Source organism: Mustela putorius, unplaced genomic scaffold, assembly GCF_011764305.1.
Source record: "Mustela putorius furo isolate JIRA1106 unplaced genomic scaffold, ASM1176430v1.1 tig00000832_pilon_pilon_pilon, whole genome shotgun sequence".
Lineage (NCBI taxonomy): Eukaryota > Metazoa > Chordata > Mammalia > Carnivora > Mustelidae > Mustela > Mustela putorius.
The window spans coordinates 3,939,915-4,012,003 of NW_025421491.1; the positions used below are offsets into that span (position 1 = coordinate 3,939,915).

Sequence of the window (72,089 nt, forward strand, 5' to 3'; positions counted from 1 at the left end):
CAATGTGGACTTCACCTACCATCTTTTTATTTCTCAAATGGTCCAGACCATGCTCTAGACTGCCAATACCTCTGAGCAGCTGCTCCAAGCTCAATTACAAGGCCTGATTAGAAGTTGAATGGAACCTAGCAAATAAATCTTTAAATCTTTAAAAAATTAAGAGGATGGGGCTCCTGGGTGCTTTGGTTGATTAAGCAAATGACTTTCGCTCTCAGCTCAGGTCTTGAGCTCAGGGTCATGAGTTCAAGCCCCACACTGGGATCCATGCTGGGCGTGAAGCCTACTTAATAGGTGATAGATAGATAGATAGATAGATAGGCAGACGGATGGATGATAGATAAAATTAAGGACTAATAGGGTACCCCCTTAAAAGCCCTAACAACCCTTAAAAAAAACCCTACAACTCTATCTGAAGATGGAGATTAAGTAAATCAGTAATCAGGCTAAAATCTGTGTTTCCTTAACTATCTGAGTGCTGGGAATATTTTTTTCCAAGCATAATAAACAATGAAAGATTATCTCATACAAATTCTGTAAGTCATACTGATTTGGACCAAAAGCATAAAATTAGTAAATTCACATGAAAGGTGAGAAAATGGAAATGGAATGTACAACTGTATTCAATTAGAGGCAATTTTAGATAATTTTATTATCTGTCAATTTATCAACCAATATCTAACATTTATGGTTTTGCTACATTTGGATAAGCACGTTGAAGAAGAATGCAAATTAAATACTATAAAAGTTGACTTTTAATGAATCATGACCTTAACAGGAAATGGATATATAAATCTAATGGTTTTATTGCATTATTAGAAAATTATATTGTGAAAGATACAAAAAAAATCAATAGATGTTATTATTTCCGTTTATTTACCATCAGAATGCCAACTTTTCCATTATGGCTTTAAATTTTCAAACTGCCCAATAGATCTCAAAGAATAGTTTATTACATGCCTAATAAAACACTTAAAATATTTACAGATTCAAAATAGATGTTTCAAAACTGAAAAAAGTTCACCTGAGAATTCATTATAGCATTGCCATTTGTTTGATTTTTTTTTCCCAAGTTGTTAATGTGGCTAAGTGTCCACATGCAACCTGTATCGTCTACTGCATCAAATATATTTAACTCCTTATTTAAAACTGGTTAAGCATTAAGCTACAGTAAATTATGTGATTAAATTTACAGATGGAGAACCAAGATTTAATTTACAACCGTAGTTGATCTGGATGTAACAATTTAACAGATTATTTGCTATAGCTGTAGAATTCAAACAATGAAAGCAATTTTAAGGTAATGTTACTTTACTGAGTCAGACATAAATGTCTTGAAAATAATCAAGCACTGAGAAGGCCAATTAATAAAATAAGGAACAATGATCACGTAAATATGCCATATACAAACTGAAAACAACCTTTCCAAAATTCTGCATGAAGGAAAAGATATACACTGTATATACATAATCCTGTCATTTGTCCTCTTCGGCAGCCTTAAAAAAAAAAAAAATCAAAACAAACTTTCTTAGAAAAAACTTCTTTAGAAGTTAATGTTAAAATAGGCATAAATGTGTAATGCTATGCAATATATAGAAAACTTCCCCACCTTATGGCCGAAAAACAAAGATAAAATCTTTTTCTCTCTGTCCCTCTGTATTACAATGTGAAAATCATGTAGGTATGAGGTAGTGTAGTTACTTGTATTACATGCTGGCTATTAAAAGTAATGCTATGTTTTACAAAATATTACAGTTGGCCAATAATCAGAATATCATTAAAATAAACCCCTAATGCTGAACTGTTTATATGCAGAGAGAAATTTAAACCAAGTGTCTTAAAAATCATATTTAAATTCTGGAGACAACTGGGTTGTATCATAAAATATTAAGTAACCTTTCAAAGCAGTTATTTACAGTAGCCGTTAAAGCAAAAGGTTATGTGACATTTGCACATACACAAACTGATATGACAAACAGCTGAGTGTACACTGAGGTAGGAAATCAAGGATTCCACTGGTTTGTAAAAGATTTTACAGTTTGTAAACCAGAAAAGTTTTTATATTATTTTATATTTTGAAGTTAAAATTTAAAATTACAAGTATCAAAGAAATAGCTACATGGGGATATTACATAGATAGGGCATACACACACAAGTCTGTGCAGCATGGGATGCATTATCATAGAATTCCTCTCCCTGACGAGTTCTTAGGGGTACTTATAAAAGCCTCTAGAAAATAAGCAAGCCCAACTAGTTTTCTCTTACAACTAAGTCAGTAACAGAGATAACATACAACCACTGAAAATACACTAGCAGTATCTCCCCCAACCACCCACCACCCCATTGAAAAGGATAAACATTTGACAAAATTATTCGGAAGTAGTAAGTCTGGTCCCCATAAGCTGTCAGGACAGAGGTCTGCTTGCTTCAGACTCCCTCCTGCAGGATGGATGCTCATCTCCAGGGTCAGCTACCCAGGTGACTTCACTAGACTCAGAATGCAAGAGGTTAAAGCCTCTCGGGTGCCTGATCTCGGTGAAATTCAGTACTTTCCAGTCCAACACAGTCAATTATTCCTGTGTACCCTTTAAAACTCCGCTCTGCAAATGCTTCTGCCTACGTGAATATATGCAATTTTTAGAAAAAATTGTTGAGAAGGTTCATAATCTATAGGTCTATTTGACTCCCAAACAAGCCTGTAACATCAGAATGGCCAAGAACCACTGCAAAATGTTATGGGGTACGTGCTGAGATTATAAAAACTTTATTTTCAAACAGGACTGAATGAGTGCAAGGACCGATTACAAAATGCCCAAGTCAAAATGACTGGTGTGCCCTTATATACCAGATTTGGGGAAAAAAGATTAATTCTGGTTCCCAAATTCAAACCCACAATGGAACAAGATTGAGTTTCATCCTATTTCACAAACCTTTATGTTTGCAGATACATTTTTATCTACAATAATGCTTTGTACAAGCAAACCACGGGACTTCAAAAATAGGAGGAAAAACAAACTGCTGCTCCGGATCAGTGTCAGCAGTCGTCTTTCCCCGTGGTGGAAAGATGCACAGGTGACCTCTGCTGGAAAGACCGACAGCCTTGGATTCTGGAAAGTTCTCCGGGAGTCTAGGGAGGCTACAACAATGCTGCCAACGCATCCCTCACGCCACTGTATCCCAAGTCCTCTTTCTTCGAAAAGGAGAACGTCAGGATGTTCGTCATGGACCTAGATGTGGTAGAGACTGCAGGGAAGAAAGGAGGGAGCACACTTCTCCTGTTGACACAGCCAGAATCTCTGCAGCTGACACCGAGGGAGAGCAGGAGCCTCTGCCTCAGGCCACCCGCATGCTGCTGTCTCCTACCTATTTCCAGCGGAAGTTAGCAGTCGCGGCGTAGGCTGACCAATCCCTGGCTTCAGTGGGAGAAGAGCGGAGCTCCAGGATTCAGGAAAGACAGTGTTGTTCACACACTGCGATTCTACACGAGTTTTTCTCAGTTAGTTGACTTCGAGGCAGAACTGAGCTCCACCAGCATGACTCGGGGAGGCATCTTCTGTTAAACCCAGTGCAGTGCAGAAAGGTCAGATTACAACACTTTTGCGGGCTCCTTCTTCAGGAGGAACCTTGTAGACGTTTCAGGCTGTAAGACTGTGGACTGATACGCTGCTTTCATTCTCAAACTTATTTTGCGTGCTGGGAAGTTACTACTCACTGTTATTATTCTTAATAACATGAGCTTTTAAAGCCTTACTGCTTTTTCACAGGTGGTTTTTTGGGATCCAGGAGGCATGTAATTTCTGCATCTCATGGAAATCAGAGAAAAATCAGGATTAACTGCAGAGGAACTCCCTTAACAGCAAACTACCAGGGGCAAAAAAACAGTATCATTAAGAGACAGAAGTTATATTATGCATTTAAGACATTGAAACTGCAGTAGATGAGTGGTATGGAGGGCGTGAATGCAAGCTTACTCATCAGTAGTACATTTATCCGTCATCTGCTGGCAGAAATCAGAGATGCCTCCCCCCGGCTGGCACGGTTCTCCGAGCCCGGCCTGCTCAGGTGCAGTGCTGGCAGCGGCCCGGGGCTCCTGGCCGGGCGCAGAGCCCGCCGACCCGCCGCTCTGTGCACTGGGGTGGCAAACGCTTGGTTCGCAGGTGGGTGGCCCTGCTGGGGGCCCCTCGGGTAAACTCAAAAGGGACGGTAACACACGTTCACCATCAGGAGTACTTTTTTCTTTTTCAGAAATTAAAAGTGAGAGCGGGCAATCTGAAGCGGAGTACTTCGCAAGTATCTGGATCTGTTCTTGACTTAGCGCTGCTTCTTTACAGACCTGCTGGCACAGTCCAGTGAGGTTCTGCTTTGTCTCGCCCAGCGTGGACAAAATGTGATCTCTCTCTTTCAACAAGCTCTCCTTTTCGTTTTGCTGGGAGGGGGAAGGAGACAATGACTCGTGTTTAGTAGCTCAATCCACATTTCTAAGGTAACCAAACATGTCGTATCTACTGTCGTCTTCTCATTAAATAAGATCACATAGAATTTTTACTTTCAACTCAATCCAAAAATCTACTAAGTACCTCAGAGGCCCATGATCCCTCATCCAAAACTCTGAGGCCCAGATGTATCACGGGATTCAGAATATTTCCGATTTTAGGAAGACAACGTGGATGCACACATAATCCCTTTAGCAGGGTCTGGGGCAGTAGCCCCACTGTCAAACATCTTCACATTTCTAGATAAAACACATTAAAATATAAAATCATGCACAACGTGGGAGATAGGAGGACACAGCCCAATGTCAGCCTACATCGGTTTTCTGATCAAATACTTCATGACAAACCTGCTGGGTGTTCAGAGCTTTCTGGATTTGCAGATTGTAAACAAATGTGGGTGGGCCTGACATTTGAGACGGAATATAACCAAAAATACGAGTACAGTCCTCATAACTATTGCAACTCAAATCACTGAGCATTGAGTTCATGCCAGATATTGTGCTAAATGCTTTCAGATATGCAATCTCATCTGTCATTCATGCAATGACTCTGCTGATTTAAGTACTAATGAACCCATTTCACGGATGGGACACCGAGTTTAATGTGCTCAGAGTCACAAAGCTAGTGAGTGAATTACTCAAATATGAGGAGTTCGGGGAGGAATTTTATGCTTCTTAATTATTATTTTTTGTGCTGTTATTATTACTACTTAATTTTTTTTTTTTTAATCCCTACAGGAAAGATCCAACCACAGAATGTTTCAAAAGTTTTCCTGGTTCCTGCCTTCCTGTCCACCATCACTTGCTGATGCTGTCTCTTTCCATCAAGGTCCTACTTTGTCCTTCTTATTCTACCAACCACTGCATTGCTTCTTACCTAGTATGAGCTAGGAAACCAAATAATCAAGTTATTTATAAATTAAGAGTAAATAAATGTTGATAGGTCCAAGGTTTCTCCTATGCAACTTAATGACACTCTCTTGACTTTCTGCTCACTGGCAGGCCCTGGAGAGCAGAGGCTGGATGCTAACATCAGACCGTTTATTTCAGAGTGATAATCAACAATGACCATCCTTTAAATGGATTCTATTCTGGAGCAAAAACAGCTAAAATGGTAAAAAGAAATTTACTTTATATGAAAGAGCTGCTACGGTTTTACGTAAAAGTTTTTCTGAAACAATTATACATGAATCTAATTATTGATAGTTTTTAAATATTTCAAGGCCATCTAATGTTTTGAATATAAAGTACTAAATTGTATTTTTTTAATTTATTTTATTTACTTATTAGAGAGAGAGCACAAGTGGAGGCAGAGGGAGAGAGACAAGCTGACTCCCCACTAAGCAGAGAGCCTGACGTGGGGCTGGATCCCAAGACCCTGTTATCACGACCTCAGCCAAAGTCAGGTGCTTAACCAACTAAGCCACCCACCACCCCAAAGTACTCAATTTTATATCATCAAGTATTCTCTAGTTTGTTCATATTTTTACAGAATTGTTCTGTTTTGAAAATACAGGTACAGGTCAAGAATATCAAATTTTTTTAAATATAAATGAGTAAATAAATAAAACCAAAATCAGTGTTTGACAGTATATTTTTGGTTACAGAAAGTTTGCCAGTTGTAGGCTTCTGATAAAATGAATCTACAGGTACCGAGAGGGCAAGAACAGGGCCTACCACTACCTGCCCAAGAAGGAATATATTTAATGCGATCAGTGCCCACTTCTTTTTATGGCCTCCTAAAAGCCAAACCAAATGAGGATGGCAACCAAGCTTCTAGAAGAAAATAAGAAGTACTTTTCCTGAGTCACAATACTCAGCCACGGACTCCTCTATCGAAGTTGAATGAGTCTCCATTCTAAACAGAAACAGATGAAGTGTTTCTTTGTTGTTTTTTTAAAGATTTTATTTATTGGACACAGAGAGATTACAAGCAGGGAGAGAGGCAGGCAGAGAGAGGGAGAACCAGACGCCCCACCCAGCCCCTGATGTGGGGCTCAATCCCGGGACCCTGGAATCACAACCTGAGCCAAAGGTAGAGGCTTAACCCACTGAGCCACCCAGGCGCCCCCGAAAGATGAAGTGTTAACTGCTGATTGGTCTTTTAAATTAAACATGGCTAAGCAAAACCATGAGTTCTAAGCTTTCTTCCAGAAATGAGAATGGCTACTTTAAACCTACAGATACTAGAAAGATGACAAATACTTAATAACTTCATTATCTTTAGATAAACACTGATATGACCTTAAACATTCTCCCTATTCCTACCCCACTAAATAACGGGTGACATGACACTCTGTGTGTGTCCCATACGGAATGGCTTGCTTACAACTAAAATCAACAGGTACAAGCCTGGAACTCTACCATGATTAAATGCTCCCAGATTTTCCCCTGCACTTAAACTCCCACACAGGTAAGTTTCCAGGCAGTTACGGATTTTTCCATTTCACTCTAATTCTAAAACACAAATTTACTTTGGTAATATTCATTAAATGAAAATAATTCAACTTAATTGCATCATAGTATCTTATTAAAGATACCTCCCAAACATACTCTACCAGCAACTATATTTTTTACCTATTCTACCTATTTCTACAATATATTTTAATTCTCCTATATACACCTATTCTATATTTCCATTTGTACAATACACCTATTTCTACAATATATTTTGCCTATGTATACCATATATTTTAATTTCTCTATCTACTTCTACTATATGCTTATTTTTCTACCTATTTATATAATATATTTTAATTTTCCTGTAATACAATCATATAAAGCACAAGTCTGAGGTACTGTGGCTTTAAACACAGATCTATAAGAAAAATAAAACTGGCATCCTGGTGCCATTCCACATTTTATCACAACAAATTTACATTCAAATCCACATTTTCAACAGCTAGTATGCAATATTCAAACACATGAAGTTTAAAAAATACATTTTAAATATAACTCATCCAATAAAGATAAGGGATAAAAGACTTTGGCACCAAAAGGACTAGCTGACAGTGACAATTTTTTAGGTTAAAGAGTACTCACTACTAGGAAATGGTGATTAATGGTTCCTTATGATGTAAAGCCTCTACATAAACAGGAGAAATATACAAGTGGCCCTTAAAAGTATAAATACAAATGCTCGGGATGCCTGGGTGGCTGGGTTGGTTAAGCGACTGCCTTTGGCTCAGGTCATGATCCTGGAGTCCCAGGATCAAGTCCCATATCGGGCTCCCTGCTCAGCAGGGAGTCTGCTTCTCCCTCTGACCCTCCCACATCTCATGCTCTTTCTCTCTCACACTCTCTCTCTCAAATAAATAAATAAAATCTTTTAAAAAAAAAGTATAAATACAAATGCTCAATTTCACTCATAAGAGAACAAAAATAAAAGCCACCATGAGGGGGCGCCTGGGTGGCTCAGTGGGTTAAAGCTTTTGCTTTCAGCTCAGGTCATGATCCCAGGGTCCTGGGTTCCAGCCCCACATAGGGCTCTCTGCTCAGCAGGGAGCCTGCTTTCCTTTCTCTCTCTCTGCCTGCCTCTCTGCCTACTTGTGATCTCTGTCAAATAAATTTAAAAAAAAAAAAAAAAGCCACCATGAGATACCAATTGTTGTCACGATCAGATAAAAAAACCCAAAGCTGAGGACAAACTCCTTGCTGAGGCTGTGGGCAGACAGATACACAGATGCAGCTAGCTGGTGGGAAGGCAAAATGCTACAACCTCTACTAAGCAGAATTTATTCATATCTAACAAAATTACTATGTATTTACCCTTGATCCAACAATCCTACTTCTAGGAATCTATCCCTAAGGTCACATCTCCTTAAACGCACACACACACACAAAAATGTACAAAGTTATTCATTGCAGTGTCCCAAATGTCCACCAATAAGAAACTGGTATGGACACTGTGCTATAGTCACAGCTGAATATATGGAGCTGTAAAAGGAATGACAACCTCAGGGCACCTGGGGGCTCAGTCAGTTGGGTGTGTGACCCTTGACTTCAGCTCAGGTCATGATCTCAGGGTCATGGGATCGAGCCCCACAGTTGGTTTTAAGCGCAGTACACAGTCTGCTTGAGATTCTCTCTCTCTCTCTCCCTCTGCCTCCACCCCATCCCACTCTAAATAAACAGATAAACAAGTAAATAAATAAAATCTTAAAAAAAAAAATGACAACCTTTTTGAACTAAAAAAAGTATTTCCTGTAAACCACTTCTTAAGTGAAAACAGTGAAATACAGAAAAGTACATATAGAATGTTTAGTAGGAGAAAGAATAAGAGAAAAGTAGGAGAAAGAATAAGTACTAAGAATAAACATAAAATACTAGCCTGTTTTTGGAAAAAAAAAACACAAGGAAAAAATTCAGAGACTAATAAAAAGTTACCCAAAGGAAATAGCTATGACTAGGGTATAGGGAAATCATGGGATCAAGACTTTGGAGTACAGCTTTTTTAAAACATAGTTTTAACTTCTGAAACGTATCAATGCTTTATATATTTGAAAATTACACAAAAACTTTGAAAAGCAAATCACAGTAATAAATACAAACAGAAACAAATTAATTTTATCATATATCAAATTGCTAGCACAGACAAAAAATTACTTCAAATAACTTTTAAACTTTTAAATTTCAATAGTATGGAATATATTTAAGGACAAAAAAAGGCAAACAAATCTTAAATTTTGCTCCATTTGCTTATTGTTAATAGTAATACTGATGCTGTAATTTTGTGACTATTACATATAATATATAATTATATATTTTTAACATATAATTCTAATATAGTTATGATACATTTATTATTTACTTTATACTAACATATAATTATATTTACTATTACTTTAACAAAATATTTCCTGTTTGCTTTATACTTATATATATGTAGTCATTATATTATAAATATATTTGCATAAAGCAAAGAGAAAATATATTAATATAACCGGGAGCCAAGATTTTCCCTGTAATGGAAAGAGGTAAAAGACAAACACAGAAGCAAAGAGAAAAGCTCTATACTATGAAATTTTTACTGAAAATATCTACATGAACTTGTGATTTCTATTATGTTTTTACTTTTATTTATCAAAGCATGATAAACATACTGAATGTACACATGATTTTATACATAAACATACACACACACACATTTCCCAGATCAACACACTCCAGCAAAAAGCATGCTTTCTTAAGTTGAATACCTGCTAAAAGGAATCAGGGAATTTTGAAGAAATGATTCCAAATCTTGGGACACAGGAGATCCAAGGTAAGCCTGTGACATATTACTCCAGGGGGCACAGAACCACTAATGGGGTCATGTCAAAAGGACACAGCAGCTGGCTTGAGGGGGGCGGGGGAAGGCTCTCTTTGGCCAAGTTTGAGAAAATATCAACATCAAAAAGGCTAATGACCACTATGGACTGTAAGAAATTAAATTAGGAAAAAATCAATCCCTAAGTCCATAGTGTTACTAAAAGAATGTGGTAGGAGGGAAGGAAAACAGGAGGAAAGAAAAGCTATTTTTAAAAGAGGAATACCAGAACGCCTGGGTGGCTCAGTCAGTTAAGCATCTACCTTTGGCTCAGATCATGATCCCAGGGTCCTGGGATCGAGCCTCACATCAGACTCTCTGCTCAGTGGGGAGCCTGCTTCTCCCTCTCCTTCCATGCTCTATCTCTCTAAAATAAATGAGTAAAAATCTTTTCAAAAAATTAAAAATAAAAATAAATAAAAGGAATACCAATAAATAAATAAATGAAATGAAAAGAAAAGAAAAGAGGAGTATCAATTAAGCCTGAGTGTGAGTGGAACAAAGGAGAGAACTGAAAAAGTCACTATTTTGCAACATCCATGGTAAAGGTCACCAACATATACTAGAAAGCAAAAAATGTAGGAGTAGCGGGGAACAGGCCTAAGTAATACTTCACAGATTACTGAGCAATTACAGAGGAAAAAAAATAACCTGGAAAATCCGCACCTATGCAAGTGGGCCGCCCTACCAGCGCATGCCCCCCCTCCACAACACAACAGAGAGGACACAACACCAGTTCACATTTCACTTCACTTCAACATCGTAAACTTTCGCAGTTTATGTAAAAATGGAAGAACGAGCTAAAACTAATTGTTAAAAACAATCAATTATTAAAAGTGGGACATTTAGAGAAATCTGGCCAGGACTCCTCAAAAAAATTACTGTGATTTTAAAAGGGGGATGGGGAGCGCTCTAGACTGAGAGACTAAAAGGCATAACCAGATGTGTTCTGTGATGACTGGAGCCTAGTTTGGGGAAAAAAGTGTATATATGAAATATATCTGGGGAACAATGAGCATAATCTGAATAGGGAGTAAATATAATATTGAGGATTTATTTTTTTCTCAGGTGGGATAAAAATACTGGTAAAGATATGTAAGAATGTCTATTTTTTAGGTGATACATGTGTCCGCATTTAGGGGTGAAATGTCATAATGTGGTGGCTTTTAAATGATTCAGAAAATAAAAGAAGAGCAACAGAGACCAAGAGAGAAAAGACAGTGAGACCAAGATCAACCAACTGTGCTTAGAAAGAGACCAAAACGGACTGTCAGGGAGAGACACAGACAGACCAGCCTAACCAGAGCAGGGACATACATCTGCCCAGAAAGACCAACAGAGAAGCAAATGTGACAAACTGGCAATAACTGTTGAATTGACATGAGGTTGTTTATTACACTGTTCATTTCACTTTCCTGAAAGCTTGAAATTTTCAGAAGGCAGGGGAGGAAGACGAAATCTAAAGAGAACATGAGAACACATTCTCAGGCTCCCTCTGAGAATACACGCATTTTATTGGCAAGGACTACCTCTCGTTTATCTTTGATTTCCTGGTACCCAGCACAACATTTAATATGCTTGGCAGATGCTCAGAGAAAGAAGAGAGAACGACTTTTACTTAAAAATACTGCAAGATGGGGCGCTTGGGTGGCTCAGTTGGTTGGACGACTGCCTTCAGCTCAGGTCATGATCCCGGGATCAAGTCCCGCATCGCGCTCCCAGCTCCATGGGGAGTCTGCTTCTCCCTCTGACCTCCTCGCTCATGCTTTCTGTCACTGTCTCTCTCTCAAATAAATAAACTCTTAAAAAAAAAAATACTACAAGATTTGTTGAGCCCTGGACATGTGCTGAGTAATACAAAAAGCTTCCCATCCCTAATGGCATGTGATCTTTGCACCGATCCTGAGGGTGATGCTATCCTTATCCCCATATCGCCAATGAGGGAACGTTGGTATTAGAGGTAAAATAATTTCCCCAGGCCACAGAGCTACCAAAGCTACCAAAGTAGTCAGACAAAATTTCCGGCCATTTGACTCCATAGCCTCCATCTGAACTCTGTGTCCCAGTGCAACAGGCTCTGAGATTTAAATGGGCATAAAGATTTTCCCTGGAAACACATAAAATGTATACTTCTGGGCCCTCTCTCAGCTCTGGGGTGGGATTAAGGAACATGCATTTTATCTTCCTATTGATCTTTTTTTTAGGAAAGTGCATTTTTGAAAGGACATCCCCAGATAACTCCGATGCCAATGGTCCACAAACCCCATTTCAACGTGTGCTGCTCAAAGGTATCACAGAACGGCAATGGGCAAATCCAGAAGGGCCCCGTGGGTGTGTCTGGAGATGGCAGTGTGCATGTGGGCAGAGCAGCCAGTAGCATGTGGTTTATTATTAACCTGTGCTAAAACAGGTTTATTTTTAATAAAATAATGTAATCTTCCCCATAAGATGCAAACATTAAGGACAGATGAGGTCTCTGTACTCCTATACCCTCAATGGACAACGGCAATGAAACAAAATGATGTCTTAATTCAAGTGCTTTTCTGAAGATTCTGATTCTGATATCAATCAGTATTTGATGCCATCTAAGAGAAACACACTTTGGTAATTTTTTTCTTTAAAAGCTAAGTTCCTTGGGGTGCCTTGGTGGCTCAGTGGGTTAAGCCTCTGCCTTCGGCTCAGGTCAAGATCTCAGGATCCTGGGATGGAGTCCCACATCGGCTCTTTGCTCAGCAGGGAGCCTGCTTCCCCCTCTCTCTCTGCCTGCCTCTCTGCCTACTTGTGATTTCTCTTTCTCTTTCTGTCAAATAAGTAAATAAAATCTTTAAAAGCCGAGTTCCTTTGATTTCAGGGTTACCTTTCCTTGAGGCCAAAATGGTATAGAAACATATTATTTGCTAACTTTGGAATTAATGTTCCAGAAAAAAAAGAAACACGGGCCTTACAAAGAATCCTATAAAGATAAGAGCTTTGTAAGCCAAATATATAAACAGAAGTTGAATGATTCTTGAACTTTGTATATTGGTTTAAAAAAAAAAAAAAGCCGTGTTATTGGTTGGTTTGTAGATTATACATATTCAAAATCCTTATTGTGAATGCAATGCCAAATAAACACCTAACCTCTAATACACTATCAAATTTTAAATAAATGTTAGAATTACCATCAATTTAAATAAATACACATCTTTCTTTTTCTTCAAGGGTTCCAGTTAGATTCTGACAGGAATTCTTGTTGAGAAATACAGCTCATTAATTTACTGAATTCGAACTAACATCACCCTTTCGCTTTCCCAGCACACTCAGACTATTAAAGTGTTTTTTCTATATGATCATTATTCCATGGACCCATCTTGAGGACTTTTTAGAATCACTGTTCTTACTGTAACCAAAACACTTCTTTCATGTGTTGTTCCATCCAGTCTACTATGCTATTACTCTTAGGACAAAGCACAAAAAGTTTATAGCCAACAGCCGAAGACTGAAGCTTACTGAAATATGGGACCCTTCACATGAATATTACCAGACCAGTTACTGAGCATTTATTTATACGTTAACCTAATCAGTTAGTGGCTATACTGGCTATAGTAACATGGCTGTTTAGTTATGAAACAAGTATTTTCCCTTAAATAGGTTTGCTAAAATACCACCCAGACTATAAATACTGGGAAATACTGCTGGTCTACTGGCCATGTTTCCAAAGAGTATCATCTAAAAACAAACAAACAGATCTGTCCCCCACATTCTCAGCTCTCCATACTACTAAACACAAACTTGTGGTAGAAGTGTGGCTGTTAACTACTATAGGTCCTGCTCTCTTTACCAAAAAAACAAGACCCATAACATCACCCAATAACCAGGGTCTAAATTCTAAGCAAACTTCTTAATGTAATAAAATACCTTAAGGCTCAAATTATTTTACTTCTAGGAAAAGGGCCAGCTTTCTTAGTCCTATAAGCTAATAAGTAGCACACTCTCCGCTTATTTTCACCAGAGAGAGAGAGATCTGTGGCAAGACTGAACTTTACAAGTGCCCCTTACCCTTTGCAACTGGAGTGTGCCTGGATAAATTACTAGAACGGTGAGCAGTATGAAGGATGGGGCAGAGTTCAAGGAAGCTAAAGCACAAGGCAAGTCACTCTGCTAAAAAAAAAAAAAAAAAAAAAAAAAGCTAGCATGTCTTCTCTGGTGATACTGGGGAGAAGAACGTAACTGGGCTGAGCTCGGACCGGTGCACACCTGGGTGAGCAGATCCCCGGCAGACTATCTACTCTGCCTGCCCAAGGGGGGCTCTCAGCTTGGGAATTTAGAACTAAAACTGTCATCTCCATCTGCACTAGACCCTGGAGAAGAGTGAACTATACGGAAGTCACACTGCAGCCATTCCTCCCTTGGTGGCACAGAGAGCCACCCACGGAGTGCCACGTGGGCAGGTGCAGAGAGATGAGCTGAGAGATTAGACTGTCTGGGTTCTTGGCACTTTTCCACTTGCTCGTTCTATGCTACTTACAAGGTCTGCTCCATTCTTTGGTCTCTATATGGGACACACCTCTATCCTTACAACAAATGCATTCATTAAGTCATTCATTCATGCTTCAGATGGTTTGTTTCTTACAGCCAGTACCAAATTACTGTAACAGGTAAATAGGGTACTGACCACAATGTAGGAGTAAGTTTTTATTTTTCCTCTCTTCTGAAGGTATATAAAGGCACAGATTGGTTTTTTATTTTGTTTTTATTTTGTTTTGTTTTCTGTGATGAGGGCAAAGATAGATTTAATGGAGGAAATCACAGCATTATCATAAAAATCAGATACAGCATAACATAAGGATGCATCTCCTGGACAGATTGTTTCTATTTACTAAAATGTTGCTACACTATTATTATTCATAGCTAGAATGTTTGTGCTTGAAGACTTGCTACAATCACAATTTTAAACGTTCACCAATAATTAACAAAGACTCAAAACCAAATATTCAAAGAATGTTTTTACTACTTCTAGGGGCTGGTTTCCCCGCTTTCTCCATCACAGTTATTTTCTTTCATACAGTGCTTCCTTCCACCAACTATTAGGAGAACAGTGAAACTTGGGTGCAAATGAATCCATTTTTCAATTAATTTATTTTGATGGTGGAGTAAATAACAAGATTCAATAAAGTAAGCATTCTTCTACTTAAGAGTCTCATTAGATCTTAAAATTTCTATCCATATCAGCATATGAGTTTTTTCCCTTAGATGAAAGATCCAAGTTGTTTTTTTTTTGTTGTTGTTCTGGTAGCAACCAAAACAAGTTATTCAAGTTTACAGTTCATTTAAATGAACAACAACTAGAACATTAGCTTTTATAGACACCAAACACTGCACAAAGAGATTAAAGTGTTTCATCATTTCTTTAATCTTTACCCAAATACTAAAAATTAGGTAGACAGTGGGGCACCTCGGTGGCTCAGCTGGTTAATCATCTGCCTTCGGCTCAGGTCATGATCCTGGGGTTCTGGGATCAAGCCCCACATCACTGAGCTTCCTGCTCTGTGGGGAGCCTTCTTTTCCCTCTGCCTCTGTGGGCAGCCCCCCTCACGTTATCTTGTACTCATGCATGCACTCTCTCTCTCTCAAATAAATAAATAAAATCTTTTTTTAAAAGAATTAAGCAGTCAGTAAAATTACCCGTAATTTGTTTATCATTAAAAAACCACCCAGAAATAGTTCTCAATTTACATATTATAGCAGAACACCCTAAAAATGTAGAATTCTCACATAAGTAAAACAGTCTATGAAAACTCTTCATTTTCTCATTTCTTAAGCTTTCTAAAAATGTCATATAATTTATTTTCTTAAAATGGTAATTGGTAAATTTTGAAATGAACGTATCACTGAGCATTATAGCTGACTTGGGAACTGAAACAGCGATTTCCTCTATAAAAAAGAAAAAATGAATGAATTTAGTAGATTTTAAGCAGCAAGAAACTTGTATCCTTACCAGCTTCTCAATTTCTGATTCAAGATTCTGTATGCAGTCAAGTTTCCTCTTGCGACAGCGCTGTGCAGCAATTCTGTTTTTACTTCTTCTTCTAATATCATGGATACATTCCAGTTGTTCTGGAGTCAGCTTGTGCATTTTCAACAAGGATTGAAAATCATTTCGAGAGAGTGAAATTATTCGTTGTGCATTAAATGGCAGTTTTACCTAGAATGTAAAATAAACATGAGTAATTGTTGCCATAATATGGAGTTACACTTAAATCTAGGAAGAGGAAGATACACATCTATATTTTCCAGGGAATTTTATTTAAACTTAAAAAAGAAAGACCTCTATTTCCAATTTCTATATAACCCCTTATAAAAAATAACTGATAATTTGATATTTCTAGATTATTTAAGAGCATTCAGAAAACAAGAAAATTGAGAAGCATATTTCTTTAGCAAATAAAAATATTAACACAAATATTCGTGTATTTAAAATAAAGAGAATTTAAGTTCTTTTACTAGGGTATTTTAATAACACAAAAATATCTTTAAACTTCTTTTTTAAAGTGTTTTTAATGTGCTTAACCAAACAAAAAAAAAAATCTATTTTATACTTTCACTTATACTACTGGGTAGCACTGATTGAACACTGGTATAATTACACTAGTAATTTCTAAGGCATTTCAGAAAATTAAGTTTTCTGTCAAGAGAATAGTAGTTTCATATAACTCAACTGAAAAATCTACACATTTCACTTTCCAGTATAGGAATGGTTAGAAAAGCCTTATGAATATTTTAAAGTCATTTTCAACATACTTAAATTTGGAAAAAGGAGGATTTTTTTTTTTTTTTAATAAACTGTGTGTCAATTTAATGATATCAAAAATGCTTACAAAACGCTGATCAAGTTTCTCTGGAAACCTACTTAATTTGTCTTTCAAACTTAGAGAAACTAGTTATACAAAATGTTTTAGATTTCTTAAATGTTATTTTTCTTAATATTATTTTCATAGTTTCAAACACTGGGTTTATAAATGCCATAAATAAATCTATAGAAATATCTCATGCGTACATATTACTTCTTAAATTCAGTCACCTATAACCTCCCTTCCAAGCCACGCCAGCGATGGGTTGACGGAGAGAACATCAGTCCCTCTTTTAAACCCATGTCATCCAACAGCTAGAAACTCAAGAAAATGATAAAGCACCAACAAGCATTTATTATCACTGGAACTATGGTAATGTTTTACAAAAAAGCAGCTATCAAATACAAACATTTGTACACAAACTACACAGATCATGCTTGGTAAGGTTAATACCATACCAGCTACATGTAACTCATGCTGAATTATTAAGACATTAAATTAGTGGCTGAAATGGCTAAGGAAAATAAGAAAAAAATTAATGGCTCTGAAAAACTAAGGCAGAGAAAACTCAGCATTAGAAGCCACATTCCTACACCTAGTCACTACTAAGTCACTGCTAAGTGACTAGTCCAGGGATCCTGTGGCAATGAATGAGATAGGAACATATGTTGCATTTTTCCAGCAGTTACCATGTCACAGTCACACTCTTTTCTTTTCCCCCTCTTGGGACACAGTATTCGATTTAAACCATTATACAGCCAATGTGTGAATCCACTCCAAGGCAAACATAAATATACCTGCTTGAAATATATGAACAGAGAAGTCCTTCAAACTTGGTCACACTCTTTTGGTACTGATCATATGGCCTATGGGTTTCCAACCCCCTGCCTGAGCCTGCTCATATGTCCCTAGTGGCACAACAGGAGCTGACAGAGAGTGAACCCTGATTAACACTGGTAAAACAAGGACTTAACAACACACACATTTTCCCCTCACCTCACATTCTTGTTCTCTGGCTGAACAGGGTTCGCTGTCCCCTTCAGTATCGGTCTCAGAGTCATCTCCCAAGCTAATCACACAAGCATATGGGTAAGGTTCCTGCTGGGGTTCTGAAACATACTCAACATTTCCAATTTCCAAATTGCTTGAACAGCCTTCGGTACTCAGAGTACTTATGAAAGGGCAGTTGACAGAACTCAACGTTGTAAAAGTCCTCTGACCCGGCTCCGGGCTCTCACTAATCCTGATACCTAACCAGGGACACTCAGACCGCTTCTGCGAGTAGATCTGTTCTGAGCCATCTTTGGCCACAGCAGGGGATAACTGCATTTGGCAAGAGGAGTCTGTGCTGCAAATGTCACTCCAGAAGCCTTTTGCCAGGTGTTCTGCCACTTCTCGCTCCACACTACTCCGATCGCTAGAGGCAAGGCTACTGTCTTCCCTGGGGCCAGAGTCAGATTTCAAATGTAAATCCTGACTTTCACCAAATGTTTTCTCCTCTTTAACCTCTGTACCTGACAAAGGCTTTTCTGTTAACACTGCTGTGTTTTGCATTCCGGCAAAATTCAAGTCACCATATTGGTCGTATGTGTGTAAAAGAGACAGAGAATAGAGTCCATGAGGGTCTGCAGAAGAATTGTGGGGGAAAGGAGTCACTTCCGATTTTTCTGACGGGCAATGAGAAGCAGGATCTTCCTTCTTGGTTTCTTCATGTTCTGTTGCTAATCTACTTTCTTCACATTTTAAAGTCACCTGCAGATCTGCACAGTCCTGGATTCTTCCCAGACACTCATTTTCAGGTGTCTCATTCGGCTGAACAGAAGAAGCCTGAACGTCCTTGACACTGGATTCCACAGTACGGACTCGGTCAGTGCCGAAAGCTTTTTGGAATTTTCTGTATTTGGGGCATAAAGATGGCAAAGCCAGAGCAGCATCTTTTTCTAAGCACATGGATTCACAGGTTTGACTGGCACTGTCTTGTAGAGGAGATGATACTTTTGCATTTGCTTGATACCTATGCAGTTTCCACTGAGAAGTCTGGACATTTTTATTTTCCAAAAATTCCTCCACTTCATCAATTTCTAAATCCCTCTGGTCCAAAAGTGAACATTTAAGGTCTGCTTTTTGACAGTGTGATGGGATGCATTTTTTTCTTAGGCATTCTTGCTGGTCAGCAGTGGAGTCCAAAAATTTAAATTTGAGAAACTGAAAGCAAGACTCCTCAATGTCACGTACACCTAAAAATTCCACACACTTGCACACTTCATCCACATTGTCCTTATTTAAAATCAGTTTGGCAGTGTAGGCAAACTGAATCAAAGGTTCAAATCCTTTCACTGTCACCTGTTAACATACAAAATAAAAACAAATGCATCACTGGAAAGCAGTCGAGTAGATAAAGAAAAGCTGAAGGGAAATAGATGAATAACTTACTTGGATCATGATAAAACAGTCTTTTAATTTGAAAGTAAAAATATTCTTCTAGAAAATATAAAGTTAATTAGGAGTCTGGAAAAGCATGCTTAACATACCCCATTCACTGGAACCATACCCTCCACTTTATGGAAGTGACACATGATTTAAGATACCTATGCAGTTTCCACATGAATATAAAGACACATGAATTACAGTTTTACTCATATGAGGTAAAGACACTAAACACAGCCATTATGATATGTGTTGCTCCTTCTAAAAACAATGGCTAACCTACAGTTGGCCTTTATCATTTTCTTGGTATTGCCTTATTCACTGATCTCTGCCACAGAAGTGACAATCTGTTGATTCCCCAAACTGTAACGACAATTTCATGGAAGCACGGGTGGCCAGCATAAGCCAAACTGTATGTAGGCTTAGTATCCATGAGAGAGTTGCCCACACAGACCCGTCATAAACAAAAAAGTTCTATATACTTTCTCCAAACTCCTCTTAACAGCTGCTATTTTGTGTCCCAATGTCCCAAGGCTCAACATTCTTCTAGCTGCGTTCACTCACTAAGTAAAAGCAAGCTATTCTATTCGAGTAAGAGTGAGTGTAACCAGCACTTCGCAGACCTGTGAGAGGTCTCCTGGAGGCAGGACATAACAAGGACAGAAACATTTACATGCTTGAGCTCCAAACAGGCTGCTGTGAAAGACATGTGTAAAACCAAGCTCCACAATTATGACACAAAATCACCTTTGGTTTACCAATGCACAGAAACAATCTCAAGAAAGAAGAAGGGGGGCAGTAGAACACTTATGGAGTACCTGCTTTCCATGAGGCCATGTCAAAAATGATTTCTAGAACCCTAAACCCACTCAGTTTCCCATTACAGGAAAAGGTCAAAGGGAGAGAATGTGAGACAGTGTGTCCATGACTCTAAGCATGATCTCTCCCAATGTCTACAATCCACTGGCTGTGCCCTGCTTTGGTCACTGTATCAGAAAATAACATAGGGCCACCTGGGTGGCTCAGTCAGTTAAGCGGCCAACTCTTGATTTTGGCTCAGCTCAGGATTTTAGGATTGTGAGATCAATCCCTGCCTCAGGCTCCACACACTGTGTGTGGAGCCTGCCTTAGATTCTCTTTCTCCCTCTCCTTTGCTCCACACTCACACATACGCTCCCTTTCAAAAAAAAAAAAAAAAAAAAAAGAATATAATAGTAGGTAAAGTTATTCAACTGCTTGCTCAATATTGTTAACTAACATCCCAAACTAACAATTCTACATGTAAAAATGTTGTAATTTCCATGAAAAAAGTTAAAGAAATGAGTTGCTACAGAACCTGGGAACTGCTCCTCAGCCTCATGACAAGAAGGACTGTTTTATTTTTTAAATTTATAAACCATAAAGAGATTTAATTAGGTTCAGTTAAACTAAAATAAGGAAGCTTCCAGAACCAAGGACCTCTTTCCCACCTCTTCTGGTAGAGTAATGTTAAGCTCTGCATCAGCCTGTCCTACGATTCTCGAGTGGAGGTAACTGCTGCACGCCGCCAACACAGATCGGTGGGCACGGAACCGCTGGCCCTCCACAAGGACAGTGACATCACACAGCACGTCCTTCTTCCGCTGGTCATTGAGGCTGAGCAAGACATTGGTGCTGTGCACCGAAGATTCATAGGCAAAAACCGCAATTTCACTCAGAGACATTCTGCATAACAAATGGTGTCGGGAAGTTCAGTGAAAGCATGCTTCTCGTCGTCATCAAACCTGTAAAAACACATGCAAGATTTCACTTGAATAAAGTCTTGTTAGAAGTATTTTTAAAAATGACAGTGTCAAATATAAATGAAATTACTCATCACAAAAACAAAAATGAAAACAAAATCCCCTAGAGAACCTAGACATATTTATTACTTTATTTCATTTAAAATAGGTCCTTCACCACCATTTTTAGTTAGTTTTTCTAATTTTAGGAAAAAGCATCTCAGGATGAGGGAGGGAAGAACTTTATGTTCTCTGAAAGTAAGTCATTCACCCTGACAAAACACCTCCAATGAGCAAACAGACTCATTGGTCCGGGAAGTTTCTGGGTGGGATCCCAAACCTGTTGCTTTATGACATGAATGGGCGTGTGTGCCTCGTTCCCCAGAGGTCACCCTTGGGATGGGCCTGGCAGGAGAACAGGCGTATGGACCCACGGTTCTCCAGGCGCCCTTCTCCAACACTTGACAGCTGGCAGGAGGCTTTGGTGCTTTATAACAAGAGACACACTCTACATAAGGTAAAGTTCCTCCAACATAAGGAAGAAATGACTTGAGAAAAAGACTCAAATCTGTCAAGCCAGATCTTAACGAGTCTTTTTACAGAACAAGTCATACTTTACACTACAAATAGAGGAAACGGAGTACAACTATTTCATCATTAAGAGCATGATTTACCATACACAGAAACTCTCAGTTTGCTGAAAATGTTCAAAGATAAGTCATCAAAAAATGTGTATGTATTTTAAAATACACCATATTTTAAATATTATGACATATCATAACCACCATTTTTATCATATACAAACTACCAGCAAATAAGATAGCCACAATATATGTTGTATCTACATAGTTCAATCGTGTACTATTCTTATACAGGATCTATTATATAACAGAGACTGAAAGTAAGAAATTAAAAGAGAGGTTCTAGTATCTTCCTCCGGAGCCCAAAGGCCAGTGGCGAGCACGCCCAAGGAGTGTATGCATACCTCTCTATGGCATGATCAGACTGAGAAACTCCTCACACGTATTACCTGTCATTCACTTTTGTTTTTCTGAACTACTGCACTGCCTAAAACAAGAAGGTCCTCAAAAGTTCAGTGACTGAATAAACTTTCTTATTCCCAGATTCATTATACGCCAAGCGAAAATGAGAGGAGACAAGAGGACTACTGGTGTTCAGGCACTCCAGGTCCAGATCACGGGTACGGGTGACTTCTGCCTCACGGACAGGCTGTTTTAGTCACAAACATGTGAAATTCATCTATAAATTCTACCTTCCTTACGTGTTTATCTTTGAAGTACTCAATACAGCTAAAACGTTGAGTTCTTCTGAAGCAGTCAATGAAAACAAAATGTCTAGTTATGTGGCTGAACTCTGCCCTAGGTTAAGGCTTACAACGGATCACTCACTGGTTCAGCACACCACATAAAATCACGGCGACTGCAAAACAGGCAGTAGGACTAACTTAACTTCTGGATTGCGCCCATTCAAAAGAGTAGTGAATTCCCTTTGGCAACTGGTCTTAGTATTTCACTTACCAAAACAAGGAATTAGAGTTAGGAATCGTGAGGAAGAACTATCAAAGAGATCACGTGCCCCAGGTGTGTGGTGCCACACAGACCACCACCCTCCACTTTCTCTAAGACGATGTACACCTCCCCCCGCAGAGCCAGACTCAACAGCTTGCCTTCCTCTGTCTCTGCACCCAAGTCCCCAGCCTCTTTATCCGTTTCAGGCATCTGCCCTGCAAACCCCTGTAACTAGACTAATCTTACTTTTACATCTTGTCATTCTGCTGACCTCTGCACAGCCAGGCAAAATCATAAAAACACACAGGCTGGGGTCACTATAAATTTATGGCCTCAGCACTGTTCATCAATTCTTTCGTGTGCCCTGATATCCCGTTCTCCACAAGAGCCTTCCAAGTGGACACTTTTGTCTTCAGTAAGTGTCCTTCCCAGTAGACAACCACAACGAGGATCCAACCTCAGAAATTATTATCCCCCACCACCACCTCCACAGGCCACCTCTCCTACTGAAAACAGTCCCCGGTGTCTGCTCTCGACCTCAAAGCACCCTCGCTTCTTCAATCCAGGACCTTCCCCTAACACTCTCTTCTCACGTATGCCCAAACTCTCTCTCTATGCCAGCTTTTTCCCATCAGACGTCGCTCATATGCTTAAGTCTCTCAAGAAACTATCCTAAAACACTAAAGCAAATATTCATCGAGCTATCATTCTGTACCAGGCACAGGCCTGCGGTGCTGACACAGCTTCCCTTACCTACTCTTCAACATAGCCCTATGACACTGAGGCTCTTACATCATCCCAACCTTACAGATAAGGAAACTGAGGCTCAGTAAGAAGAATCTTGGCTGTGGTCAAAAAACCAGTAAGACGAAGAATGAGGAGTCATACCAAGTACCGACTACTCCGTATTTGTCTCCCGTTAGTAGCTGCTGAACACATAGTAGAGAAAGTCACTGCAGTACTCCCTCCCCACAGTATTACTAAAAGGTTGTGTATGAAAATAGGGAAATGAGCCTCCCAGAGCGCCAAGATCAAATGAACTGGACCTGAACTTCAACAAAGAGGACTCTGGACTCTTCAACACTGCAACCTAAAGGGACGCTGGTTCTCAAGAAAACCACAACAAAAGCAGTTCCCATACCTTCACTTTGAAGCTGCTGTCAGCACACATATGAGCCCTCACTACTCACCTCAAATCCCAGAAAGAATTTATTCTTGGCTCAGCCCTCCTGTTTAGGCAGTTTGGGGTGACAGATCACTTCAAAAGTTCTCAGCCAATTTAGAGATTTGCTGTGAGATACAGATTTGGGAGATAAGCCAAGGAGAGAGGAGCCAGTGACCCCAGTAGTACAACAAAGAGCCTCTCAAAAGAACCCAAAGTGTCTCGCTTAAGTGGACTAAGCATATGCATGTCATGACTGATCCTGCTCCCCGCAGAACCTGGGACTCAACTGACACCTCCCTCGGCCCTTGTAGGCAATCTCTCACTGACACCTGCTACCTCTGCTTCTCAACACGGAAACCCACTTCTCTCCATCTGCATTGCCACAATTCTAGTCCAAGCCATCACTGGCTCTAGTCTAGACAGGTGCTGCCTACCTTTGGTAATGGCGTCTAAGCTCACACATGTACAAATACACTAAATAAAAAGTGAAACTAAGTTTCACCTATTAATATTTTATCCTTACTAGTGCAAAGTACTCTAATATCTACTCTGTTCTATTAAAAATAAATAAATAAATTCCAGTTGTGATCCACTCGATTTCAAGAACCACCAAGGGACCACCATCTCAGGCATGGAAAACACAGTCCAGTGGCTAACTCCACACACGAGGTTCAAATTCCAGCTCTGCCATTACCTAGCTGTATGACCTTCGGGCAAGCTGCTTTAACCTTGCCAGGTCTTGGTCTCCTCACCTGTAAAATAAGGATAACAAGAGCACCTCACTGGACTGTCATGAGGTGTCTATGGACAATAAGGATAAACGGTTTAGCACAGTACCGGGCCTAGAGCAAACAACTACGAAGTATCAGCTGTTCTTAATGACAGTAATAATAACAAAAGCTTCATCCCCCTCAATCCCCTCTAGATCCCCTCCAATGTGCTCTCCCACATCAAAGTGATTTCTCCCTTGCCAAAACCTAACATTGTCTTCCAAATTTCTTATGATCAGTTCTAAATCCTTAGCCCATCCTCCAGACCTGCAAAAATCCAGCCTTATCTCGAGTTTTGTCTCTCTTGCTATTCTCTTGCCTCACCACCCCTTCTTCTTGCCCCAGGGCACCAAGCTCCTCTCCACCTCAGGGCCTTTGAACACACTGTGCCTGCAACCTGCACTTCTCCTACTCCTCAGCTGGCTAACTCCCCACCTTTTAGGTCTCTGCTTAAACGTCAAAATCTTGTCTGACTTGTTTTCTGCCATAACTCAAGCACATAACATAACTGTACCTGATTCCATGCAGGAACTTGCTTCTGAATGAATGATTTCACATATTTACTACAAATCCAGAACGCAGAGCATCTACATTTTCTTCCAAACACACTGCAATCAGCTATTCTGGTATATATAGGAACAATGCCACTAAGCCCAGCACTCCGAGAAAAGTCCTTGGATACCAGCTTTCTCACAGTCAGGAGCAGCGAAAGAGAGCCCGCCTCTGGGAGCCAGAACCGTATCTGCAAAACAACTGGTCAAAGAAGAACAAAACTTGGCAACTATAAATAAAGCCAGTACAGCTGACTTGCATGAACAAAGACATCATGACCCTGGCCTCATCAATATGGGGTACTACAGAAAGTTAATCTGAAAATCAATTTTCCTAATTCTGAAAACCACCTAAGTGGTCAGTAATCTATTTTTTCACCCAATAACATGATGACTAAAGACTGGCACACATCCTTCTAGCATCTGTCAGTGTGACCTTGTAACATTTCTCAAACCTAAAAGGTAAAATACACCACCACCCAAGGAACCTTCCAGATTCATAACTGTTAATTTATTAACACCAAACTTAGATTCTTACATTACACATGAATTTTTCTCTATTCCTGGAAATATAACTACTGTTATATATAACTATATATATGTAGTTATATAGTTATATATAGTTATATATATATATGTAGTTATATATAACTACATATATATATATAACTACATATATATAGTTATATATAACTATATAACTACAGTTATAATTCAAAATAAAGGTTTGTTGACCTTTGTAGCTTGCTGATTCATTCAGTAATGCTGATAAAGGATGAACAAGCATTTTAAAGCTTCCTGTACTTCGATTTAGAAATAACTTCTGCTCTCTGCTCAACATACACAATTCAAGTTTTAAAAGTCACCAGTTGATGTTTTTGCTTTCAAAATGATAAATAAACAAAATGCTATGGTTTCATCCCATTTTCATAATTTAAAAGATAACCTACTTTTTAAAAAAATCTTTTAAAAGCCTAAAGTGGTTATCTGATCATGGACCAAGTACGATGCTTCACAACCAAAATTCAGAAAGTAACTGTATGAGGATGAAGTTCCACACATACAAGAGCTGGAATTTTGTTTCCCTCAAATACCCATAGAACTTTGGTTTCTTGTTTTTAATTATGAGTGTGGAAGGGCACACAAAATAACCAAGGAATCACTTACAAGGAAAAACAAAAACAAAAACTCTCATCCAAACATCCTTTATCTTCACTGAACAATGATGAATGTCCTTTCTACAAGTGTATACCGAGCTACCCAACAGATTTAGTGCCATGAAAACACAAGTAAAAAACAGTCTCTACATTCAAGAACATCACCTACAGATGTTCAAAATAAAAATGATGCCTTGGGGCAAAAGCAATGACAATGATCGTTATCATCAATTTACACAGGAATGTGAACATTCCTAAAAGTATTTATTTGCAATAACTCTCCAAACAAAAACTACTTCCTAGTCAATTCTCATTTAACCATAATATTCAATTAATGAAAAATGATGATTTCCAAAACAGTTGTTAGCTGAGGGTGTGTGTGTGTGGGGGGGGTGACGTGGTTGGGCATCAATTGGACATCCCATACGGCAAAATGGGCAATTGAGTTGGCCTTTATAGAAAAAACAATACTCTTCATCTACAAACCTCTTCATCTAAGGAAGAATTCCTCAGAACCTCCCTCCCCTTCTCTCCAGTGGCCATTTGTAATTTCTACCTCTTTCTCCTTATTGCTTCTGCCCACCACCAACTGCATCACACAATGACCTTTACCTCACTCAGTTTCAGGTCAGGGTCTCCAAAGGCTCAGAAGACAGGAAAATTCCTCTTAGCACACCATCCTTCTCAGCTCCCTCCTAAGCTTCAAGCTCCCCTAAGCCAGTTTCTGTTACAATCTACCCAAGATACCTAGCGTTTGAGTGTTCTTCTGCAGTTAGGTGCACCTTGTCTTCTATTGCTCAAGTAGATGGCAAAGACCCAACAATATTGTGGGTGTACACCTTTAGTTCTTTGTCTTTCCTTTTGAAGCCTTTATATATTTATATATTAATGCATAAATAAATACATAAATAAGTTTGCTTTTAATGTAAGGTAGAGATGCCCACAGAAAAATGTCTTTTTAAAAAGAAGGGCTTTTCTTATTACCATTCCCAATCTGGAAAGAAGCTTAACATCAAAAAGTCTGTGAGAAGACCTGTACCCTGGGGCAAAGAATATATTATAGGTTAAAAAAAAAAAAAAGCCTGTGGGAATTTAAATCAGAGACAATAATTTAAGTCTACATTCTTTCCTATATTCTCAGAGCTGAGTCATCTTCCAGGAAGAGCCAGGAAGAGTAACTCAGTTTCCAAGATTTGCTATTTTCTTTATGTTTTTAACATAAAGATCTTAAACATCATACTTGCTTAAACATATCTGATAACCCCATTTTCTAAATCCATTCCTCTTATGAAAAAATCCCAAGTATGAAGAGATAAGATATACAAATGTGTAGATCAAAAAAAACTGAGTGAAAATAGAAAACAAAACAAAAATCTGAGTAAGTAGCAGAAGACCTTATAAAAGCTCCAAAACATGGATGTTGTTTTTAGAGGACTTTTATAATAACATATGGGAAAATGGAAATCGATGTTAACTATGTGACTAAAGATACCACAGCTTTTTTAACCCACTGAGCCACCCAGGCACCCCTGCCACAGCTTTTGTAGAATGAGATGTGGAGAATGGAGAAGGTGAGCAAATCACTAAAATTTTGCAGCTCATGATTCAATCCCTGCTTCCACAAAGGGAAAGTTGGACTTTTCTCCACTTACTCTTCCTCGAATTAAAAATTATGCATTTAATCATGGATCTTTTTTGTACTTTCTTGGTTTAATTCCATATCTGAAATGAAAGAGCTAAAGTTAAACACAGAGGGAAGACATCTGAACGGTTAGAGAAGTGTGAAGACCCTATTTACAGACTCACCAACTCAGAGGTCAGAAACAAAAGGTTTTTTACTTCCCAAGTCAACAAATTCAACTTTGATAACTGTGCGTAGTACATTTAAAATAGCTTGGAAAGGAATAAAGGAAGAAAAAAAAGAATTAACATAGGAAACCCGAGCTCAAGAACCAAAACAAGAATAACAGACACCACGATTATACCTTTTTAACTGAAAAGAATTTAAAGAAAACAAAGCAGTCTTTTATTTGCTTAACATATTTGGCGGCTACTTGATCCTTAATAAGACTGTTGTATCTCAAGTGAAATAGATCATCTTATGAAAATATGAACTAGCAATTAGAACTGGCCCACAACCAATAAGGCTCATTTACTGAAAACACTCTCTATCATGTACTTGTCAGCCACTACTTTCTGTACCAACATTGAGGTATGATTTACATAGAACTGCACTATTTAAAGTGTTCAGTGAGTTTTGACACGTGCATATGGGCACGAAACTACCACCAATAAAGATACAGAAATTTTTAAAAAAAGATAAACTTCATCACTCCAAATTCCATATGCCCCGTTTGCTCTCTCCTTCCGCGTCCTCCTAGCTCCAGGTAACAAAAGATTTGATGTCACTGTAGATTAGCCTGCATTTTCTATGATTTTTATATAAATAGAATCACACATTATGTCCTCTGCCTCAGGCTTCTTTCATTCAGCTTAGTGACATTCATACTGCATACATCAGATGTTTCTCTATTGCTGAATAATATTCCATTGTATGACTGTATCACTCTTTGTGTATCTAGTTAACTACTGATGGACGAGTCTAACAAAAATGGACGTAACTGCATTGCTTCCAGTTTGGGACTACTGTAATAAAGCCTCTGTGAACGTCCAGATGGACATATACTTCATTTCTCTTGGGTAAATAAATACCTTTGGAGTAGAAGAGCTGAGTGATATGGTAGGTTTATGTTTAACTTTTCAGAAATTGCTGAGCAGTTTTCCAAAGCAAGTGTATATCATTCTGAACTGCTCCTTAGCAGTGTACAAGCCCAGTTGCTACACATTCTAAGCAATCCTTGGTATTCAGTTTTTTTTCATCTTAGCTACCCTAATAAATGTACCGTGGTATCTCAGTGTGGTTTTAATTTACCTTTCCTGATGGCCACTGAAGTTGAGCATCTTTTTATGTGCTTATTGGCCATTTGTATATCTTCTTCTGTGAAAATCTGTTCAATTTATCTGCTCATGTTTAGTGGGCTGTTTTCTTACTGAACTGTTAAAGCCAGCAGAATTTTTATCAGGATTGCAGTGACTCTATATACCAATATGGGGAGAACCAAAATCTAAATTGAGTCTTCTCATGCACAAACATGGCAAATCTCCCCGTTGACTTAGTTCTTCTTTCAGCATTATTCCGGTGTTTCTAGTAAAGAGGTCTTGCATATCTTTTGTTATATTTACTCTTAACTAGTTTATGGGACTTTTTTATAGTTACTATAAATGAATCTGTTTATTAAACTTCATTTTCTGGTTTTCTGCTGCTACACTGTAAACAAAAAATCAATTTTTTAAATATTAACCTTGAATTCTTCAATCCTACTTAATTCACGTATCAGGTCTTAACAGTTGCTTTGAAGATTCTTTATGAGTCTCTATGTACCATAATCAATGTCAATCTGCAAACAGAGACAGTTTTACTTTTTTCTCATCTTTAGAGTTATTCTTCTTCCCTTATTGCAATGACTGAAGAGCGACAGCGCTAAGAGCTGGCACTCTTGCCTTATTCCCTTGTAAGTTTTTGATAATTCACCATTAAATATTATGTTAACTGTAAGTTTTCTAAGATGAGCAACTGATGGGCAGTAAAGGAGGTGTGGTAGTTACTATCCCAGTTAACTTCGGGCTCATATAAGAAACTCAAAGGGGAAAAAAAAAAAAAAAAAGCAAAGAGTGAAAATTCCCCAAAATTCCCCAGAAGAGTGAAATTCCCAAACTCACTCAGCCTCCTCTAAGGGCACCCTTCATTCCTACACCACTTTCTAAGTATTTACCCAAGACCCCAAGACATCCAAGGATCCCAAAATCAGGGGCTATAGATAAGAAGGGCACAGGGTGGTTATCAGAGGGCACACCCACGACTGAAAGACTGTCAGAACCATACAAACATAGCGCCTTTCTGCTCTAGAGATCGCGAGGGCGGACAGCATGGAAGAGCATTCTGCAGCTCGATGACAAACCCTGGCAAGCTGGGCTGTCCTGTACATTGACGGCATTCCCTCTGTTTTTAGGTAAAGTAGGGACAAGAATACTACTTTCTATTGGGAGGATCAAATAAAATAATACACATAATGTTTCTAGAGCAGTGCCTGGCACATAATGACTGCTCAAGAATTACTGACTAATTAATTAAATGTTAGCTATTATTTGAGTAAATGTTAGCTATTATCTGAATCTGATGCTAGAAAGTTTTTTTGAGTGGCATAGAAGACACTGGAACTCTAGTTAAAGAAGTGTAATAGCATACTGCTTAGCTTTCCAGGGCCCCTGCATGAGAATATGGACACTTAACTGGTTTTCAACGTTCAGAATGACAAATAGCAGAAGACTTAATTATGGTTATAATTAATATAATTATAAAAGGGATATAGATATATATATTATATATACATAATATAAATAATATAGATGGAATATAGACATTGTTAATCTTGACAAAATGAGTGTAAAACGAACAGGCTGGGAGATGGAATCAGAGAGAACTGAAAGGAAAACTAGTATTTCTATATGACTTACAATGTGTAGTCAAAAGATACGTCAAAAAAAAAAAAAAAAGTACTTCCTTGGATGAGTGAGACCAAATTAAAAAATAAATTCTGGGGTGGTAGAGGTGACCAAGAACAAATGAAATAACAGATTACAAATATAGGTGGGGTGATGGTGGAAGCAACAAAATTAATATCCAGAGTAAAAGGAAGTCAACAGATAATATATTAGGTTCATAAACTGAGGTCTAAACATCTTAGAGATACACAGGTAACTACCAAAAAAATTGCACAGCAGAAATGGGTAAAGATGAATATTATCCACAAAGCAGAATTAGGGGTAGGATGGGGTACAACAGATAGGGTTGCTTCATGATAAATCTTTCCATATTTTTTAAACCAAAAACATGTAATACTTTGACTAATAACATAAACTTAAAGATATTTAAATAGTAAACAAAAATATTAAAACACAGTTAAGCCTAAATTGTTGATAACTTCGTTGTGAGACTTAAATTTTTTGAAGATTTTCCAAGTAGAAAAGAAATTTGACAAAGAGGAAAATCAACCTTTAATTAACATTTTACATTATTCTGACTGAACTAGAAGGTGGGAGGGTAAAGAAATAGAGTAAGATTTCTCACTTGGGAACAATGTTATACATATGGTTTAATATTTTATCCTGATAGCAATACCAACTGAAACAGATTCTTCAAAAATCTTCTAAAGAAATGAACTATTGAACTGCCAAACCACTAGAGCCTTACAAAATCTGATGAAACTTTTTTCCACCAAGAAAACTACTCACATAATAAAATTTTGCATTTGCTTTTAGTTGAACTGATAAATGAAATCAAGAGCTGTTGCTTTGAGAAGACGAGTAAAACTGACAAGTTTCTACAGTCTCACCAAGGAAAACAGACGAACACAGAGAATTCCCGTTATCACACAGAGCATACTAGAATGGCTCTTCTCGCAATGCCCTTCCATCTACAATACAATTCTCTACTCCCCTTCGTAGAAGTCCTCAAAAGAGCCATTTACATCCTCCCTATTTTCACTTCCCTCTCTTCCCAGTTTCACTTGAGCCCACTAAAACCAGGCCTTTCCCCCTCCGTTCCATGGAAACTACTGCTAAATGGCAAATTTTCAGTCTTCTTACACAGCATCTCAGCAACATTCAACAGGTTGAGCATTCTCTCCCTGAATTCCTTTCTTCGCTTGGCTTCCAGGATACACAATCCTGATTTCCTACCTTGCTGGCAGCCACCTATCAATTTTCACTGATGGACTGTCCTCCTCTTCCAAATCTCTAAACCCTGGAGAGCCCAGGGCTTAGTCCTCAGGTACCTCCTCTTCTTTGCACACATTTCCTAGGTGAACTCATTCAGACCCAAAGTAAGAAGAGGATCCCTCATGGACTTAATGGTATATTCTCATAATTATAGTTGGTCTAATCTCAACAGCTCTCTTGAACTTCATATTCATGTACCTAACTACATACTCAAATTACTACTTGTATATCTAACAAGCATTGCACACTAACGGCTCCAGAAATATTGGTTCCCCCCACCTCTAGTTAGAATGTATGTCAAGATATTTACAATGGTTACATTTAGGTAATTTTTGTTTCTGCATTCAAATTCTTAACTATAAATACATGATACTTTATAACCAGAAAAATGAATGGATAAAGAAGATGTGGTTCATATTTACAATGGAATATTACTCAGTCTTCAGAAAAGATGACTTATCTACCATTTACATTGACAAGGATGGAACTGGAGGGTATTATGCTAAGTGAAACAAGTCAATCAGAGAAAGACAGTTATCATATGGTTTCATCATATGTGGACACAAGGAAGAGTGCAGAGGACAATAGGGGAAGGGAGGGAAGACTGAAGGAGAAGAAATAAGAGACCGAGACAAACCATATGAGACTCTTGACTCAGGAAAAAAACTGAGGGCTATGGAGGTAGGTGAGGAGGATGCGGCTGGTTACCTGGTGATGGGCAACAAGAAAGGCACATGATGTGATAAGCACTGGGTATTACACGCAACGAATGAATCACTGAATATTAAATCAAAAACTAATGATGTACTGTATGTTGGTTAATTGAATTTAAATTAAAAAAAAATACTACAATAGACAACTATAAATCAAACAATGTACTTTCATTAAAAAATGCAGTTGACATTTATTTCTTGTCTTGAAGGCTCCCAAAGAGGCAATTCCAAAGAATGCCAAATACTTTTTCCTCCTTTATAATGGATATTTCCTCCAGTCATCAGTGGTACTGGTTTGTTACTATGTGTGAAATGCATGGGCAACTCTACAACACAGGAGCTTCCACTGGTATCTTCACAGTAAATACGAAAGAACAAAGGAAACTATATAGGTCTCTCAAATAAAGGATGATTTAATGTGGAAAAAGAACTCTGTACAGAAAATAAGGAGGAAGGATGCATCAAGTCAGGTGTAGCTATTTAAACAAGGGCAAATGTGCATCCATTAGACTTAAGTAGGTAGCTCCTAACCTATTTTGTCTCACAAAGGCCTTTAAAAGGGATAAAGAGCTAAACAAACACAGAGAATTATGAAACGCAGAAGAAAATTCAGTTTAGGTTATTTTAACACTGCCAGCAGAATATCTCTGGAAAGAACAGCAGTATTAAATACAGTTAGAGCTTTGCCGTTATTACCCACCAGGTGTGTGTTCTTCTGTGAGCTACCTGACTTCATGCTTCAGGTTTCCCATAAGAAAAACACTTACTCTAAGGATTGAATGGTTTGGTGCATTTAATAGCACAGTGTTTGGCACAAGATCATTATTATTTTATCATTATTACTGCCATCATTATGCAAGTGATCAACAGAAAACTGTATTTTAAAAGGTTCTGCAAACCCAAGAATTAAGTTACAAAAGGCAGAGACCCCTGTATCTTGGAAGAATAAAAATTTAGTAAACTTAAGATCTCAACAAGGTAAAAAGAAATCTTTAAAACTGGAAAGTCTGCTCAAGATAACTGCCAGTGGCACAGAACTAAAGCATTTCTAATTAAAAGAACACATTCATCCAGTATGACCTGCTTCCCCACTTCTGTTACAGATGCAGAAACTGAAACCCTGAGGGGGTCAGTAACTTAAAGGCTACAGAGGACTTCTACCCCCACATCCAAATAGTACATTCCAATTCACATGCATGACCTAAGTGACACATGTGTGCAGGTTTTTCTTGGGGTGGTGGGGGACAGGGTGGGTGAAGTGAAAAGGGATGGAAGAATAAGGGAGAGAGGGAAATGCCTCAAGTATCCTGCGTGTGATGAGAACAGTGTTAGACTAAAAGGGCGTTCAAGAAATAACCAATTTCCCTTTATTATTCAATACTGATTAATTAATTTCTGATTAATACTTCTTAGGGGGCACCAGGTGGCTCAGTGGGTTAAGCATCTGCCTTTGCCTCAGGTCATAATCCGGGATCCTGGATCTAGCCTCAAGTTAGGCTCCCTGCTCAGCAGGGAGTCTGCTACTCCCTCTCCTTCTGTGCTCTCTCTAATAATTAAATAAAATCTTAAAAAAAAAAAAAAAACACTTCTTGGATTACATAAATAATCTCATGTATCATTAAAAGGAATCTGACATTAAACTATGCGGAACTAAAGTCAAAAGTCTATAGTTATACTCAACTATATATGGAAAATTCAAGGACAGACTGCTATAAGGTATTTCACTAAAAGTTACTTTTCATATAAAGTATTAAGTGTTTATGTCCTACAGTCAAATGAAATACTATAAATTCTTCATATGTCACTTTGTTTTCAAACTATAAAAAGCATAACCATGATCCAAATTATTTATTTCTGATTGTGTAGAGGAAGTCAAAGTCCCAAAGCTAGATCAAGGTCAGAATGACTCTGTAGATCTAACAGTTAACACATACAGTATGCAAAGTAACTGGGGGGGGGGGGCGCGGAGGAAAAAAGACAACAACCAAAAAAAGTGCCTTCAAACTCCCCACCCTTCCTTAAACATCATCTTATTCCAACTCATAATAAATGTGACTTAAAGGAAAAAAAAGGTTTTAAAAAGTTATCAATTTTAATTAAATAAGGCAGCAGTTATAGGGGAACAATTAGAATATTACATGAATCACAGATCTGAAATTGTTTTTAATTAAGTAAGGGTATGAAATTGAAATGCTTTATTTAAAAATAACCTGATCCACTAATCCCTGACAGTCACCATAGTGCTACAGTATTAACTTGGAAGTCAAAATTACCATTTCTAGGGGCGCCTGGGTGGCTCAGTGGGTTAAGCCGCTGCCTTCGGCTCAGGTCATGATCTCAGGGTCCTGGGATCGAGTCCCGCATCGGGCTCTCTGCTCAGCGGGGAGCCTGCTTCCCCCTCTCTCTCTCTGCCTGCCTCTCCAACAACTTGTGATTTCTCTCTGCCAAATAAAGAAATAAAATCTTAAAAAAAAAAAAAAAAAAAAAAAAAATTACCATTTCTAAACGGGGATATCCAAGCTGTAGACTTTCTACCTAAACCCTCATAGCCACTTTCCCAAATACAGTAATTATAAGATTTTGTCAAATAAGTAAATATGAGGCCTATTAAAAAAAAAAAAAGCTGAAATATTTCTCAGTACAAATATTATTTAAGGAACACTAAGTAGATAAATATTAATTGCTTTTTACTCTAAATTCTCTCTAAAAAATTAATACCATTTCAAAACACTTACCATCTATATCACAGCCTCTCAGTTATTATTAAATAGGAAAAACTCTTAGCAATTAGCTTCTACTTTGTGAATTTACAATGCTATTTGTGTACTTATTTATTTGCCTTTCACATACCACGAAGAACACTATATAAACCTAAAGTGGCCTTATTCTTGAAGTCCCAAAAGAATAACTAATGAACTGACCACAGGATCACCTTCCCCCCTACTAGGGGAATGTGTGTGGAGAGGAAACAAGATGCTCCTGTTTGTAACTCAAGAGTTTGGGTTCCAAAGAATCCTGCCCATCCAAGTGGGCATTCTTTTGAATCAACCATTCTATTCAAGCCACTCTAGCCTCACCACTCAGGAGAGCCACAGATATCACAGGAGAACATGTCCTGCAGATTAAGAGAGAGAGAGAGAGATTCTCTTGGCATAGATACAATCAGAAACTACAAAACTTAATTGTATATTCTCCTTTTCCCCTTAAGAAATGACAGAGAACTTTAGAACTGTTGGAGTACTGAAAGAAATAGATTTAGATTACTTCCATAGGGTTTTTTTTTCTTTTTTCTTTTTTTTTTTTTTTCTTGTAAAATGGGCATTTTGTTTTCAATTTTTAAATATTTTTAAATAAAATTTATTTAATCTGACTGTAAAGGTCAAGAAATATAATAAGATGATAAAGGGAGGGGGGAGTCACCTAAAATTCCAAATCCAGAGACAACCACATTTTCTTTTTCTATTCAGAAGTATGTGTCTGCAACCATAAGAGACTCTTAATCTCACAAAACAAACTGAGGATTGGGGGGGGGGGGCGGTAGGGTTGGTGGAGTTGAGTTATGGACATTGGGGAAGGTGAGTGCTGTGAAGTGTGTAAACCTGGAGATTCACAAACCTGTACCCCTGGGGCTAATAATACATTATATGTTTACTAAAAAATTTAAAAAATTTAAAAAGAAATATATAATATCCAAAATATGTAAGTAACTTATACAACTCAATAGCAAAAATAAAATAAAATTAAAAAATTTTTTAAAAAGAAGTATGTGTCTGTAGTGATGGGTTAAGTGGCAGGCAAGGAGGGCACCACTGATCACCCAATACCATTCATCACCTCATTTTCTAACCAACCTCTGATTATGTTCACAAATCTACTTTCTCCCTGAGGCTATGTGTTTCGGGGGAAGCAGGTCCCAGTACCAACGAAGACGAACGATGACCCATTTAAGCTAATCGTGATGGTCTCATTTCCCTTGATATTGACTCATTTAGGTATGGGCTTATGTAAAACGCTGGCCCATGAACAGAGAGAAGGTCAGGATGGCATCTATTATAAGGCTTTTGGGGCAGGTTTTACTTAAGAGACATCCCGTGGGGGGGAAAAAATAGTCCTCTCCCAAGGAACTTAGTCACTGACTTACGACACTTGAACTTGTAGCAGCCACCTTGCAACCATAATAGGAACTAACCAAGAACAAAGCAAAGATACACACTGCATCTTCAACCTTTTCCTACTGACATTTTTTTAAAATTCATACATACACAAACACACACCCTTCCTGACCCAACTTCCCCCTACTAAAATCCCTCTTCTCTACTCTTCTTCAATGCTAAACTTCTCAAGAGATGTCAAAACAAACTGTTTCCTCTGTTCAACTATGCATTCATCATTGACATTCCTAAGGCTTTCCTGATTTCTTAAAACTTAGGTTTCTTACATTCTATGGCTCCCAGGCACATTCTACATGTTGCTACTACAGAAAGTAATACATGCTATTACATGGCTTGTCTACTAGACAATAACTTGTAAGAAGTTCTATACTACCAATATCTATAGAAGTTCCTAGCATAAAAAGGCATAAATATTTGTTTCATTAATCAAACATAAACCCAATACCTAATACAAAGGCATACCACAAATGCTGAAATGAATTTACCAACCCTACTACTTATATACAACAAAAGCTGATTATGTGTTTGTGTTTAAGTCTGGGGAGAGGAGCACCACGGACAGAAAGATAAGAGACCAAAGTGCCTTGAAACTTAGAATCACAATTATTCCTTAGTCTCCAGAGATAAGAAAGCTGCTCAAAGTTAACTGAGTACAGGAACAGGGCAAGGGCCTGAGAAGCAAATGCAGGAAGGCAGGTCTCTGAGTCGCCTGCCATGCGGGTACACCGCTGCGGACCTGCTCCAGAGAGGAAAAGGGGTCCCAGGTCCCCCTGGGGTCTGGAACAGACAACAAACCAGGCCTATAGCAACAGACACGCCAGGAGGGGCAAAACACATTTTTTAAAAACCCAAAGAACTATATCTAGAGTTTGAACAGAACTTGCGACAATCCTTTACCACAAAGAGACCATTAAATAGGCCAAATTAGAGTAGCTACAGACTCATCCCTATCATTTCATTTGATTTCTCTAGATAAAGGCTGGGAATGAAAGTATGCAACCCTATCAAGCTAAGCAAAATGCTTTTCTACTTCAAAAGTCTTCCATTAATGTGGAAAAAGTTATTTTAAAAGCCAGTGAATATTTTCATTCACCTTCTAATTAAGTGATAAATCTATCTGTAGGAGAACCCTGAACCATGCTGGGAATACTCCTCAGAAAAATTTAATAAATAAGGAAATGTTAGGTTCTTTGAAAATGAAAAGTGTCTTGGGCCAACATTTGATAACCACTTTGCATTTCTGAAAAATAGTATTTAAGTGAAAAATACACACTAATGAAATCACTGATCTTACTGAAAACCACTCTAAAATGACAACCTAATAATTATAACCTCATAAATTTATTCAAAGACTAATAAATCTTTTATAGGCATATTTTATAACAAACTCTCTGATGCATAATTTCCTTCACTGATACAGCTGACTTCCAAAAGATGATGGCACACTTTAAAGAAGGAATAAGGCATTAGGCATAGGAAGATACCAGTAAATAGGAAGCTGAGTGGGTGCCTATCACCATTTCTTCAACAGGACCCTAAAAGTTCACCTCTGAGGCCAAAACCCACTTCCCCCTTGGAATCCTGGAGGCAGGCAAGTCAGTAAAAAAGATCAATGCGAAAAAAAGGCAAGAGAGAGGGGCAAAACACTTCCCTCACCACACTATTTAGTCTGTTACCATGAAGGTAGGATACTGTCAATGTCAATTGTCAGCTCCATTATATGAAACACTTTTGAGTATAATTCCATGTTAAAGGGAAATGGGGAAATGGATTATAACTGTCTAATGTAACTCTGATCCAATCTAAGAAGTAACAAAAAAAGTGAAAATAACTTCATCAGATAGAAGCTGGGAATAAAAACTTTATTACAAAAATATTCTTTTGAATACTTCCTAAGTTTCCACAGCATTAAGAAAATTAGTTTTTAATAGAACATGATTCACACATAGGTTCAACTGCATTAAAGTAACATTTTCTAAACTGTGCCAGTGCTGAGAAAGAAACCTGCAGCCTGCCAACTTCACAGCATGCCCACTGTGCTCCTACAACAGTCATTAGCAACCAAGTTCCTGGCAACTCCTATTTCTGCCTTATGTTTGCTTTGGGGCAATTTTTATTACCCCATTAATATTCTCTAAATTGTCCCTGATCCTAAATACAACAAAGAATCTGTTCTAAAGGAGTGAGGATATGACGGAAAAGTATTAGATACATAAGAGGTCTAACATCTGGACAATCCAAATTACATTTTGCTCAATTCAATTCTAAGTCAATTACAAGGTAAAAAAGAAGTCACAAGATGAATTTTCTTTCTGTCCCAGGAGATGAACCAAAAGAATGATTTAATAAATTCAGCTGCTTCCCTCTATACTCATATCAATAATGAAAACAGAAAGCAGAATTTTATTTATTTATTTTTTTTAATATTTTATTTATTTATTTGACAGACAGAGATTACAAGTAGGCAGAGAGGCAGGCAGAGAGAGAGGAGGAAACAGGCTTCCTGCTGAGCAGAGAGCCCGACGCGGGGCTCGATCCCAGGACCCTGGGATCATGACCTGAGCCGAAAGCAGAGGCTTTAACCCACTGAGCCACCCAGGCGCCCCAGAAAGCAGAATTTTAAATGATCAAACGTTTTAACTTACACATCTAACATAAGAGGTACAGCACATGTTCTCACCTTCACTCTCAAAAATTCCCAAGTTTGAAAACCACAGGACTAAAAGGAATCCATACCATACCACCACTGCAGCAACCAACCAAAAGTCTGCAACACACACAGCCAAGACACATTCAATGTTCCATGGGAGATAAAACAGAAGATAAGTATCTTCAACATCAAGAAACTCACATTCTGGGGCGCCTGGCTGGCTCGGGTGGAAGAGCGCGTGACTCTTGATTTCATGTTGTGAGTTCAAGCCCCACATTGGGTGTCGAGATTATATACATACATAAATACATAAATAAATTAAAAGAAACTCACACTCTAGCCTAAAGGATGGTCAGAATGCTTGACACAACCTTTCTGAATGACCTACAGGTGCAAGAAGCCATATGATAAACATATCCACTGTTTCTTATGGCTAATTTTTCTATCTTGGCATAGGCATGTCATTTCAGGAAAATACAATACTTAGAAGTAACTGGCAGGTATATTTACATTTCAAATGTTCCCCCAAAACTGGTCAGGAGTAAGAATTTAGAAATGAGTCTGCCCTGATATTAATAAGCAAGGAGGGAGTGAACAGGTTACTAAACCTGCCAGACCAGAGTCCTCAACTATTACATACAGAATTGACTAGATGCGGGGCGCCTGGGTGGCTCAGTGGGTTGAGGCCTCTGCTTTCGGCTCAGGTCATGATCCCGGGGGTCCTGGGATCGAGCCCCGCATCGGGCTCTCTGTTCTGCAGGGAGCCTGCTTCCTCCTCTCTCTCTCTGCGTGCCTCTCTGCCTGCTTGTGGTCTCTGTCTGTCAAATAAATAAAATCTTTAAAAAAAAAAAAAAAAAAAAAAAAGAATTGACTAGATGCAGAATGGAAAGTGCTTTTATTTTTTCAAAAGCCAATTCCAACCAACTGGTGATGACCACCTGCAGGCCTTTGCTGAGATGGTTAGATCCTTTTAGAAAAAAAGCCACATCCTGTGTTCCCTGCCATCAGAAGTTGGGTGTTTGAGTTCCTGCTACTGACTTAACATCAGAATGTTCACTGGGGCTGTTTTTCCAGTAGTATCAACGTGTTGCACATCCACATGCTCTCTTCAGTCTTCCTGATGATCAGTGGTTGCGATTCAGTTCAAAGAGACTACAGAATGTGGCTGTGTAACAGAGCACTTCCCTCTGATTGTGAACAGATAGTAACACCACACATGTATTAAGATGGAGCCAACACTTAACACATATTAATGCATTTATTGTCCAAATAGTCTCTAGGATATACATTCTATCACCATCATCATCCCCATTTCGAAGATGAGAAAGGGAGGCACAACTAGGGGAAGCAGCTTGCCCAAGGCTTCAGAGCAGGTAAGTAACGAGAGCCAGAACTTGATCCAAGGCAGTCTGGCTCCAGATCTCCCACTCTGAACCACCTTGCTTACTGCTTCTCTGTCAGCTGCACGCTGACTGAACCTGCAACTTCAGTTTCGTTAATGCTGTCCATGAGTAAGCCAGAAGTCTGGGTTTCAAGGTGCTGTAAGTCTATTTCATCTGCAGTTCTGAAATGTTTCATCTCTTCAAGGGGCCTGGATTCTGGCAAAGAGTGCTCAGTTTCCCTTTGGTTTGGGGAGATTATTGGGCATTTTTTTTTTTAAATTGAAAGTTTCTTAAGTCAACTATTCCACCACATACAACAAACCCTCCGGGACACCTGGGTGGCTCAGTCAGTTAAGTGTCTGCCTTCAGTTCAGGTTATGATCCCAGGGTCCTGAAATCAAGTGCCATATGGGGCTCCTTGCTCAGCCAGGAGCCTGCTTCACCCTCTGCCTATTCTGCCTGCAGCTCTCCGCCCTTCTGCTCTCTGACAAATACATAAAATATTTAAAATAAAGAAGTAAATAGATACATAAATAAACAAATACAACCCTCCATCTAACAGAACCCTCAAGAAATGCAAGTTTTCAGATTAAAGCAATGCTCCCATTAACAGAACATTAGAAAATTGTTAGGAGCTGATTCGTTAACACCTAAGTCTTGGAGAGATCTCTACAGTGAAGAGAACTTCTGACAACTGGTCATTTTAAAGAACTTCGCAATCATTATTCTAAACATTATTTCTCACAATACAGGAGTGTAGAAGGCACACGACCTACAAGATTTAACTGAATCTTAGCATACTCAGAAACTGATTTTCTAAATACACACATTCTCCTACGGGGGGGAAATTCCACTTCCCAAGTGATGTACTGAATATGTAGTCTTTTTTTTTTTTTTTTTTTTTTTTTTAAGATTTTGTTTATTTATTTGCCAGAGAGAGAGAGAACACAGCAGGGGGAATGGGAGAAGGAGAGGCAGGCTTCAACTGAGCAGAGAAGCCTGGATCAAGCAAGACCTGAGCCTAAGGCAGACGCTTAACAACTGAGCCATCCAGGCACCCCTGAATATGCAGTCTTATTAATCCTTACTAAAACAGATGTAAACTCGGCCCCCCAAAAATGGCTTCAAGGAGTAACAGAACAAAATAACTTTTAAAAGAATTTGTTATATCCAAGTCCTAATCCAATGTGTACATTATCTTCAGGTGCTCCCACTGCACCCTTTTCCAGATTACTACACTTCAGATCGCATATATTTAACAAACCAGCCAGCTGGCTTGTTTCCAAATTCAAAATACATGGTATCATACGTAAAGAGCAACTCTGAGTTTTTTATTTCCACTCCCGATACCAACAATGTAATAAATTTACATTCAAGCTTCAAATCTTTAAAGTACAGCATAAAAAAGAATAGAACTACATATGCAATAAAAATTGAATGAATATTAAGAGTATTCTGAAAGAATGGTAGCTCTTAAGAGGAAATCAGAAGTTTGAAAAAATACTCCAATTGCTGAATGATATTGGCGGCGGTTAACAAATTCTTTGTGTTCCCCAACAGTAAAAGAGGAGCCCGTACCCACATTTTATAATATGTATGGACTCCTATTTATCTGTATCTTGAAACTTCCTTGTTTTACATAAAATTAAAATTGTAAAAATCAAAGTTTTATTATTTTCTTCCAAATGAATCATCCGGCACTTCACCTTGGAGATCCTAATACTTACTTGAAAAATTCATGTTTTCTAATCTCCTATAGACTCAAACTTAGAGCAACAAAATTAACTACTTTTCCATTTACAAAATGTTTTAAGTGAATTACCATCAGTAAGAATTAGTCATTCTTTTGACCACAGGTAAGGGCCAGTCCCTGCCCTCCCCACCCCCCAACTTCCACATTTTCCATTCCTAAACTTTGTTAATAAGGGGGCTGTCTGGTGAGCTTGGGTCATTTTTACAGCAAGAAGTAATGAACTAAGATGCAAATACACTCTAGCACCATAACCAAGAGAATGAGATTTGTATATATATATGGTTTACTTTTCATTAGACAGCTCCTTCTAGACTTGACCCAATGCAACCTGCCAATTCCATTCATACGCTCCCTTACCCCTGTCTCTCCACCAGAAACTAGTACTATATGCATGAAGAGCCAAGGGCCAAGAAAACCAAGAGGAACAAATTAAGTTCACTTTTTGAAATGTATAAACCACATAACAACAAAACCACAAGAGGGAAACAAAAAACTAAGTACAGTAATGGTAGTAAATATTTTTATGACAATCCTGTTATTAGGTTACCCCTAGCTGTAAACTTCTGGCTCAGTTTTAGCTCTCTCCAGCACAAATTCATTCTCAGGCAGTAGGTCATGAGGCCGCTCTGTGTTTAAACACAACCTCAGCACCACTTGGCCACTTCCTAAGACTGCTGTTGCTCTTCACCCACTCTTTACCTGTATCAAAACAGACAACCCTGGCTGGGTCCCCTTCAGCCCTCCGAAGCAGCCCCTCTTGAGCGCTCCTTGGCCTTTTATGGTGGAGGCATGTGATGAGCATATCTGCACCAGCTGTTCTTAATTACCTCTCAGGCTGGGGTGAATGACTCAGCAACCCAACTTTTTTAAGGAGTCATCATCCTACCTTGTTATCCAACCAACATACTGAACAATGGTAAACCACCAGACCCAGCCATATTAAACAACAATAACACACCATGCAATGCAGTCACTAAACCAAAGCCATCCCACTCCAAGCTGACTCACCAAGAGTCCTTTTCTCCCCAGGCTTCTTTAGCCAAAGACAGAAGTGGCAAGTGCCTTCAAGCCCAACCCAGCCCAGCCCTTGCACCACTACCCAAGACCAGGAAGAAGCCAGCGTGCCCACCTCTTTCCATTTCTCTGCTTGACCATGTGAAGCGCTCAAGTGCTCGGTCACCAACACGTCCGGTGTGTCCCCCCCACCTTGTCCTTCTGGACGGCTCTAAACGCAAAGCCTCCAGATAGGCAGAAGGAGCGTTAAAGTATAGGAACAAAGACCCAGTAGTGGCATCCACCAAGGGTAACAGTCCCAACACGGACACAGTTCTCCAAAGAGATAAGCATCCCTACAAAACAGCCTTTGTTCCCTCGAGCATCGCACAGTAGCTTGTTTTCCCCCCACACGTCTTTCACAATTCCTACTACACTATACCTAAATCGGCCCAAGTTTCACGCAGAAGGCTCGCTGCACAAAGGCGTTCCGCACAATACTACTCAGTGACATAAACCGCCGCGCAAGAATGAGAAGGCAGTGGCACTCGTGCTCCCTTAGACAGGCACAAAGCGGGTGCCTCGGCCATGGGCGCCCACCCTCACCACACCGTGGGAGTCTTAATTACAGCGTGTGGGCAAAACTCCAACAAAGGGAGCTCGGCGATGTCCGGTCCTCCCAAACCCATCTCGGCTCAACCCAGCCCCGCAAGGTGGCATTTCTGCTCCGGCCACGACCTCGGCCATTCTCAACGCGACTCCACGCGCCGCAGACACCCAGGCCGGGCAGACCGGACGCGGGCAGCTCGCGGGACGCGTCGGGGGCGGCGGAGCGCGGTGGGAGGCGGCGGGAGGACGACACGGAGCCGGGGCCGGCCGCGCGGGCGGTGCTGATGTGTCACACGGTCCCGGAGGGCCGGGCTCGGACCCCGGCGCCGGAGAGGGGGCGGGGGCGCCGGGCGCCCCGCGGCCGCGGCCGCTTCCCCGCCCCACCGCGCCCACCGCGCCCGCCCGAGGGGAAAGTGCGGCGCGGGCCGGTCAACAACAGCGCCGGCCGCGCGCTCGCAGCCCGGGGCGCAGGCAGGTCGCCCCTTCCGGCCGCCGAGGCCACTTCCAGGAAGAGGGGCCGCCGCCGCCCCCCGCCCAGAAGGCCGCCGCCCGCCTCCCCGCCTCCCCGCCTCGCCGGCCCGGCCCGCGGGCGGCCCCTCACGGGCGGGCAGCCCGGACCGCGCGCCGCCGCGCGGACCCTCCCGGGAAGGACGCGAGGGACGCCGAGCCACTCACCAGAGCCGAGGCGCCGCGCGGCCCGACTGACGGCGGCGAGCGAGCCCAGCGGGCGGCGCGGGCAGCGGTCAGGTGACTCACTCCCTCCCCGCGGCCGGCCGCCCCCTTCCCTCCCCGGCCCTCCCTTCCCTTCCCCTCCCGTCCCCTCCCCTCCCTCTCCCTCCCTTCCCCTCCCTCTTTTCCCCTCCCCTCCGCCGCCGCGGCGGCCGCCACCACCTCCTGGTGCCTAAACCCCGCCTACCGGAGGCCCCGCCCCGTGGGTCCGCCTCGCGAGGCCCCGCCCCGCCCACCCCGCGGCGCTAAGCCCGGCTCCCGCCGGAGACCCCGCCCTCACTCGAGGCCTCAATCGGCGGGCTGCAGCCCGCTGGATTCCCGCGGCTGCGGCGGCTGCGGCGGCTGCAGCGGCTGCACCCTCCCGAGGCCGACGGGAGAGGTCGTGGGCAGGGACTGCGCGGGCCCGGAGCAGACCTCCCAGGGGCGGCGGCGGCAGCGGGGGGGGGGGGGGGGGGCGGCGCTCGGCTCCCCTTTGCGAGGACAGTCCGCCGCCTGCACGGAAAAGCCACCGAGGACCACCTCCTCCTCCTTCCCAAGGGTGCACAGAAAGGAGAAGGCTGACGGCCTTGTGGACCCAAGCATTGCCAGGACGCTCAGAATTGAACGAAGCTGCCAAGAGCCCGGACAACAGGAGGTCCCTCCTCTGCCATGCCTTACTGGTGGCTGGGCGCCCAGGTTCTCAAGGTGGCATTTGAGCTTGCTGGTAGGACGTATCGAATGCGTTCAGGATTTTGTAGAAAGCATCTGGCAGCCCTACTTCTGCTGTCTGACAAAGAAAATAAGGGCGTCCGCCTAACAGGTGTTCCCCTTTAGGCCGTGGCTGCCAGGAAACTTGGAGCCAGGTCCAGCGCCCAGTGGTGTCAGCCAGGTCAGCTCGAGCCCTGCTCAGGCTTTCCTCCTCCGATGCTTATTCTGGTGTTTATCCAATTGTCAGTTTTAAAACTCTGTCCCAAGCCATTTAGCACCTCTGGAGTGCAAAGCACTGTCTCTGCGAAAAGATACACACGAGGCAAAGCCCAAGCTTATCAATCTGGAGAGAGAACTGAGACTGTGCCAGCCAACCTGATTGGAGTTGGAATTGTCTGTGCAAAGGGATTTTGCTGTTGGCTTTGAGTTCAAGCGGAGAGAGAGAGGAGATGGAGAGAAATTGGAGGCTGAAGAGCCGCAGCACCAGGGTGTGGGGACTCATTTTTTAACACAGGAGGAGAGCCCTGGAGCTCCCAGGACAAACAAACGTTACCAAGATAGTAAAGTCAGGTATTCTCACTAACGTGACTGAATGTGTACTCACAGGTTAGGGACAGCGGAGTTTCATCCAGAATACGTGAGAAAGTGACAAGTGCAAGGAGTCAAGTGATTGTGTCTTCAAATCAGGGCAGGGGACAGCATTGCATGGGATCTTAACTGGGAAGATTGGAGCTCTGCAGTGTGCAACATGCTCTTAGGCCAGAGGTAGGAGGCCGATGGAATTCCAGACTGCCAGAGTTCACAGTGGGGGACAAAGAAATGCTGAGAAATGAGGAGAGAACACAGACTATAAAAGGATTTTGGTTCTTCCACATGTTAGAGTTTCTAAGTCTTCACTCTCCTTCTACCTAAGCCAATGAAATTAGGTTCTTCTTTCCTCCCACACTTGTACAGTTGTTTTCTAGATGAAGAACAGATCCTCCCCTTTGGGAGGAACTCTTCCTCCTTTGAATGACAGTGGTGATATTTTCTAGCACAACCTCTGATTTGCTTCATTATTTGAAAAGTTTTACAAATGTGGTGAGGAGACCAAGACAGCTAGGAATGACTCTCCAATTTTAGTGTGAGAATCTCTGGGTGCTTGTAAAATACAGATGCCTGGGTCCTGCCCCAAAGATTCTGATTTCATGGGTCTAAATATTATCCAAGGATCTGCATTTTTAATAGTGACACAGGTGATCTTCAAACCACTCTTGAGAAGTACTGAGTTAGAGCTTATAGTGTGTAGTAGGGACAGGGTAAAAATTAAATTAGAGAATGAAATAAAACCAGGTCAGAATGGGCATCATACACTGTTCTTAGAGTTTGGCCTTTGTTCCATGGGCTGACGGGAGTGCCTAGAGGTCTCTAAGTCGTATGATTCTTTCTAAAACTTTTTTTTTTTTTTAATTTGACAGACAGATATTACAAGTAGGCAGAGAGGCAGGCAGAGAGAGAAGGGAAACAGGCTCCCCGCCGAGCAGAGAGCCCAATGCAGGGCTCAATCCCAGGACCCTGGGATCATGACCTGAGCCAAAGGCAGAGGCTTTAACCCACTGATCCACCCAGGTGTGCCCCAAGTCATATGATTCTTTTTAGAAGCTAATTCCAGAGAACTTCATTCACTCCATCTCTGTTGCTTTAGCTCCTTTTGTCTTTAAAAATTCATGTGCTGTCCAGGCAACAATATTTAGGGAAGGGGATCAAAAAATAGGCTTTAAACTGCAGATGATTACCAAGAGAAATAAATATTAGTGTCACCAACTTGAAAAACAGCCAGTTGACATGTCTTCCCTCCAAAGGGATTGTGATTGAAACATATCTCCCCTGTCCCTGATTGGGAGATTTTCGTGGAAAATAAACATATTTTATTAGAAAACAAGGAGGACATCCCGAAACAGCATGGGCGAGCATGCCCTCATGTTCACCTGACATCTGAAACAAAGGGGATAGAGATGTAACCTCCGGCTGGAGATGTGCACAAAGTCTAAGATCAAACCAACCAAAAAAGGCAGATGAAGGAGAAAAAAGAAGACCGTATTGGAGAAGAGCTTCGTGGAACAAGACCCAAACTGGTGAAAGTGGTGCTGCCCAGACACCAGATTTAATGACAACCAAAGCGGTTCAATGAAGAATCCCAGCATGGAAAAATCCTTGTGCCTCCAAAAACCAATCGGAGGCCAGAGTGGACTAACAGTGGCTGTGAAATTTGTGTCGCCCTCCTCGTTAAGAAAGGGAGTTTCTTTTTCATCCCCTAATTTGTAAGAAGAATCGCAACCCAATGATCAGGGCTTAGAGGGAAGTTCAGCTCAATAAGAAAAAATCTATAGAAAAGACTTTCATCTTAAGCCTGTTTCAAGCTCCCTGACCTGACACTTAAAATTTCCCACAATTACAGACTGATGGTGCCCCAAATTTCCCTCACTCTGTGGCATATATTTATATAATGAAGTAGAGAAAATGTTATTCTCTTGGAAGGTCATGCTGGACAGTATGCTTATTATATAATGAATGAATGAGATTACTGAAGTTACTAAATGTTTGATGCAAATGCTTTCCTGTGGAGCCAGTGACGTTTGTGCATGTTGCTAAGTCAGAAACAGCACATAGAGTGCCTTCAGCCAAGGTCACATGCCTGCAAAGAACGGAGAAAAATCCAGCCCGATAGCTTTGTTATATGTATTTGTTGACGTTCACATCAAGGACTATATAACCTTGACTCTTGATATTTTATCTTTAAAATTCATGCAAGTATTAAATTCTACTCCATAATAATAAAAATTTCTTCAAAACTAAGGATATATAATATATATGTGTGTGTGTGTGTGTGTGTGTATATATATATATATATATATATATATAGTAAAAGTGACACAGTTGGTAGAGGGGCTGTATTTTAACTCACCTCTGGCCTATATCATTTTATTCACCTAGAGCAGTGTTGTCAACAGAGGCCAGTTTTACCCCTCTAGGAAATATTGGTGTTGATAAGGAAGGGAGGAGATGCTACTGATATCTAGGGGATAGAGGCCAGAGATGTGGTTAAACACCCGACAATGTACAAGACAGTCCCCGTGGATAAAAAAAAAACTTAGTGAATAAGCACACTTCATTCCCCATTCAAACAAAGAATCCTCTGTCCCCAAGTGTCAGTAATGCCAAGATTGAGAAGCCCTGAGCTAGTTGTACTCATGCTTCAATGGGAGAAATGTGTATATACCCTTGATAAAGATAAGCTACTGAATTTTCTGTAGCTTCCTAACAACCAGGTTAAAAAGGAAACCTGATCGATCAGGACTGAGCTAAATGGGGGTTGCACTGAAGTGACCACAGTGAGAGAAAAAAGTACTGAAAGCCTAGGGAAGAGAAAATGAACACAGCCGCGAGGACCCCACCCTCCCCACCACCCCCAACACACCAACTTGTCCCCCAGGCTGGGCTGCTTTAGGTAGGAAGCACTTTGGAAATGGAGTAGAATGATGGCTGACCTCTAAGATCTAAGAGCCATAAAAGGAGACCTCTTGGATCAGAGGACAGATAAGTATAGTGCCACAAAATCACTGGATTTTCACTATTGGCCACTCCAGACTCCCTCTCTAGCCTTCTCCACCTTGCTCTGTGTTGCAGGACAAAGGTCTCTAGCCACAGAATCCATGGGTTCCCCTCCTGCCTCGCTTCTGGTTGTGTTTGGATGGTGGGAGGCATCAATAGGAACATAGCTGTTTCTCTGCCAGGCAATAGGTTGGCTGTAGCCATAGTCCTCTACCAAGACCTCAGTTCTTGCCAGGCAAACATCTCCTAGAGCTATAGCAAAAGCAGCATCATTCTAGGAGTGAAAGCTATACCTCCCCACCTTGGTTAGCCCCAGGGTGCACCATTATCCCACTATCCCTTAGTGGGTTACATGTCTTCCCCTTTATAAGCGGTCCCGTATGTTTCTTGCCAGTTCCCTGACTGATTCACCAGGCCAAGACTTGCAGGTAGCCAGAATGAATATATGAACACATATCAGGAGCGGGGGTGGTTCCTTAAAATCTGAAGCCAAGAAAAGGGAGAACTAGAGGCATAAATAAAGGCACACATCTCTCATGCTGCCCAGAGGGAAGGGTGCACTGGCCAAGGATACAGTATTTTCTTCCCGAGTACTATCTATTCCTAAGTACATAGTGAGGAGAGAAGCCACAGGCTACTGGGGTTTGGTTCCACTAGATTAGCCATTAAGGTCACCCCCCTCACATCCCTCTTTGGTTTCTTTCTAATGACTTGCACATACATTGCACATATATTGCACACACATACATTTGCCTGAGATTGGTTGGTGAACATTTGGTACGCTTGCTGGCAATATTCTCACGGTGAACCAATAAATGATCTTGGCGGTTTTCTTCCTGTCTCTGCAGCTTTGGGCGAGCGTGCATCCGAAGGATGAATTGACACTGATGCATCAGCAGTTCAGCTTCCTGCATCTGCCGGTTCAGAATGTGGGACGTTTCACAAGGCAAAGCAAAGCCCAACATGGCTTAGTCCAGGTGCTAGCTAGTTCACAGAAACACTCTGTATATTCATTATTGGTGACTTCGGGACTGACCTCTAGACCAGGGACACTTATTCCCACTCACTTCCCTTTTCCTAAATCCCTTTTTGGCAGACATTGCTAGTCATCTAACCAATTTCCCTTCTTCCTTCTTCCTTTCTAAAAGAATTCTAATTGTGCTCAAAAACACTTAAAAACACCACCCCAGACTCCATTAACTATGTGACTGAGCTCTGTTCAACCAGATATAAGTAAACATGCACTTTACTGAACGTCCAGGAAAGCTTTTACTGTTGTGATAGCAGAAGAGCAGATCAGCTGGTTTGTACTTTTACCCTCTTCTCTCCCCATCAAAAGACTGGAGGTGCAGCTCTTTTCTTTCAATCTTGAGGATGAAAACCACAGGCTAAGGATAGCAGAACAGGAAGCTAAAAGGAAGCTCAGGTCCTTGATGTCTACCCTGAGCAGCTGACCAGCCCTGATTGTGGGGTTTACTTTCTAATCATCCCAGAGAAAGAAAAGCCTATTTGGTTAAGCTTCAGGAGTTCAGTTTCTATTACATGAAGCCAAATGCAGTCTCAACAGACACCCCTTCTGCATCTCAAGGCTTTGACTGGTCCCCCCATATCATTGTGTTTAAATGCATGCACTAAGGACCCCTACAGGCATGCATCCTAGGTTATCTGGGAATAAACGGATTGTTATGAGCATACACAACCTGGACACGTGACCCTGGAAGCTGGCAAATGAATGGCATTCCGTAGCAGCATAATAGTGTTGAGAGTAGAAGGGCAAAAAAATAGATTTTATTTATGAAATTTGAAGAATAGTATTATTGATTTCAGGATTTCCATCTCCTCTTAGATATAACTAGGTCACAAATAAGAAAACAGAGACGCAGAGAAATCATAAAATTCCAGGAAATGGCTCTCTGAAACATGGGACAGCTGCCAAATGGTGGTGGGGAGGTGGGGGAGGAAGTTAAAAATCTTTCAAAACAATTTCATGGATTTAAGCTCTGCAAAAGCATTAGGAGGGCATAAGAAATTGCATGGAATTATTCTGATCATTTAAATTCTTCCTCTGTTATTGTGCATTCTATAACTGAATAATCAGAAATCTGCATCATAATGAATAGATTACATGAACTAAAAGAGGCAAACCCACTTAAAGCAGCCAAAATAAAGAAATATATGTTAAATCCACATCTATCCCAACCAACCCACACTGGGCTTAGGGGAAGCAATAGGAATGAAGAGATGTTGAATTCCAGTCAGGAAAAAAAAAAATCTTTGTACTAATAATTTGAAATTTTTACCTAAATAAAAGGCGGCTTTAGAATTAATATTAAGCTTAGAGTTCTAAAAGCATCAATTTAAATTGATTAGAACACTAGAAAATTGCCTCCTGGCTATATAAGATTTCCAGAAGAAATACCACTGGGAATGTTTTTTTAATATCCCTCAGGATAAACAAGAAAAGGAAACCGAGGGCATATCTCTAATTAGCTACATGTGCCCCTTGGGTTTCTAAAAACAAGCTCTAACATAATTTGATTCTTTGTCCTCAGCAATGAGAAGTCAAGCATAAAGCCATTTGCAAGCACCACATGATGTGCCGTAGAAAGGAGCAAAAATAATCATAGACATTTCCATCAGTCTATTTAATAGACAAAAGTCCATGTTTCTGTTATCGTATCCAGATAAATCAAGCTTCACCTTTCTTACTTCTTTACTTGGTGCCTGAAATCCCTTGGAGATTAATTTTTGGGGATGAAAGTTTTGCATATTCAGAAGTTCTCTGTAGAATTAAAGTTCTGTCAAAGGGCGTAAGTACAGTAAGCCACACTCAAGGACAATCACAATCACTCTAGAGAGAATAAGTTTATAAAAATACAGCAGATAGGGTTCAAATATGTCTTCGTGGGGAAATGGGAGGGGGTATCTAGAATAGGAACCATGAAGTCTTAAGAATGTAAGGGTCTTAAGATGGGGCCGAGGAGGGCAATAGGAAAGAATGACTAAGCAGTAGGACACCACCCAAGACCAATTCGGAATCATTGTGAAGAGCTAGTGCAGCTTTTGGAAAGTGTATCTATTCATTAAATTTTTACTATAAACCCATCTCTAAGTATGAGATTGAAAATAAGATCCTCGCTGGAATGCCTGGGTGGCTCAGTCCCTTAAGCCTCTGACTGTCCCTCAGGTCATGATCTCAGGTCCTGGGACCCAGCCCCCCACGGGCCCCCTGCAGTGGAGCTCCACACTCAGTGGGAGTCTACGCCCACCCCTCCCCACTCCTACTCACAGATGTGCACTCTCTCTCTCTCAAATAAATAAAATCTTAACCCCCCCCCAAGAAAAGGAAAAGACGATCCTCAGAAATTATAAATTAATCAGTATTAGTAGAAAAATTAAGGACCGCAAATATAAAAGCATGAGCAGCAGGAAAGGTTCAGATACATCTATCTTAATCGTCATTAATACGCTAAAGCTATGTGTGCATTTCATACTTGATCATTTACAGGCCATTTTCATAGATTTTGTTTCATTTGATACACTACTCTCTAAGGCAGATAAAACAGAGTATCCGATTTTTAAAATGAGGAAGCTGAATTTGGGAGCCAAAAGCTAGTAAAGGTTGCCACACCGTGCTTCGGGCTCCTTAACCAAAAACCCTTTCCTCTACCTGAAACAGTTTCCCTGAAGACCCACAAATAAATACAGAGAAATGAACTTGAATCCATGGAGCTCAATATTGTCCATTGCATTGAATTATATGCATGTTCAAACCTTTATATCGCACAAGGTGCAGTGATACCCTTTATTTTTCATGAAGTATGATTTGTGATACTTAATCACAAATTTCTACAAAATTTGTCAACTCTCTCTTGCAGTAGGATTTGTAGGGGATTTTTTTTAAGCACTTTTACCTGTAATGATCAAACACGGCAAGATCTTGGCCTCTCTGGAGGCCTCGTGGGAGGAACTATGGGACAAGCCAGGGATGGCCTATATTAGAAGCTGCTATTGGAATCACCAGGTCCAGAGACTAAGTGTTTTTATTGGTATTGAGTACTTATTAGTCCAATTCAAGTTGACAGGGAATCATTGATAAGACAATAGATGGAACACAAATTAACATAGGCTGGTTTGGGAAGAAATTTTTTCCTCTTGGAGAGGCACTTCAGCATAGTGGGGACAAGCATGGGCTCTAGAGCCAGACTGTCTGAATCCCAATTCTACTACTTTCCTATTTTGGCTTGTTTCTTCAACCATAAATGGGGGTTATGCTAATATTCATTCCTAGAGTCGTTGTAAACATTACATGAGCTAATACGCAGACAGCATTTAGAACAACACATAGTATAAGTTATGTAAGTATAAGCTTTATTATTATGGAAGCCAAAAATGTTCAAGAAAGGTAACCACATTAAAAGCAATGGAAAAGCAGAGATCAGATCTTGCCCAGCCCCAACTTGCTGATTCTGAGAAGGGACTAGAGAGCCTGAAGAAAAAGATGGGCCCCACTGATTTTACGGTTTTGTTCTTAATGTAATGCAAATACAAATCATTTATTAGTGTGAAACTACACAAGAGCTCTTTACCCTAAGTTAAATTTAAATTCAAATCTTAGTTACCAACTAGCATAATGCTAGGTTTCAGAAGAGAGAATGTATGTGGGCTTTGAGATGAGCATGTTCTAAAGTGAAACAAAAACCATGGGAAGAGCTTGATGGGGAGTAAGTTGGGGGAATAGTGGACAATGTCTGTGATCCAGTCTGGCCCTTCAGACCCCTTTGACATTTTTGTTCCCCTCTCTACCTTTCATGTGGTTTTGCTCCCCATGACTAGCACCTGTAGTCCTTCTCTAGACGACTTCATTTGGTCTACTGATCCAGAAATGGCTGTGAATCGGGTGGCATTTAGTTGATGGGTACAGAGGTATAAAAGCCAACTCCATTGCTTCAAGTTCCCCTGTGGGATCAGATTGAGCTTACTTTCTGTAGGGCCTTGTTTGGCATCCACTTCCCTTTCCTTCTTCCTCCATTTCCTTCCTGGCTTCCATAAGGAAGAAATAATAAATAATAAGTAAATCAGGTGCACGTGAATCCTTGTGTCAAAGTCTGCTTCTGCGGAGCCTGACCTAAGATAGAACTAAAGATAATTTTTGTCTTATTTTATAATTACTGATCTGTAATTAAGGCAGGATCTGGGGACAGAAGATCTGCGTTCAAATCTTGTCTTGGCACTTAGCTGTGCCAACTTCTCTGTGCCTCCTTCTCATCTGTGAATGTTTTTGATTTAATTCTTCTTGACACAACCAAGAACTACCTTAGATTCTGTGTCACCTAGGTAGAGGAACAAATCCACATTTGATGAGTGCTGGGCACAGGGCTAGAGATCATCAATACTATCTCATGTAATCTTCACAACAACCAGATGTGATGATGAAGAATTTGTGAGTCAGAGAAGTTATTTGCCCAATGTTATATGAAATTAGTCTTTAAATTCACAGAAGCTAATGTGGAATGTATAATTATAAGAAGGATTTCCCAAAAAAGGTAAACTTCTGTTATGCATAATGCCCTTAGTTGTATAAAGATGCCTTCCCTTCTGGACTATAAAAGGTACCTACAAGCACATCCTCCATAGTGGGACTACAGTAAATATTGAGACAGTACAAAGATATGTGAAACAGACTCTACTGAATGATATTGTTGAGAGATGGCAACTCAAGTTTTCCAGGAGAAGAGAGAGAAAAAGGGGTAGATAAAGACTGGCCTACTAAACATCACTGGCAGGAAGGAAATCAGAGAAGGGGCAGGGGGCTCTCAGTGTTAAATTAGGATGGGAAATCAGATGAAATGAAAAAGGAACCACTGGAGAAATGGAGACATAAACTTCTCAGAACAGTGGTAATCATCATTTCTCCAAGATTGGCGCCAGGAAAAACTCTCTGCAAGTTGTGATTAGCATAATTACCAGGGTAAACCAAATAAGAACTCAAGTGTGTTAGTCCAGGTCCTCCAGAAAGCAGGCACCAAGATGAGATTAAACATTTGATTAGGAGGAGTGCCTATACGAAAGGAAGTAGGGAGGGAGCCAAAAAAGACTGGCAGAACCGTAAGACTCCAATACACATGGACTTCAAGTGAAGGCAAGAGGGGGAGAAGGTTGCATGGAAGCGTCCTAGGAATGGGGTACAAGCTAATGAAGGGTCAGCAAAACCATCAGGAAGGCCTTGAGTCTACACTGACTCTGGTAGGAGTCCTGTGGCTGTGTGAATGGGACTGCCTCAGTCTCCCCCACTGCACTCCTTCACTGACAGGGAGCAACCCATGTAAGGCATGGACCTGAACTAAGATGTCATTGATTTTCAAAGCTTAGCAGCCGTGACCCTCAGTCAATTACAATTGCATCTTGCAGTAGAAGGTTTAGGAGATGCATTCTCGTGGCTTATCAAGTTCCCAAAAGTGTCTGAATGTTACAAAGCTACATCGCTTTTATTCTCAGTGTTTCCTAGAAAAATCATGCAATTAGTCACCTTTTTTGAGTACGTATGTGCAGCAATCCCTACACTGGATATCTCACGTTTTTCTTCTTTTGTAGTCCTTGAAGTAGCCCTGTGAAGGAAATACTCTTACTCCCCTCCATAGATGAAGAATCTAAGGCTTGGAGAAGTTAAAAACTTACCCATTAATACAAAGATACTTAGGGGTAATGCCAAGATTCAACTCAGACACTCTGACTTCTGGGGCTAATAGTCATACTATAACAATATTATCAATTTCGGTATTAGATAAGATTCTTCTGAAAATTTGGTGAGCCCGTACATGTACAGACCCTTAACACAGGGGCGCCTGGGTGGCTCAGTGGGTTAAGCCTCTGCCTTCGGCTCAGGTCATGATCTCAGGGTCCTGAGATCGAGCCCCACATCGGGCTCTCTGCTCAGCGGGGAGCCTGCTTCCTCCTCTCTCTCTGCCTGCCTCTTTGCCTACTTGCGATCTCTGACTGTCAAATAAATAAAATTTTTTTTAAAAAAAATTAAAAAAAAAAAGACCCTTAACACAGTGTCTGGCCAAGTAGGAAGAGCTCGAGGAATGTTGTTATTTGGTAGGTAAGCCAGGACTCACAAGCAACTCTGATCAATGCTAACATCTGTACTCTTGGTCACGGGTGCTGAACAGTCATCCGTGTAAATTCAGTGTTTCAATCAGATAGCATTAGGAACAGCTGAGGAACAGTATTTAAAAAAAGAAAAAGGAGGGCTATAACGAAACTTTCGTTCACGAAATAATATCCGTCACACAGATAGAATTCAATGATAGGAGACACTAAAAATGTAAGTCATGCTTTCTTTCTTTGGTTCCCTAGGGAAGAGAGTCACACAGGTGTGGCCTGTTTACTGCCTATTCATAAATAGAAATAGGTAAGATTTATGAGACTGCCAATGGGAAAAGGTTGAGACAAGTTACTCTCTACATTTTTTTTCTTTGTTTTATATAGATTTTTCAGCAAATTTATTGTTTATTGTTTATCAGCCCGGTTTATCAAACATATGCCTCTGGTTATTTATTTAAATTCTACTTTAAAGGCAAGCTATTGCTTTTTAGGGAAGAGGGCAGAGCTGGTTTGTGTTTACTGTGCTAAATTAAACAGGTGACTTTGGATCTTGAGCTAAGGATAAATCTTCTGTTCTAGGAAATGTCAGTGATCTTGTGATTTTTGAAATTTTTTTTAAATTTTTTCAATTTATTTATTTTCAGAAAAACAGTGTTCATTATTTTTTCACCACACCCAGTGCTCCATGCAATCCGTGCCCTCTGTAATACCCACGACCTGGTACCCCAACCTCCCACACCCCCCCACTTCAAACCCCTCAGATTGTTTTTCAGAGTCCATAGTCTCTCATGATTCACCTTTTTTTTAAATCTCTCTCTTTTTTTTAAAGATTTTATTTATTTATCAGAGAGAGAGGGAGAGAGAGGGAGCACAGGCAGACAGAATGGCAGGCAGAGGCAGAGGGAGAAGCAGGCTCCCCGCCGAGCAAGGAGCCCCATGCGGGACTCGATCCCAGGATGCTGGGATCATGACCTGAGCTGAAGGCAGCTGCTTAACCAACTGAGCCACCCAGGCATCCCAACCTTTTCTTTTTTTAAAAGACAGCAGAAAGGGAGAAAAATAATGTTTGTAGGAAAAGATATCTGGACTTTGGCTTATGACCAAGATGGAGTAAGAGGGACAAGATTTATCCTCCTGCCAGAAAGAGCCCAAAAAAAAAAAAAAAAAAAAGAAAAGAAAAAATCAGAAAACAATGTGAAACAGTGGCTTTTAGACATTGGATTCTGACAACATAGGTCAGGGCTTGCTGAACGAGGGGAACACACACAAGCTCAGTCCTATGAGTCCTATGAGGGACCCCAGGTGGAGCTTGGTAGTCAATCTGAGTTGAGATGAAGATAGAGCAGACACTGTTAGTCTAGAGAAACCAAGGTGTCTGGAATTAACAGAGCAGAATGCGGAAGAGAAGGAGCTACATAGAGGACTCTAGCAATCTGTAGAGGGTCCTCCTTGGGTCCTCAGTGTAATAAGTGCACATCTGTGAGGAAAATGCTGGAGGACACGGTAGGAACCACCCAAAAGGAGCAGAGGGAGCCAATACTGGAGCTCATAAAGGCTGGGAATAGTTCAGGTTCTACAAGCCAGAATGGGAAAAAAAAAATCTCATCACCCATGGGGTATCAAATGGAATATTCAGAAGGATCCTCCTTCAGTAATGGGGCAAAATTGGCCCTAAACGAAAGGCTGCTCCGGTCTCAATTAACAAAGCTTAAAAGCAAGACTTGAAACAATCATACTGTCTTCACAGCTGCACCTCAATGGAACTCAAGAAAATTTATGAGAATAAAAAGTATCCATCACCCAACAGGTAAAACTCACAGTGAATGACATCCAATCAAATATTACCAGGCATACAAAGAAGCAGGAAAATATGACAACCCCTAAAGAAAAGAAAAACCAATCAAAAGAAAAATATTCAGAACTGATAGGGATACAAATGTAGAATTAATAGGCAAGGATATTAAAATTGATACTGTAACTATATTCTGTATGCTCAAGAAGATAGAGAAAAAGTTAGATGTTTTAAGTAGAGATGTGGCTTATTAATATTACCCAAATCCAACTTCTAAGGGGAAAAAACACGATGTCTTAATGAAAATTCCATCAGTGAGATGGGATTAACATCAGTTTGGACATTGTGGAAAAAACAAGTAGTTAATTTGAGGACACAGCAACAGAAGTAATCCAAAATGAAATGGAATAAACAACTGGGGGAAGAAATAAACAGAATATCACTTAACTGCGGGACAACCTCAGCAACGGAAGATCCATGTAATTGGAGATCCTAAAGCAAAGGAAGGGAAAGAAAAACCATTAAAGATGTAATGGCTGGAAATTTTTCCAAATTTGTTGAAAACCAAAAACATGCACATCCAAGAAAGTCAAAAATCTCAAGCACAGGAAAAGGGATTTTAACTGTACAACCCAAACAAATTTAGAATGGATGGATTGCACAACCATAAACATTGTCAAGTTAAGGAGACAATACCTAGAGTCATATTCAAAACAATTAAAAGTTTTTATTCAGGAAGTCAGGTAAAGTAAGAAACCTCCACCCAACCATTTCAAAAACATGATGTTATGTATAAGGAAGGAGCAATTAGAAATGTGAAAGATAAAGGTTTTTTTTAATACTTTATTTATTTATTTGTCAGAGAGAGAGAGAGAGAGCACAAGCTGGCAGAGTGTCAGGGAGAGGGAGAAGCAGGCTCCCTGCTGAGCAAGGAACTGGATTTTGGATTTGATCCCAGGACCTTAGGATCATGACCTGAGCTAAAGGCAGAGTCTTAACCAACTGAGCCACCCGCATGTGCCCATAAAGTTTAATATATTAAAGTGTAGAATAAAGTCAAAATTAAATCCATAGAAATGGATGACTTAAATATCTCATATGATAATGGTAAAAATATCACCATCCCTAAACTATGGCTAAGCTTCAGAACTGTACTTTCAATGATCTCTTGGCATATTCATGTTCTCAAAGATTCTTAATTTGGTACTTTCATCTTATTACCATACTACCCCCACCACCCCATCTTAGTCCTCACCTCAAATTCCTCTACTGTTGATATTTCAATCTTCATTAATCAACTACCTTCTTCCAGAATATCTTGTCCCCACCTGTTACCTCCACTTCCTCAAAACCAATCACCAAAGCCTGTGGATTTTACCTCTGAAATATCCTTAATATCAAGTAGTTTCCACCCCTCACCACCCCCCATGTCTATTCTCATGGCCTCAGGCCTTTATCAGTCCTTTAATTTTAATCTAAATATAAACATTTTACTGAAACAAAGCATAAAAACAGAAAAGGCACAAATCACAAGTGGACAACTTAAAAATTTTAACAAAATGAAAATGTACCTATTTAACCACCATCTAAATCAATGTATAGAATTTTTCCATTCCCCCAGATGACTCCCTAATATTGTCTCTCAATAATTACCCATTTCCCCAAAAGATAACCACTGTTCTAAAACCTCACCCAGAAAATTAGTTTTGCCTGTTTTGTGAACTTTTATATAAGTGGAATTACACAGTCTATGATCTTGTATCTGGCTTCTTTAGCTCTGCATTATTTTTGCAAAATTCATTTCTGTTTTTAGGAGTAGCAATCATATACATATTCCATTGCTGAAGAATGAACCACAATGTATGCATCCCTTTTACTGTTTGTCGCCATATGGATTATTTCCAGTTTGGGGCTACTATAAATAAAGTTGCTCTGAACATACCTGCAAATGTTTTCTGGTGAACTTACTACACGTTTGTATTAGATATAAAACTAGGAGTGAGATTGCTAGGTTAAAGGATATCCAGAGGTTTGGCCTTGGTAGATACTACCCAGCAACTTTACAAAATGGTTATTGAGTTTACCTTCCTGCTCTTGGTACATGAGAGTTCTGATTGTTTCATGTCTACCAAAACCCTTGGCATCATCAATTCTCAGTTTTTCCATTCTGGTAGTACATAATATTTCCCTGTGGTTTTAATTTGCATTTCCATGATGTTAAACCCCTTTTCATAAACGTATCAATTGTTTCAAAATTCTGATATATGAGGTCTTGTTTGAGTCTTGCCACTTTCTTTTGGATTGTCTATATTTCCTTAATGAGTTCTAGGAAGACCTTGTCACTTTTTTCCTCACCCTGTGGCTTGCCGTTTCAATCTTTCAGTTGGTTTGGTTTCATTTAATCAATTTTCTAGTGATGTAATCTATATACAATTAACTGCACAGATTTTAAGTGTATAGTTCTCTGAGTTGTGACAAATGTATACACATGGGTATTCCAATTTCAGTCATTTGAGGAACTGGATGTCTTAACAATCCTGAATCTTACAATGCACAAAAATGATTTAATTCATCATTTACTTAGATGTATTTCACTTTTTCTCTGCAATGTTTTTGTAGTTTACAATATACTGGAGGTAATAGCCTGTTCAATAGGACAAGAAAAATAACTAAAAGGGATGACAAATGGATAGAACCAAAACTTTATATTAATAGTCGATACCTTTTTTAATGCAGAAAATTGTAAGAAAAAATTTAACTTACAAGAATTAGTAAGTGAATTTAATGAGGTCACAGAATACAAGATTAAGGTACAAAAATCAACGGTCTTGCACACATTTTGTTACATTTATTCTTACTATATTATGATAGCTGATGGCTACTATAAATGGTATTGTTTTTAAATTTTACTTTCTAGTGGTCTGTTACTAGTATAGAGAAAGTCAACTTCTTGTTTTCCTACCTATTATTATCTCACCCTCAAGAGCGTCATGCCCAAAACCACCCATTTACCTCTCCTTTGCTGATTACTTACTTTTAAGACCTAGCTCGAAAATCATTTCCTGATTAGAACTTTCCCTAACTTTCCCAGGAAAAATGAATGACTCTGTGCTACATGTTTTTGAGAATATCCAACATGGAAAATAAATTTTTACAAAATTAGGAGATTTTTGCTAAAATGATGTTAACAGTCTCAATCTTTAGAGATTATATCATGGTTTTTAGACAATTATGACATTCAATATAGAATTATAGCTCTTTTAAAAATAGAAGCATTCAATTAAGAAAATATAAATGACTAAGAGCAATAAAATCATATTTTAAATTTTAGGAAGTCGATTCATCTTTTATGATTCATTTTTTTCATGATAAAGTTCACTCATGAACCTAGAATTACCAAACTCCAATTTTATTATCTACTATGCTATAAAAGGATACAGATAATTTTTTAAACTTAAACTACAAATTACTTTTTTTTTCCCCCTCAAGATTTTTATTTATTTATTTGACACAGAGATCACAACTAGGCAGAGAGGCAGCCAGAGAGAGGAGGAAGCAGGCTCCCCGCTGAGCAGAGAGCCTGATGCGGGGCTCGATCCCAGGACCCTGAGATCATGACCCGAGCCAAAGGCGGAGGTTTTAACCCACTGAGCCACCCAGGTGCCCCCAAATTACTTTTTATTAAAGTGAAATATATTTTAAATTTAATGGGCTGCCAGTTAACTGACAATATGTTTTAAGTGTTTCAAAAGGAAAAATGAAATACAAAATCAAAAGAAATATTTTAATGAAGCAGTATGAATGCTCTTCAAAGAACTACCAAGAAGAAGGAAGATGTAAGTAATGTTTTATATTTCTCTCTCTCTTTTTCTTTTGGTTTTGGGCCTGCTTCCTGGATCAAGTGTATTGCTGGTCATTGCCCTCCTTTCTGTAGGTCTAGCTCTTCTAATTCTTCTAATTTAAATGAAGGGACGAATATAAAGTTCTCAGCACAGTGGTTACCCTGGGTAAGTGCTCAAAAAAATGACAGCTATTATTCACTCTATAAATAATTTCTAGAAATTAAGGCTTCCAGTAAGACATAGCCATGAATAATTTAGAAGTTTTAACTGAAATGATCAATTCAAAAAATGAGAATTAGAAAAACCTTTAGAAACGGGGTGTCCAGGTGGCACAGTTATGATGAAATTCTAGAACCTAGGTGAGGTTCGGTGGGGTGAGGTCTGGAGCCGATGACCAAGAAAGAATTCTTGATACATCTTTGGTGCAAAATGGTGGTTTATTAAAGCACGGGGACAGGACCCGTGGGCAGGGAGAGCTGTTGCCCCGGGGTTGTGAGGGATGGCAGGTCTGTACCTTGCGATTGGGGGAAGGTGCGGGGATGGGAGGTTTCAACAGAGCTTTCACATGCTAAAGAGGGCCTACAAGGTGCGGGATACCAGAGGTCTTGCAGCTTGTTGATTAATGTTGTCTTTTCCCCTTTGGCAAGCCATAAATATCAAGATAGTTGGGAGATTCCTAAAGGATGTCACATTTGTCCCGCCCAGGAGTGGTGGGAATGAGGGGGAGATTGCGAGGTGTCAGCCTTTTGCTTTGTCCTCAGCCAGCCTTCTGCTCCCTCCTCAGTTAGGTGAGCATCAGACTCTTTTGCTTTCAGCTCCGATTCTGTTCTCAGGATGGTGGGATTGAGCCCTGAGTCTGGCTCCGGGCTCTGCGAGGAGTCTTCTTAAGACGCCTGGGTGGCTCAGTTGGTTAAGCAGCTGCCTTCGGCTCAGGTCATGATCCCAGTGTCCTGGGATCGAGTCCCACATCGGGCTCCTTGCTCGGCAGGGAGCCTGCTTCTCCCTCTGCCTCTGCCTTCCACTCTGTCTGCCTGTGCTCGCTCTCTCCCCCTCTCTCTCTGATAAATAAATAAAATAATTAAAAAAAAAAAAAGACTCACTCTCCCTCTCCCTCCACCCCTCTCCTCTGTGCTCGCTCTCTCTCTCAACTAAAATAAATCTTTTTTTTTTTAAAAAAACCTTTAGAAGTAGTCACTAAAAATATAAATTCAATAATTTGTAGTCATCCTAAATTTAAGTCTTTTGTTACTATTTTAATACCAGTTTTAATACGCTTAAAGGAAAGCTGCTTGTGGTTTAGACCCTGAAATTTATATTATCTGGTATACGAAAACTGCAAACCTCTGTCATATTGAGATATTTGAACAATGTTTATATCATACAGACAGTGATACATAACAGGACAAAATGTTATTTTGAAACAATTTATTTGAACACGTGAACATGAAGGGACTTGGCATAAAGAAAATAAGTAACTGCAGGAAACATGGCTTTAAAGAACAATAACTAATTAACTTTGTATTAAGTATCTATTGCTGTATAACAAATTCCTGTAAACAATAACAGCTCCAAGTAACAATTCGCCCTTGGGGCACTTGGGTGGCTTCCGTGGTTAAGTGTCTGCCTGGGGCTCAGGTCCTGATCTCCAGGTCCTGGGATAGAGCTCTGCATTGGGTCCCTGCTCAGCGGAGAGTCTGCTTCTCCCTCTGCCTCTACCCCCTGCTCATGGTCTCTTTCTCTCTCAAATGAATAAGTAAAACCGTTAAAAAGGAAATAATAACAAACATTCACTATCTTAAAATCGCTTTGGTCAGAACATACCAATTTTGCATCAGTCCTTTCTCTTAGTATATCCCAGTGTATGTGAACTTTAAGAAGCACAGTTACAAGCCGTGGGTATACCTTAGATTTACTTGCACAATCTCTATCCATTTTTGGAACAAAATAATTTCACATTAGAAATATTTTTAAACGATTGTTTCAAAAGACTTCTTATATACCACAAGTGTCTCTTGAAAAATAGGTGCTTTGTTACTGTTAAAATGTCGTATTTACGTTGAAAGGACAAAGTGTGTTTATTTGTCAAAACTGTGTGCTACATAGCATGGTTCTAATAGTCATTTATCTTTCCAAGAAAAGTGAGAAATTTGTCTTGTTTGTATTATGCATGCTATCTTTTTTTTTTTTTAAGATTTATTTATTTATTTATTTATTTATTTATTTGAGAGAGAGACAGTGAGAGAGAGCATGAGCAAGGAGAAGGTCAGAGGGAGATGCAGACTCCGCATGGAGCTGGGATGTGGGACTCGATCCCAGGACTCCGGGATCATGACCTGAGCCGAAGGCAGTCGTCCAACCAACTGAGCCACCCAGGCGTCCCATGCATGCTATCTTTTAATACATCTTTATTTGTAGTTTAATTTTTTTATCTTTATTCAAAAGACAAAAAGTAGGATATCTGGAACTTTTTCATTATATGCTTTTCTTCAATTAGAATTTATATTTTTATCCATAGATTCTTTTGGGTGTGTGTGTGGTTAATTTTATTTTTTCAGTGTTCCAAGATTCATTGTTTTTGCATCGCACCCCGTGCTCCATGCAATACGTGCCCTCCTTAATACCCACCACCGGGCTCACCCGACCCCCCAACTCCCTCCTCTCCAAAACCCTCAGTTTGTTTCTCAGAGTCCACAGTCTCTCATATTTCATCCCCCCCAACTCCGATTTCCCCCAATTCAGTTTTCCTTTCCTTTTCCTAGTGTCCTCTATGTTATTCCTTATGCTCAACAAGTAAGTGAAATCATATATGATCATTGACTCTCTCTGCTTGACTTAATTCACTCAGCATAATCTCTTCCAGTCCCATCCATGTTGATACAAAAGTTGGGTATTCATCCTTTCTGATGGAGGCATAATACTCCATAGTATATATGGACCACATCTTCTTTATCCATTCCTCTGTTGAAGCTCTTCTTGGCTTTTTCCACAGTTTGGCTACTGTGGCCATTACTGCTGTGAACATTGGAGTACAGATGGCTCTACTTTTCACTACATTTTAATACATCTTTTAACTACTTTGACTAAAATTAAGCCAGGAACTTCTCTGGATCACAAAATATTTTCATAATTTAATAGTTCCACCTCTGTGATTGCTTGCTAGGTAGCCGTAAATTCTGCCCATCCCTGCAGTATGATTTTACAGAATTTCCCATCAAAAGACAAAGTATTTTTCTCTAACCTTTGAAGCTGGGGTTGGCCATGTGTCTTGCTTTGGCCAATGGGAGATTAGCAAAGATGATGCAAGCAAAGGCTTAAAAAGTGGGATTCCTTTCTCTTTTCTGTTTTTTTGCTCTTTACTGATTACCAGATGTAGAAACCCAGACTAATCTACCAGAGGACAGAGACCATGTAAAGCAGAAATGGATCATCCCAGCTGAGCTGCCCCACTGCCCGGCCTGCCAGCTTGTAAGTGAAGGTATCCTAAACCATACGACTCCATATGAGTCAGCTCAGACCAGAAGAACCACTCAGCCTACCCACAGAATCATGAGAAAGAATAAAGGTTGCTGCTTTAAACCACTAGGTTTTGAAGTGGTCTGTTATATAACAAGAGCTGCTTAATACACTCCATCTCAAATACAAAATATTACCCATTCTATATTCGAAGGTCTTATTTTTATAAATTGACTCAAAATTGACTTCCCATAGCATGTAACTGATAACCTGTCCCTAAATTCTCCAAAATAGACCAACGGTGGAAGGATCTGCTCTTGACCCTTCTTCCCTCCAGAGAGCACACGTTCTCAGACTTACTGACCCTTTGAAGACACTTATATTAACCTGTATATTACCCATCAGTAAACTTAGTTTATATTTTTAAGGGGTTTTTTTTTTCAGTTTTAGTAAAATTAAGTAAAAATAGAAACTGTACTATTTTCTATTTACCTCCATTTTGGAGCTCAGTGGTCTAGTGAATGGTGAATGTTATATCTATCTTTCTGCTTCCTTTTCTTCTCCCTGTCTCAAAATATTGAGAAAGACAAGAAAGGTGTGGTGATCTCTAGTTTTCCTTTCACCAAACACCCTATTTGTTTGATGCTGTTGAATTAACACCCGATGCTATTCAATATTCACTTTTAATTTTGGAGTTTTCATTAAAAGTAGGAAAATAAAGTGCAATATTGTGCTCACAATTTTGTGGCAATTACGTTGAAGCTCATTTTTTCAGGTTCATCATTAGTGACCTAGACTGACCAGCCCTTCCAGTTTTCCAGGGAGTATGACTGTTTCTGGCATTTGAGACTTTCAGAGCTAAGCCAAGGAAAGTTCCAGGCAAACTGGGATGAGTTGGTCGCCCTCACTGCTGACTGCTCAGATGGCTTTCAAAGGACTTGAGTACTTTGGTACTTCCTTTGCCCAGAGACTTCTGTTTGAGCTTCTCTGTGCAAGAGCTCTCAAGAAACTGAGAAGGGCAGTGCAAAGTAGGGGAATGTTGGGTAACTTTCAGTTTTTTAAATAATTTTAGTAAGAAATGTGCCATAACCCTTCACTGAAATAATACCTCAGTATTCTGAGGAGTAATTTCTTAATGCTGTAAGGTAATTGGAATGAGTCTGAATGTTACTTGTTACGGAGAACTTTCCTCAGAGGTTATACAAGTGTAAATAAAATCAGATGGTTTATTAAAATGACCTGGTCATGAATCTTCCATTCAAAATACAAAGACAATTATTTAATTAAATGTTAAATAATACTTGTAGCTGCCATACTAATTTAGAGCAAATTTACATTGAAGTTATATTTTTATATACTATATATATATATATATTGCAGCAAATTAACATTCTTTACATAATTAACTTCACAGTATATTTCTATTTGTTTTATTGGAGTTGAAGCATTAAATGGCCTATTTCAAAAGGCCATATAGAAATTTTGCTTAAGATTTTCTTTTATGATGTTTTGGTCAGAGCTATGAATCAGTTTGTGGTGAATCAGCAATGTAACCCCCAATTATACCATTAGTCCTATGAGAAAATCTTGTTTGTAAATGATGAAGTTTCTGAGAAAATGCTGCAAATAAAAGTGAGAATGTTTTTGTATTATGATATTTCAAAATGCAAACTCCAGATTTTCCATCTATATTCACATACTCAGTGTGTGTGAGAGAGAGAGAGCATGAGAGAGAGAGAGAGAGAATGGGAGGGAGAGAAAGAGTGAATCCCAGTCACCAGCAACAGAAACTTGGTGTCTGCTGTTCAGTGCTTCTCAAACTTTTATGGGCACATGAATCACCTAGGGAGCTTGTTAAAGTACAGGTTCTGATTATGGGGTAGGTTTGGGTAGTTCCTGAGATTCTGCCTTCCTAACCACCTCTCAAGTGACACTGATGTTCCTAGGCGGTTGACAATGCTTTGAGCAGCAAGTTCTAGAAGTCTACCTGAAGAATGTACCTCCCCGTAGCCACCTATGGTTTTATCCTGTCATACATTCTTTTTTTTTTTTTTTTAAGATTGACTGATTGATTGATTGACTGATTGATTTGAGAGAGAGAGAGAGCGAATAGGGGGAGGGACAGGGGGAGAGAAAGAGAATCCACAAGTAGACTCCCCACTGAACACAGACTCATGTGGGGCTTGATCCCCGGACTCTGAGATCATGACCTGAGCTGAAACCAAGAGTCTGCAGCTTAACCAACTGAGCCATCCTGTGTGCATTCTTAATAACATCATCCCCTACCTGAATCATCGTATTTCTTTATTTGGTGTATTGCCTATCTCTCAACCAGAGTCCATGAAGGCAGGGACACTTTTTGTCTTATTCTCTCCTGAATCTCCAGCATCTATGACATGACAAGCTACTGCTTCTAAAGATCTACTGGTTAAATAATGTTTATGCATGAAAACATATTATATGTGCGGTGTTGATCACTGAATACACACCATGTTTATATCAAGCAAGGGTATTGATGGTGAAGATCATGGCTCATAAGTACACTGCCTAGCTATTTGACACTGGCAAGTGACATAATATCTCCCACTTCTCCGTCATCATCCAAAAAATAAGAGTAATAATAGCCACACTTACAGCTGTTGGAGGGGAAAGTGCCTAGCACATAATAAACATTATGTAAATATGAGCTCATGAGCTAAAATGTTTTACCATGGATAGGTATTTGTATTTCCAAAACCTAGAAGCTTCCAAAAGGCAGCAGGCATGTCCTATGTTCTGTTTGAAAGAGATCAAGCCTGGATGGATGATTTTCAAACCATGCTTCTCAGTGAGACAAGGGGTCTGTGTAAATCTCCAAAGGCTATCCCTGAGGGGTGGGTAGATTGAAAGGTTCACAGAACCTAGCGCTCAGGGTTCAGCGCCCCCCATCACCACCATCACTCAAACAAAGCCACTCCAACCTCTCTCACTACACACTGACATTTCAAATAGGCTTTCTGCCTTTGGCTCAGGTCATGATCTCAGGGTCCTGGGTTCAAGCCCTGCATCGGGCTCTCTGCTCCTCGGAGAGCCTGCTTCCTCCTCTCTCTCTGCCTGCCTCTCTGCCTACTTGTAGTCTCTGTCAAATAAATAAATAAAATCTTTAAAAAAAAATATTAAATAGGCTTCCCAAATAAAGGGATGTATTGCTTTAAAAAAAAAAAAAACCTAACTTAGGGGATGCCTGGGTGGTTCAGTCAGTTAAGCATCTGCCTTCAGCTCAGGTCATGATCCTAGGGTCCTGGGATGGAGTCTCGCATAAGGCTCCGTGCTCAGCAGGGGGCCTGCTTCTCCCCTTCCCTCTGCTCTTTCCCCAACTCCTGTGCGTACAGTCTCTCTCAGACAAGTAAAGAAACAAAATCTCTAGAAAAAATTAAATAAAGTAAAATAAAATAACTAACTTGAGAAGCACAGCACAAGGAAACCTCCAAATCTTTATTTGGCTCTCTAATATTACCAATTTCTAAATATCGATTCTTAAGTAGCACTGCTTACCACTCACAGCACTGTTGGGGAAGTCTTCAGGTCAGTCTTCTATCTAGTAAGAATTTTGTATATTATGCGTTGATTAGTTATGTTATTGCATTATATAATGTATTATGTACTGATTATGCATTAATATATAGTGAAACAAATTAGTTATTGAGGCTTAGTAAGACCAGTTTCAGGAATATGGAGACAGGCCATGACTACTAACTTCAGGTGGACTGAGAATGAGGAAACAGCTTCTACTTTTCGGACAAGTGGTGCTGAGGCAAGCACTTGGCCTCTCAAGTGGGTTCAAGTTAAAAGCAAGATTCTTTAGTGGAAGCTGGACAGATGCAGGAGTTCACTTTTTTTTAAGCCTCGTGCGCTTAATTCATTTCAGCAAGTGTTCATTGTCCTTTTAATTGGCTTAATTGGGTGCTCCTGCTTTTTCTTGAGACCAAAGTCTCAGCCACGGATGCCTAATAGAATCACTGGGGAGTTTTCAAACAATACTAGCTCTCTGACCAACTCACGCTCAACCCTTGGGAGGGGCTCCCAGGCCAAGGGCACTGAACCGCTATGCACATCGCCTCGGGCAAGGACCCAGTCTCCTGCTTGTCCATTCACGTAGCTGGTGTTACATGAAATATTGGCTTCCTATCCAAAAAGCTGTTTCCTACAGACAGAAATAATTAAGTCCAAGAAAATATAATACAATATTATTTTCATTTCATTAATAACGCTTTTCTTAAAATAACCAAAAAGTACATTGGTAAGGTAACACACTAACATCCAGTATCATCTGCATTATTACCTAGGTATAGTTATCTCGGTAACTAACCTCTGGCATTTCTGAATTGCTGCTTGTTCTAACCCTGGTCTAATCTGGTCTAAGTAACTTGAATTCAAGCTGAAACTCTTAACTTGGACGTTAAGTTTCCCACGGCTGTTCTGGCTTCTCGACACCTTTGTGTCTCCCTCTTTCTCTTTTCTCCCCTCACTGACTTGTGTCTCATTTCTGGACCCAGTGAAATGAGAAATATTCACCAATACCATCCCTGTTGACTTGGGTGAAACATGATCTTCCTCCTAGTTATGAGCTTCCTGACAGCTTTCTTCAAAGTCTTCATTAGTGTTTTCTGTTGGAAAAATTCTGTACCTTTCTCTAGCCAACTTCTGAATATGTCTCAAACATATTTCTCAGAGCAAGACCTTTCATATAGATTCCTTTCCGTAACCAAGACAGAAAATTTACCTACAATAGATTCTAATTCTTTAAAATCTATTTACCTAGGACACAGTAAAACTTAAACAGTTATTAGCTATATACTCTGTAACTATAGTATTAAATTCTAATATAGAATACTTATATGTTACAGCCAAAATCATTTGCAACATTATTGTAGAAATTCCACCTTTTATAAACCAATTCTTGGGAACATTCTTAAGGAGCAGAGTAGACAATTGCTAATAGACCATACTAAAACCTATGCCTTCTACTTTGGCTACTAAGTGGCCAGACGAAACTTGAGACAATAACAAATATAAGTAATTTTTAAATAATTTTCATTATAATTTTTCATTATGATTTTCATTATAGTTTTTATAGTTTTCATGATTTTATTATCATTTTCATCATCATTTTAACCTTATAATAATTGTGAAAGCTAACATGAAATGAAACTGTGTCCTGTGCGTATGCCATTCTCACTGTTCACCTCTATTAACATATAACCATGACAATCTAAACAGATGTCTGCTATTAATTATCTCCATCTCACCGATTAAGAAACTGAAGTGAAGAAACTTGCCAGGGGTCACACACCTAGTTAAGCGTGGAGCCAGGAACCAGGCCCCAGCCAGCTTCCTTCTCCACTGGGCCACACTGCCTCAAGCAAGTGCCTTCCTTCACTCACTCATTAAACTAATATTTATTGAGTGTTAGCTCCCCAGTCAGGGCCTCTGCTCTGATGGACAGTCAGGTAATTAGACAAGAGTATAGTACCATGATACGCACAGCAAACGGGAGTGGTAGAGGAGCGTACAGCCCAGTCTCGAGGACCTTAAAGGCCCTCAGTGAGAAGGGATGTCTAAATTGAGTCCTAAATAACTAGTGGATAAAGTAGGCAAAAAGCAGCTGTGGGGTGCAGATGAGTTTCGCCAAGCAGACAGAGCAACATGCAGAGCTCAGGAAGACCTGGAGACGGGAAGATTTTTAGGTAACTCTTCACTGAGCAGTGGGACCAGCATACAGATTGGGGGTCAAAGCAGATGAGAGGGGCCAAAGGGACAGGTACGAGCCAGATCGTGCTGCCCAAATCTGATGGTGCCCTTGCAAGATACAAAGCGGATATGATCAGATTTTCTCTTCAGAAAAAAATTGCTCTGGCTTCAGCGTGTTAGAAGACTAGAAATCGAGGGCCCAGGAGACCAGACAGGAGGCTGATTGGATTCCTGGAGCGAAAGATTTTAATAGTCTAAACCAAGCTCGCAGTGGCTGAAGTAGCCAAATGTTGCAGATCATTATTTTATCATTTAAAGCCACGATGCCCAAAAGAATAAAGCCAGATGTATGACAAACGATACATGTTATACACACACACACTCACGCTACAGATATCTTAAAAAATAATTTTTCAAAAGCACCCAAGAGAAAAACAGCCCAAACCCTAGGAACTATATTTAAGAAGGAACAAAAGAGAGGATAAATCAGGAAGAAATCCTCAAGAATTCATTGAATTGTAGGTACTGTAAATAATCATGTCCCACAGGAAATCTCCAGGGATAAGTTTTTCCTGCCAGTGATAACGCAAAGGAAATATGAACAAAAATAAACAAGAAAAGGTTGCACAATTTGCTACAGTTTTTAAAAGGGAGATGATTGATTTGAGGTATGCAACAGGCAAAATCACGTAGGCATAGCCTCCAGAAATTGGAAGGTACGGGATAAACATGCGCCAGGAGGCTGCACCCACATTCCGCCGCCATCTATGACATGAATTTTCTTCCAGCTTCCCGCGGCTCATTCTGGCCGAAAGCAGGATTCCTGCGATCAGTCATGAGTCCTCTGTTCATCCCACCATGCACCACCCTTATCTCCTCATGCTCCTTTTTCCCTAAACTTTGGCATTGTTCTTTCCAATACCAATTAAATCATACTGACTGCGGGGAAGTCCCATGTTTGTGAATACTACTGCATTACATCACCTTGTGTATAAATGGTCAAATACGCTCAAAACAGGACTATGTCTTAACCCCTTTCCTGTGTGGTCCATGCTCAGCCTT

At 39.9% G+C, this 72,089-nt stretch overlaps 1 protein-coding gene across 5 annotated transcripts; it reads right to left on the reverse strand.

Moving 5' to 3' along the window:
- Nucleotides 1-854: 854 nt before the first annotated feature.
- BACH1 (BTB domain and CNC homolog 1) lies at nt 855-44,907 on the reverse strand. 5 transcript variants are annotated; one of them, XM_045085171.1, is made up of 5 exons: nt 44,772-44,905; nt 20,524-20,817; nt 17,624-18,970; nt 15,775-15,981; nt 855-4,423 (listed from the first exon to the last, which is right to left on the reverse strand). In XM_045085171.1, the coding sequence occupies exons 2-5, from the start codon at nt 20,755-20,757 to the stop codon at nt 3,965-3,967; spliced, it is 2,247 nt and encodes a 748-aa protein (XP_044941106.1). In that variant the 5' UTR covers nt 20,758-20,817; nt 44,772-44,905; the 3' UTR covers nt 855-3,964. The 5 variants fall into 5 exon arrangements, with proteins under 5 accessions (XP_044941106.1, XP_004757531.1, XP_012914284.1 ...); XM_004757474.3 differs by lacking the exon at nt 44,772-44,905 and adding an exon at nt 43,624-43,956; XM_013058830.2 differs by lacking the exon at nt 44,772-44,905 and adding an exon at nt 24,793-25,237.
- Nucleotides 44,908-72,089: the final 27,182 nt, after the last annotated feature.

Coding starts and splice junctions, on each gene's coding strand:
- BACH1 (XM_045085171.1), bottom strand. CDS start 20,757: ATGTCTCTGAGTGAAATTGCGGTTTTTGCCTATGAATCTTCGGTGCAC. Junction 15,982..17,623: donor CCAGAGAACAAGAATGTGAG/GTGAGGGGAAAA, acceptor TTTACATTCTAG/GTAAAACTGCCATTTAATGC. Junction 4,424..15,774: donor AATCAGAAATTGAGAAGCTG/GTAAGGATACAA, acceptor TCCCCCTCCCAG/CAAAACGAAAAGGAGAGCTT.